The 72,089-nt window shown below is 39.6% G+C and overlaps 2 protein-coding genes and 2 long non-coding RNA genes across 7 annotated transcripts; 3 read left to right on the top strand and 1 right to left on the bottom strand.

Moving 5' to 3' along the window:
- The first annotated feature begins 1,377 nt into the window (after positions 1-1,377).
- Positions 1,378-14,752, top strand: LOC103697253 (phototropic-responsive NPH3 family protein NPY4-like). Of its 4 annotated transcripts, none has more exons than XM_008779075.6 (5): positions 1,378-1,774; positions 2,608-3,317; positions 11,616-11,685; positions 12,360-13,544; positions 13,953-14,752. In XM_008779075.6, exons 2-5 carry the CDS (start codon positions 3,256-3,258, stop codon positions 14,496-14,498), a joined length of 1,863 nt encoding a protein of 620 aa, XP_008777297.4. In that variant the 5' UTR covers positions 1,378-1,774; positions 2,608-3,255; the 3' UTR covers positions 14,499-14,752. The 4 variants fall into 4 exon arrangements, with proteins under 4 accessions (XP_008777297.4, XP_008777298.4, XP_088567513.2 ...); XM_008779076.6 differs by having other exon boundaries at positions 1,424-1,978; XM_088711387.2 differs by lacking the exon at positions 1,378-1,774 and adding an exon at positions 1,968-2,033.
- An 11,604-nt stretch (positions 14,753-26,356) lies between these two features.
- On the top strand, positions 26,357-57,368 carry LOC120111760 (uncharacterized). The gene is made up of 3 exons (XR_016398548.1): positions 26,357-27,475; positions 28,022-28,124; positions 57,105-57,368. It is a non-coding gene; the product is annotated as an uncharacterized LOC120111760 (long non-coding RNA).
- LOC103697254 (putative N-acetyltransferase HLS1) lies at positions 33,452-35,932 on the bottom strand. The gene is made up of 3 exons (XM_008779078.6): positions 35,271-35,932; positions 34,985-35,184; positions 33,452-34,865 (listed from the first exon to the last, which is right to left on the bottom strand). The coding sequence occupies exons 1-3, from the start codon at positions 35,442-35,444 to the stop codon at positions 33,980-33,982; spliced, it is 1,260 nt and encodes a 419-aa protein (XP_008777300.4). The 5' UTR covers positions 35,445-35,932; the 3' UTR covers positions 33,452-33,979.
- Positions 57,369-57,814: 446 nt separating the features above from the next.
- Positions 57,815-58,339, top strand: LOC149751243 (uncharacterized). Its single transcript, XR_016398468.1, has 3 exons — positions 57,815-57,923; positions 58,026-58,122; positions 58,212-58,339. It is a non-coding gene; the product is annotated as an uncharacterized LOC149751243 (long non-coding RNA).
- The last annotated feature ends 13,750 nt before the right edge of the window (positions 58,340-72,089 follow it).

Consider the following 72,089-nt stretch of genomic DNA (forward strand, 5'->3'; position numbering starts at 1 on the left):
TAATAATATTATATATATTAAATATCATTAGTATAATGATAATACAAAATTATGATTGTAATAATATGTTATATTATGCTTATAATAAAATATAAGAATATATTATATTATAATTATGTATTACTACAATAATATAATATGTTATATTATTATAATATAATATAATATTTTTGTCAAATTATTATTATATTATATTATATTATATTTATAGTATAATAATATGTTATGTATGATATGATATGATATACGATAGAATCATAAGATTTGTTGGTGAGTATTTTGGTCATCAGAAAAAAATAATTAAAACTAAAATAGTTTTTCGACATTGGTTAGAAAGTACTATTGGGAAGAAGTTCCAAAATAAAGCTTTTCTCCAGTAGACTTTTATTTTTATGTTTTTATTAAATACTACTATATCATCCAAAAGTATTTTTAGAGGGCGAGAAAGTATCAAAAATTTTGCTAAATAGGGCCGACATAGTAAAAAATTTTAAGGAGAAAAAAATGACTTCTATGGGAGACTCAACGAAGGAAGATTTTTTTTTTTTTTGATGAAATATGAAGGTTGTCCTTGCAACTGAAATATTAAAGGATGTTTATTGCTTGTGAGAAAGAGATGAGGGTTGGCCACGAGATATGATAGGGAGAGAAATAGAGAGATACTGATCCCTCTAGACGAAGTACTCAAAGGCTTTTACTTGAATTAGTTAAGTATTTTAATAGTGAAAAGGTTTTTGTAGCAAGGATTATAAGATGGGTGAGAGAAATGGGAGAGAAGAAGGGAGATGAGGCATGCATTTAATAAAAAAGTGTAATATTTATTGTCTTTTTTAGGACTGATACATGGATTAATTATTAAATTAATTGAATTAATTCATAATATATTTTAGCCATTTATATGAGAATGATCAAAGACCACAAAAGAATCAAAAATTTAGGAGTAGTTATAGATTAATAATTATAATACTAGTCCTATTTTTTTTCCTCATAATTAACTAACATTCTTCATTACATTGAACAAAATAACAAAATTGTTTTGAAGATCGATCCATGTTTCAACATCATCAGGGAAAAAGAGCATGGGCATCATTAATTTGAAGGCAGGCCTGGTTGGAAGGTCGACCTCACGATAAAAAAAATACTTGGAAAGCATTGGAACTTGGGACGAGTTAAAAAGAAGAGTAGCTGACATTCTTTATTGACCACTCCCTGTTCGATCGAATCCGTAACAAAATAAAAATTTATATGAATCTCGAACGCTCTATTTGGAAATAAGGTGCACGTTTCCTTGTATCGACAAGCGGCAGCATCAAAATTTTTCAATAACACCAGGGACACAAATGTCACTTCAGCTTTTAACCTCCAGCAGAGAAGGTTGGTAGGGGAGGAAAGGAAAGAGAGGAGGGAGGGAAAAAGAGAGTCTGTGGGTTGGAAGAAGTTAATAAAGAAATATTCAATGGCAATAAAAAGGAGTGAAAGAAGAAAAGGGAAGGCTTTTTTTTTCTTTTTGATATTTAAGCATCCTCTGTTCTAGAGAGAGAAAGTGTGAGAGTTGGTAAAGGAGGAAGAGTTTGGAGCTTGTTGTTTGAATTCTTGTGGTCATTGGATTTGAGGCATTGGTTTTGAGCTCACTCTTCTTGTACTTTTGTTGCTCTGCAGTGGGCTTGGGTGAGTGAGGAGGCAGACAGCACATAGAGAGGAGGTGTGGGCATGGGAGGGGTTATCATGGCTTTCCTGCTGTGCTTGCTGGAGGGGCTCTGTTTATGACTTTAAGGTGGTCTCCCTTTTCATTTTCCTATTCAAAAATTTAATTATTTTCCTCTTCCGAAATAATGTTGGTTTTGTTGGCTCTTGGTTTTGTATTCCTCTGTTTCCTCGGTTGGTGGGGTGGGCTTTTGTGCTTGCTTTTGGCGGCCATTATCGTACACTCTTGAGTTTGGTGCAATCTTCTTTCTCCTGCTTTTCCTCCCCACTCCCTGTGAGTTTTCTCTTTTTTCATCATTTTTCTTCTCTAACATGCGGGACTCTCTGAGGTTTTTCCCACTTTAAGCTGGGTTTTGGTTCTATTAGGGATGACTTCCTAAAAGATTTGTACCTTTTGTTCTTAAAAGAAAACTCAACCTGTTTTGCCTGAGAATTTATAACTATATACTTGTTGGTATATTTCCCAACTTTCAGAATACATGAATTTATCCATTGCATTCGATCTATGATATCATATGTTTTTGCAATTAATTTACCTATACTGGTACTGTATTTTGATGTTATTTATTCTTCCATCCTGATATCCATTTCTTCATGCCAATATTTTTTCTCCTTCTTTGTTTATCGAAGGCAGCTTTCCATTTATTTTTTGACGGATTCTATTTTATTGTTTTAACAACTGCGCTGAAGTTTTAATGCAGTCTCACGTGTTTTCTTGGCTTCCATATAGTTATTCTATATGCCTTCAGATGTGCGTTTTTACCAACTTGATAAGATTCCTTCAAAGAAAGCAGTTGTTTTGGTCTCTTTGTTCCCCCTCCTCCCTGTTAAAAAAGATGCTCATTGTCGGGGGTTTCAGCGATCTCCTTCTCCTCACTTTAATGCGCTGTCATGGCCTTGCAGGAGTTGTGATCACACAAGTTGGGAGTTGAACTGGAGGAATGTGGATGCAGTGGCGTAAGCATTGAAGCATGGGACACTAGATCTTTTAGATTTTTGGAACAACACGAGAAAAGGGAAAAAAAAAAGGAGAATTGGAGAGCACAATATGCAACTGAGATCAGAGAGAAATCCATGAGCAAATGGTAGGGAGGGTGGAGGTGTCAGCTTAGTGTTTGTTGTGTGTCTCAGCTCTCCCTTAATTGTTTACTACTCTAGAGAGCCCATGGCTGTCTGCTGTGCCTGACCACTTGCTTCCGCACCCCATGGGCTCTGCTGCTGATCAGGGAAGCAATATACCTTCCCCCTTGGACAGCATGTCTGGGTCGCTTCCTCATTCAAGTGGCATGGCCCTTTAAATCTAGATCCGTTTCTATCTTCTTGGGTTGCAAGCTTTCCTTCCTTCCTATTTTCAGTAACAACGAAGATCAAGAAGCCTGTGTCACTGTCTTTGCAATAGCACACTTGGCGGTGTTCTCTCTCGCGGCTTTTATTTACATTACCAGGGATGCAGGGTGGTGGTATAGCTGTTCTTTTGACAGTTTAGTGGTTGTGGGTGATCTGCTCTGTGTTGCAGAAGTGGAGGGGAAGGTGTGTTCTTTTTATTGCATAATGAAATTTATGAAGCTTGGATCAAAGCCTGATTGTTTTCAGACAGATGGGAACGGCGTCAGGTGATGCGTCTTAAAGCTTCTATTTGTTAAAAAAAATATATTTTAGAGCTTATTCTGCATCTTGCTCTAGTAATTACTTATTCTGCTTTAATTATGTCTGTGTTGTTCCTTCTTGTGCCTACTTTCCCAATCTACTAATTGTAAAGTTTTGTAATTGGACTGCATAAGATCTGGTTTCTGGCTAAATCATTTACTGGGTACAACTCTTCTTGGTGTTAATTCTAGGGTCTGTAGATGATCCAAATAATTTGAAACCTTTGAAGATGACAAATATCCAGGGTAGTTTGGAGATTTTGTTGTGATATCTGGGTGCATAGGTGGTTAGTGATTTTTAATCAGTTGCTATGCAAAATAATTTACTTTTCATGAAGCTTCATTTGATCTAAACTGACTTCCACCCATTGGCATCTGAAATTAGTTAGAAGGAAGAATAAACTGGATCTACTTTCCATCATGAAATGCTTTCTGCTAATTTGCTCTTCACTTCGTCCAACCTGATGTAATTCTGTGACATGCTATCTCTCTTGGTAATCAAGCAATGTGTTTATTTCTCCTCTCTTCCCTGTGAAATGGTTTCTGCATAAAATTTATTTGTTTAAGCTCACAATTGTAAATTTAACTGAGAAATGATCTCTGTTAGATTGTGTCCAGAAAACAATCATTTTACTGAATTCTTTGTTTGTAAGTTAAGTATGCATATGTGCTGAGGTGACAACAGGTGTGACCCCTTGTTGCCTCAAAACAAGCTGATATCTTGCAGCAAGCTAATTAGAGTCATTGGAAATTTGAGCTTAAGATTGGCTCCGAAAAGTAAAATGCATGCTGGTGTGTATGATACTCTAAAGGGCACATTACAATAAACATATAGTAATATTTCCCTTTAGGTTCTGGTGTAGAAAAACCATGTTGCTACTTCAGTCGAGTTAAACTTTGCACTTACAAGAGGTTTTAGCCCTTCTATACGTGCGAACCATGCCAATTTTTAAGTTAGAAAGCAAAGGAGGACCATCTAACAAGCCACTTGGCACAACATTTACTTGCCATGCTGCCCTAGGCTGTGTGCATTACTTCCATATCCTGACATATTGTCTCTCACATTTGGTTTTCTATTTTAATGTATGGTGCATGCCATTTCACATGGTCTTCACCTTATGTGTTCATTCCTTCAAAGTGTCCACCACATGGCTCGAGGTATTGTGTCACATGGAGTGATTAAGGGATCCTGTGCTGTATTGGTTCCATGGATCTATGCAACTCAAAAATTCTTAGTATATAGCTCTTTGCCACACCTCCACATGGCATAAGGAGTTGCCATTAGCACTTCTTAGTATGATTGCCATTGGGGGGTGGGGGAGGGGGGCATGGGGGCCACAACCTTTTCTTAGCTCATGTGGTTATCCTTCTAAAACCTATAGGAGTATCTAGTGACAACATCTAGAATTCATTATTACATGTGTCCTTGTTATTGTTACATTATGTGGGAAATCTATTTTATTTAGGTACCACAGGGGGACTGCAAGTCCTTCATCCCCAGTGCAAATCTGAGTGTCGCCTGATCAATAAAAGACCTAAAATTTCTTATTCTGCTGATCTAACTCGACAAATTCTTGCCCTTGCAAAATGTTGAGATATGGCACAACATACTATTGCCTTTTCTTCCTACTTTTTTGACAGTGCGCTAGCCCTCTTTCTTAATACACCCAAGAATTAAAATATTGTATGTGATTCCTTTGACTAGCAGAGGCTTGGCAAGGTACATGGTATCGGAACTAAGCACCCACTAGTATGGAAAAAAGATACAAAATTCTTTTAACAGATTCACGTCTGGTACAGTATTGATTCAGCTCTTCTAAACAAAAGACTTTGATTGCTTTGTATAAGTGCATAAACATATTCTAAACTAAAAACACATTTCTTGACTAACTTATAGAAATTCAGTATCAAAAAGTTATCGCAATTAGCCATTTTGGTTTGCTGTAACATGTGCATCACACAGCTTCAAGTCATTGTTATAGAAATTTGCATAACACAATTTTTGATGCATCAACAATGCAAAATAATCTTAAAAATCATGATGAGAATTATAAGGGGGCATGTAACTAAGTTTGTACATTAACAACGTATTTTAAGCATTATAAGATATTATTAGTAGTATGGGTATTTCAGACACTTGTAATATCTTATATTCTATGACATATCATGATTCCTAAATTGTGTTCCATTGTAAAAGTGCACATTTTTAATGATTTCCTTTGAATCCATAGGATTTTTTCATGATATCATTAGAAAAGGAAAAAATTAACAAGGAAAAGTTCCTGCCAAGGCTATTCAAATGGATGGGCATAGTTTTGATTTCGAAAAGCTCCTTTTATTCTTCAAAGGGTAAGCGCTGACTGCTATGGTAGAGGAGGAAGGCCCAGTTGGATCTTCTTTTCTTAAAAAGCAGCTTCCTGGGCAACCAATTAGTAGGTTGCCTTGGTCGGGAAGACCAATTAGGTATTCTTTTGTTCTTTGAGGGGTTGCCCTAGCTGCCATGGTAGTGAATGAAAGTTGATTGACTCTTTCTTTATCCTTCAAGGGGATAGTCCCTTTGCTTGATCAAGTCTTTTTTTGTTCTTTTAAAGGTATCCCTTTATGCTGATTGAATCTATCTTTTGCTTTCAAAATTGGTATAATGGAGATCTATGACCTAGTTAGGAGGTTGATTCTTTCAAAGTTACCCTGAGTGGTCATGGCATGGGGTTGCTGGGACAATAGGATGATGGTGAAAGACGCATGCAAAGAAGCTTGTACGAGAACTTAGTCTATTCTTGGTTCGCTGGATAAATTTTGAGGGGATAAGGAAACTTACCTGGGTGCTATTGGTAAAAAAAGACTTATTTCCATAGGTAGGGACGTTTTGGCATTTGGTGTCACGATCCGGATCCGAAGGATGATTTGTCGCACCCCAGATCCGGAGCGTGATATAGCCGTGCTACCGTAGGGTATTGCCTACAATAACACAAAGCCCACAATGAAAAGTTTTCATAAAAAATAATAGAATATTAAATTTAGTTCAGTTTGATTTGTTAAACAAAGAGAAGCGGGTACAGAGCGTCTAAACCCAACATTCGAACATTCAAGACTACATAACTGAAACTTTATAGTTATAACTACATTTATTGATAGCTTGCCACTATGCTTCAAGCTTTATTCTTTCATCTATCATTCATTTATTCTTTTCCGCTCCTAGTAACCTTAATTGTTTGAAAAAAAACATAACAAGATAAATGAGCTTTGCGGCTTAGTAACCATGCACCACCTTATCGGATCAAGCATAAATTTTTTCATGTCAATGCATCATTTAAGAAAAATAATAGTTATTCCAAAATAAGTATTTCATAATACAGTACAATAAAACAAGTCGTAAGCAAATCATGCATGCATAATCATTCATATTCCATAAACATAGCTTCAAGTTCATTTTGCAAATAAATGCATAAATTATTCTTCTGCCATTTAGCCATATCATAGCTCAAAACTTTGCTCATAGATATTCGTGCTACGGTCACTATAACCCGTAATAGGGTCGTCTTCATAATCGACGAGATTTCATAGGTCATATTCGTTACCAATTTTAATCTGTTGGCAGAGGGTCGTTCTCGTTGGATGCTAGCTCCAGGATGTCGATTGGCCTCCATTTCTAGAGGCAATCATAGTTATCTGAGAGCTTTTAGAAATCTTCATAATTTTACATAGGTTGGAAATGCTAAATGATATTACAAAAGTTTAAAATGCATAATCATGTCATATATATATATATATATTATTTTCATAGTAATATGCAATTTTTCATAATCATAATTCATCTAAAATAATGTATGCTATAACTATGCTATTTGGCCAAAAACTTGGATCATTTTCCATCATATGCTTGATCTTAAATTTTTTAGAAAATGCAGGATCAATCATGTCAAATATAATTCATAATTTTTGTACTAAAAATAAATCAGTAATTTGAAATTTAATAAGGTTTGTGCCAGGGTCACTTACCATGATATGCCCAAAAATCACAAGGTTCAGTTAGGCAAATCTGTTGCACCTATCAAACCATTTAAAAAATATATATTACTTGCTATTTACTAATTAAAAAATTAAGTACAAATTAAAATGCCCCAAGCAACCCGAAATAGACTTGAGCGGGCTTCAAATTCCAACTGGGTAAATCGATCTAGGATCTACAATTCAAGAGTGAGAAAAGTTGAACCTTGGCTGGGGCCTCTCTTACTGGTTCCGATCTTTTAGAGAGAGAAATGGGGAGATTAGTGAGAGAAGAGAGAAGGAACGAGACATAAAGAGAGGAAGAGGGATGAGTTTTTTTTCTCTCTCCTCTTCTTCTTCCTCTTCTTTCCTTCCCTTCTTCTTCTTTCTTCTTTCCTTGGTAATCAAGGGAAGAAGGTGGGTGGATCAGCGGCTGCCGGAGTCGAGGTCCAGTGGTGGCTGCCGAAGGTGGTGACGGGTGGTGGGGAGAGACTGGCAACAGCTGGTGGGGACGCCCATGCTCGGGCAAAATTGGAGGAAAAGAATGATAGAGGGGCAGCGCCCCTAGCTGCCTCGAGGCAGCTTTCTCGGCCTAAAAAAACTCCAACAGAGGATGGGAAACTCACCGGCAAGGGGTGGAGGCGGTGGACTTCGGCCTACGGTGGCAATTTCTGGTGGTTCCCAGCGACAAGATAAAGGATGGCTTTCGAAATAGGGCACTCGAAGCAGAGGGAGAATGAAGGGTTTCGGGCGTTGGTGCTTGGTCGAGGTGGCTTGCCGGCCATTAGAGGAGGAAGAAGAATGGAAACTGGATGGTGGATCAAGCAGAGGGAATAGGAGGGATTTATAGAGGGTTTGGGAGGGGATAAGCTCGGGTATCTATGGATCTCAGTGGTGGTTGTGCCCGCCCCCAACGGCTGGCGGCAGTTCAACGGCCCCACGACAATTCAATGGCCCCGTAGAGCCTTAAAAGCCATGGTTTGCTGTGGCTTATCTCAACGGAAGAGGGGTAGCAGAGGATCGCGAGCATTCTCTGTAACAACCCAGGATCTCACCTAAAAAAGTTAGCCAAAAGGTATTATTTGGGTTCATTGATCCTACATAAGAATTCGAGATCTCCTCGGCTAATAACCGATGTGGGACTAAACACATGTCTGCTCGGATTCTCACATACTCCCTCCATTCAAGCCCTGACACCCTTGTCAGGCTAAGAGTTCAAATTCATTCGAATCTAATCATATGCACCACGATCGGCTCATGGTCAGCTTTCATGAACTTGTGTTGCGGTGTTCTCTAATCCACATAGGCTATGGGCCGAGTTGGCTCTGACACCATTTGTCACAATTCAGGACCTCATTCAAAATGGCTAGTCGGAAGGTATTATTTTGATTCTTGATCTTGTATAAGTATCCAAGATCTATTTAGCGAATAATCGATGTGGAACTAAACACACACCCGCACGAGTCCTCACATATTCCTTCCATTTAAACCTTGATGTCCTCATCAGGCTATAAGTTCAAATCCATTCAAAACCATTCAAATCTAATCGCAACCTCCACAATCGGCTCATGGTCAGCCTCTATGAACCCGTGATGCAAGTCTACATAGGTCATGAGCCAATGCTACAAGTCCACGTAGCTTATGGGTTGGGTCCGCTCTGATACTATTTTTAACAATCCAATACCTCACTCAAAATGGCTATCCGAAAGGTATGATTTGGGTTTCTTAATCCTATATAAGTATCCCAGATCTATCCAACAAATAATCGATGTGAGACTAAACCATGCCCACATGGATCCTCACATACTTTTCTTGTTTAAGCTCCGACATTTTTGTTAGGCTAAGGGTTCAAATCCATTCAAATCTAACCACAAGCACAACGATCGACCCGTGATCAACCCCAATGGATCCGTGCTGCAGTGTCCCCTAGTCTACATAGGTTATGGGCCGGGTCTGCTCTGATACTATTTGTAGCAATCCAGGACCTCACCCAAAAAGACTAGCTGAAAGTTATTTTTTTAGTTCTTTGATCCTGTATAAGTATCCAAGATCTCCTCGGCGAATAACCGATGTGGGACTAAACACATGCCCGGTTGGGCTCTCACATCCTCTGTTTCGATCCTTTCTTCCATTCTCTTTTTTTTTTCTTGAATTTGAATTAAAGTTGGTTGGGCCTGCCGACTTTGGTCCATACCAGCCACAATTGGCCTTATTCGTACATTTGGTTGCAGGAATGGGCATGCAGGGAACAAAGTGCATTTAGTGCATTAGATTTCATGATGTTACAGATTTTATTACAAGAACAAAATTGCCCTCCCGCTTTTTTGTGTGTAGAGTAGATAGGGGTTAAAAGTAATTGGAGGAGATATCTTTCCTCTTTCTATTGTATAAGTCTATTCTACCAAAATGATGGAATAGAATTATGCCCATGACAGGCCCACTCCCCTCCCTCCAGCAATGGTGTAAGCCTGTTCCCCCTCCCTTTTTTGGGTGTTTGGCAGATATCCCCCCAATTTAGGGGCAGATATCCCACTTATTCTCCAACCAAACACACCCTAAAATTTGCACGTCCAACTGCCCTCATTTCATTGAGTGAGAGGATGTTTTTTACTCAATGGATCCATTAGAATGGTTATAACAAAATAATTTTCTGCTGTTGGGTGACAGAGACCTCCTTCCATTGTCTTAAGAAAAAAAAATAATTTTCTGCAAAGCCACTCATTTTGATACAACCATTAGAGGCAAGGGATTATTTTATACGGTGATTTGTTGCATTATTTTATTTTATAATATTATGGCTTCTTCCATGGGATGGAGAAAGTTTCCAATAGCTTCATTCATCAATTTGGTGGACAAATGTTATCCTTATCGACTAACATTACACCAACATTGATGCTAAACATTGGGAAGCATATTTCGAACAAACACCATTAAACAAGGTCTTTTGAACCTTTATTTGCTAGTTTCCCAAATGCCATATGTTAATGTGTTAAATGGACATAAATGCCTGCAAATTCTATGTTTATAAAGTAGGTTGTTATTGGGATCTCTGAACTCGTCAATGCCTTAAATAGTGTAAATATCATATGCTTATTTACAACTGCAGATGGAGTGAGAAGAAATGTGAGGCTGACCACTTTTTTATAAATTTAAGTGAGAATCTAAAGTATTTAAGAATATGCCCGTGGAGATGGAAATTCTGCATTGGAGGAAGACTATAGTTATGACAGATTAAGTTATGAGGTCAATAATTTTACCACAGGCAAGTTCATAAAAATGCTACTGTGATCTTATTGTCATGTGGTTAGGCCTGGCCAAATAATGGAGTTCGAATTTGTCTTGAAGAATTGGAAAGAGGAAAGGCCCAAGGAAATCTAGTCAAAAAGGACTGGGAAAATGATTTGGATTGGAAGATATCACATTGTTCTGGAAACTTCATTAAAAGAGCTATAATAGAAAGGTTCTAGGTAATACACGATCCAGTAGAAACACAACATGATATGAATTTAATCATTGGCCAATTATTTATATCATTCTAAAATTAACATGTGCATTATCTGGCATGATTCAGTCAAGAAACCATACTATCATACAGACGAAGCATTCTGGGAGATATATTTAATCATAACTGATGTAAATTTAGCAAAGTATGTCCAAGAATATGGAATGAAGGCCATTCCAATACGCACTTGATCCGAAACCACATCAATTCTTTCAGCTTAGATCCGATTTAATCCAGGTTTCTTTTTGTGAAAAAAACCCTTATATATAGTTCCTTAGTGAAATTAGCTGAAGGAATGGATACTGTCATACTGATCTGCATTGAAATTATGAGTTTGAGTAGTATTTGAAATTTGATTTCCATGTTATTCAAATGAAATGAATGAAACAACTTTGCTTTTGCTTGAAATAATGATACAAGCATCTTTTCTGCTGAAAATTGACTGATCTATAAAAGTAGTGAAATGCAAATTCAGAATGTGTGCCTCAGACATTTTTTTCAAATGAAAAAAAAGTTTTTCTTCATGGAAAATCAAACATATTTTTTATCTGTTGTATGGAGATAGAGTATCTAGTGTTTGTTTAAGTGAGCTCATTATCAGCAAGTCACACCTTATTCACTCTGCCAGCAAAATTTCCCCTTTCATTTCTTCTTGCTTGTACCTATAATAATACACGTATTCAACAGTTCAAATTTGATTGTTTTTGCTAATTTAGCTGTCAACATTGCAAGTATTTATCTGTTGAAATATGATTAAAGAGTTGTTCATTTTGCAGGTTTGTGGCAACTGAGTTGGCAACTGACATGGTTGTTCATGTAGGAAATGTTAAATTCCGTCTACACAAGGTAGGAACTCCGCTTTTCTACAAACCATAGTGAATATTGGAATTCGTTATGCATGGATCCTAAATGTTTGCTTTCTGTGCCTTAATCCATTCATGTTTTGACAAATGCACACATACCTTCCATGTAGTGCATGGGCCTCCTCCCCATGTGGAAAGTGTACTTTAGTAATTTAGTTGCACTTTATTGGATTAAATGGGTAAGCGAGAACTTGAAGTTCCTGGCATGTTTGATTTTTTCTGCTAAATGGGGGTATTGGTTAATAATACAAAACAATGAAGAACAATAGTAACAAATTATCATAAGTCTTTTACTGCTAGGTTGTTGTGTTAGCACTTGTTTATGAGTAAATCTGAGTGGTGATGATTTTACAAGTAATTATTATGATATGTAGCACCCTTCTCACACCCAGGAACTATCTTTTATATGTTAATGCTTCCTAATTATGATGCCTTTTTCATGAATTCATCTTTCGAATACCATTGATGTTATTAAAAGATACAAAATTCAGAGGAACAAAAAGGTAATACATCTCTCATTTATGCATGTAGGAGAACATCAGTAATCCTTGTGTAATGTGTTTGATCTCTCGGTTCTGCTGGTTCAATTTCCTACAAACTCTCTTTAACCTTTTATATATTATGCTTACCTTTTCTGCACCAATTGAAAAAATGCAGTTTCCTCTTTTGTCCAAGAGTTCTCGCTTGCAAAAATTAGTGGCAGCTACCAATGATGAAAGCAATGATGAGATTCACATTCCTGATATCCCTGGTGGCCCTGCTGCCTTTGAGATTTGTGCTAAATTTTGTTACGGCATGACTGTCACCCTCAATGCTTACAATGTGGTTGCAACCAGATGTGCAGCAGAGTATCTTGAAATGCATGAAGCTGTAGAGAAAGGGAATCTAATATATAAAATCGAAGTCTTCCTCAAGACGAGCATATTCCGTAGCTGGAAAGACTCGATCATAGTTCTCCAGACTACAAAATCTCTGCTGCCTTGGTCTGAGGACCTGAAGTTGGTGAGTCACTGTATAGATTCTATAACTTTCAAGGCCTCTATCGATGCTTGTAAGGTGGAATGGTCCTACACCTACAATCGAAAGAATCTTCTATCAGAAAACGGACTTGATCCTCATTGGCATGCAGTCAAAAAACAGCCATCAGTACCCAAGGACTGGTGGGTTGAGGACTTGTGCGAGCTTGAAATGGATTTGTACAAGCAGCTTATAATGGCTATCAAAGCAAAGGGAAGAATGTCCAGTGAAGTGATTGGAGAAGCTCTGAAAGCTTACACATATAGAAGACTCCCGGGTTTTGGCGAAGGTTCCATGATCCATGGAGGTGATGGCATGAAAAGTAGGTCACTGCTGGAGACCATTATCTGGTTATTGCCGGCAGAAAAATGTTCGGTATCATGCAGTTTCCTTCTTAAGCTACTAAGACATGCAAGTTTATTGGATTGCAGTGACATGGCTAAGAAAGAGCTCATCAAGCGAGTAGGCAACCAATTAGAAGAAGCTTCAGTGCCTGATCTTTTGATCCCCAGCATGGCAGGGGAGGACACGGTCTATGATATCGACATGGTCCTAAGTATAGTGGAGAAATTTGTGATGCAGGACAACAATGCTGCTCAAACTACCCCAAAGGTATCTGAAGTGCTTGAGGAGACCAGAAGCCCAGCTTTAGTTTCAGGTGGTTCAAAGATTCTTGTAGCGAAGCTGGTTGATGGGTATCTTGCTGAGATAGCGAAAGACCCCAACTTACCTCTTCCAAAGTTTGTTGATCTTGCTCAAATGGTATCAGCCGACTCAAGGCCAGTGCATGATGGGCTTTATCGTGCTATTGACATGTATCTGAAGGTACAAATCTTACAATCTTTCAATTGCCATATTCCTTCCCTTAGTCCTTGTAAATTATTTAATTTCTTGGGCTAATCAGTTAAGGACTGAAATTAGAAATTCTGCATAGGGATAAATTTAAGAATTCTACATCTAAGAACTATAATATATGTTTGAAAGCAAGGTATGCCGTACCAATCCGAATCGGACAGTATGGAACATGTCGTACTATACTGGTTCAGTGTCGGTACCCAGTACAGGTGGCATACTGAGTGCCAAACAAATTCTGTACCAAATCATACTAACATTGTGCTAGTGTGGCACCGGTACGGATCCGATACCGAGACAATGAATTTTGTTTGAAAGCATTGTAATCATGGAGTTATCATGTTATTATCATGGAATTTTCATTCTTATTGTTATGGGCAGGAGCACCCATGTCTAAGCAAGAGTGAGAGAAAGAAGCTATGTCGTCTGATGGATTGCAAGAAGCTTTCTGTAAATGCCTGCACTCATGCTGTACAGAACGAGCGCCTCCCACTACGGGTGGTAGTCCAGGTCCTCTTCTTCGAGCAGGTTAGGGCAGCAGCTGCTACTGCAGGCCAGACCGTGAACAGTGGTGGTTCCTATGGGAGTTCAAGATCAGGTGTCACCACCAACACAGAGGATGACTGGGATGGAGTCCCAACAGTAGAAGACCTCAAGTCGCTCAAGTCTATGAAGCTCATGGATGGCAAGGAAAGTGAGAGGACCAGCAGCAGCAACAATGCTAGCAAGAACAATGGCAATGACAGAGCTGGCAGTGTCGAGGTGAAAGGCATGATGATGCCAAAGAAGATACCGGGCAAGCTGCTGTCAAGCAAAGGACAGGGAGGGGAGAACAGTAGCTCCGACACTTCCGGTAGCCCAGGCTCAGCAAACCGGGATGAGCCAAAGTCTACACCTTCAAGGAACACCAGACACCATGTTTCATAACCAAGGTGCACCACTGGGAGCAAGCATGATGAAAGCTGAAAAATGAGTTCTTTTGTCCAATCAAGACCAGTTTTTCATGTATCATAGAAGAGGAAAGTGGTTAGTATGGTTTAGGTATGAGGTTAGAATGTTAGCGTGAGATAATATCAATGTGGGTAAGTGCCATTGTCTATTATCTCTTATTATTGTAGCAAAATCAGTTAAATCTTCTATGACATCCATCCAACTTGGCTGCAGTATTAGATGATGGGAAATACCACTGGTTCTTGATGATCAAAAGAAAATGAGGGTAATATATTCTTGCATGCAGGTTGCTTCCTTCCCGTGGTGGCTAAATTAGTCTACATCGAATTTGGTTATCTTTTAGATCACTTCTGAACAATTTAAAAAGAAGGGTTGGAGCCTAAAGAAGGTATGCGCTCTCCATAGCCTACACCTGGAGACTACTTATGGGTTAGGAAAATTGGGGGAGGGGGGTCACCGAAAAGACTGTATCATTGCCACTCGTTGTAGGGATCTCTGGCGTTTTGAAAACAATGCGAAGATGTACCCGACTCTCCACCCGATTTGGCTTCAATGGTCTATGACTGTAAGTAGGCAAATTGGCCAGAAAAGAATGCTCAGGTCTTGTAATAACCTAGAAACAAAAAAAAGGGCCCGTGGACAGGCTCGAAGATACTAGCCCCATCTATGGGCTTGTGGGCCGGCCTGAATGGGCTAGGCCCAAAGTTGACCCGTGCTTGGAATGCGGGTGATTGGGGAAGAAGACCTTGGCTAGGTCTCCATCCTCCCCGATTTTGGTGGAAAGGACTTCTTGAAGGCAGTCCAAGTTTGAATCGAACTGAAGAATTTTACCTATTTAATTCTCTATCTCCTTTGAGTTCATCCATCCAAAATGCTGAGAATCGCCGCGATTCAAACTCCCCTTCTCCGAGCCTCCTCCTCGGTTCACGGTCGGAAAGGGCTACTGGAACCTTGCTGGACCGAAGTGAGAGCCCTTCACCTCCTTCTCCTTTTTTTTCGGTCATTGGCCCATTGTTTTCCTTGAATTTGGCTAGTGAGCCGTCGGATTGAGGTTGAACAGGACTCCCTTATTTTGGTGCACCTTCCCTTTCGTTTAGCCGGCAATCGCCGGGCGTGGCTTGCCACCGGCACCGCCATGGGTGGTCAACCGTGGGGCATCACCGACTATGGGCAGCTACCCACTGCCGAACACTTCTCTCTAGTCGGGAAGAAGGAAGAAAGAGAGAGAGAGAGAGAGGGAGAGCTACTCGGTTTTCTCCTCTTTCCTTGTCCTCTATCCTCTCTCTTTCTCTCTCCTATGTCTAGTTCTCTCGCTTTCTGTTAGGGTTTCTCTCTCTAGCTTGATCCGGGGAGACCATTATTTTTGGAGGATTGTTGGATAGTCCTGGGATCCTAGGTACTGGTGGACCCTTTAGAGGATCAATAGAGGGTTCTGGGTTATCCGTTAACTTGGATAATTTTTAATATTGATTTAGTTCTGTAGGAAAATAATCTGTTGGACAAGAGGATGTTGAGCGCAGTTTTGCGTACCCGGTTTGTAGATTGCAGTGTGGGAAGGTAATTGGTTTGTCTTGTTGTCAGCAAAAAGGTAAGAATTCTTGTACACCAATATGCATAATATAAATATTTTTATACCTATATATGTATGATATGCTATGATCCAGATAAGTAAGAAGTAAGAATAGTTTTATGATAGTTTTTATATTAAATCATATTTTGATCATGTTTGCTTGTGATTGATAATATGATGGATGCATATATGATCATAACTTATACTTGCATGATCAGACTAATAGATGTAGTATTCTCGACTAACCATATTATATTGGTTGCCTCGTCATGGGCTGGAAATATGATTGTGGTCGGTCTAAAGCAAAAAAAAAATGATATGTGGATGTGAATTTGATTAAATGAACAAGGACTTTAGGCTTATTTCTTTATCATCGATTGTTCCATCACAGGCTAGAAATGTGATCGAATCGATTGCCCTGTCACAGGCTGGAAATCTGATACTATCAATTCACCGGCTAAAAATGTGGTATTATCGATTACCCCATCATAGATTGGAAATATGATACCATCAATTGCCCCGTCATAGGCTGCACATGTGACACTATCTACTGCCCCGTCACATGCTGGAAAGGCGATACTATCGATTGCCCCGTCATAGGTTGGAAATGCGAAATTATCGATCGTCCCATCATACTATCGATTGTCCCATCAAGAGCTGGAAACGTGACCAGGATTTAGCTTAAAGCCGGAAAGATAATTGATCCAGATCAAATTAAAATGAAATGGAATGAAAGACATTGAAAATACTAATGAAGATTTATGAGATATCGTATGATGTATCATTCTTAAGCGATCGGATTTTTATTGATATTTGATGTGTATATTTATATTGATTATTCGAGCATTATTGATAGCTAGTTTGTGATTTCATGATGTGTGTAATGATTTCTTGTAGTTTCAAATTTATATTATTATTATTATGTTGGTGTGGATATGTGGAGATTCTTGCTGGGTTATAAAGCTCACCACCCTTTCTTCTTTCTCTTTTTTAGAGTCGTAAGATACATAGTTTCGGATATGTTAGGCATAGAGTTTGAGTATCAGAATCATCAGTTAGTTAGTTAGTTTATTTTGATACCGATGAACATTGAAAATTTTTGTAATTGAACCAATTTGATTATTTGGATATAATGATATTATCTATTTCAATTAATTAATTAATGAGTTGTCGAGTTATCGGATTTTTCTTCATCTTAGGCCTTACATGATCTTTTAGGCACTGCTCTAGGACTCATGCGGCCGTGTCATGTATCGGATCCGGATGCTGGGTTCGGAGCGTGACAGAGTGGTATTAGAGCTTAAGGTTATGATCTCTAGGAATGTGATAGAGTAGTATCAGATCTTAGGTTAAGATCATTGGGGATTATGACAGAAAAAATGTTAGAGATTAGGTTTAAGATCATTGGAGATTGTGATAGAAAAAACTACCGGAGCCTGGGTTTAAGATCACTTGGAATTGTGATGGGAATGATATCAACACTTAAGGTTTAAGTCCATTAGGGGTTGTGGCATAAGTGGCATCATAGGTTAAGGTTTAGATCACCAGAGATTGTGATAGATATGTATCAGATTTTAGGGTTATGATTACTTAGGACATAACAAAAGTAGCAGAATTAAATTCAGTTCTTACGTGTAAGGTCACTAGGCATCGTAATAAAATATAAGTGCTAGGTTTGGTACTCGATGAATATAAAAGGATTGGATAAATTGTCTTTGATCATGATAAGAGAGGTTTGACCTAAAATAAGTATAGGAAGGTTAACCATTGCATACTAGTTATGCCATGTTCAGATGTTGTTTAAGTGACCTGGAAGTTCAAACTTGATATGGATGTAGATGTGATCGTACTTTTAGTTTTGCTGCTAATTATTAGAGAAAAATTTGTGCACAGATCTTTTATAGTATTGGGGTGAACTAAGAAAGATTTTTCACAGCATTAGAGATTAAATATGTATGTGGATTATATTTGGTATTGTCATGTTTGGATATTGCAAATAGGTATATTTCTATTGATGGAGTAAATTCCTAAGGCCATAGAGTATGCAAATTGATGGAGAATTCTAATTATTTGAATTTTAATGCTTGGATTGGGTTACTAGATCTTTCTCATAATTGTTAGAGATTATTGGATGTGTTAATTTAAACTCAAGTCTAAGTTCAAGATTTGAGCAAGAGTCTTTCGTCATTGTTGATGAAGCTACTAGTAAAATATTATATTGAGTAGAGACTTCAGTCCAGAGATGCTTATGTGAACTATCATTGCTGATGGATATTTAGAATCTTGGTGAAAAAATATTTGAAGGTTAAGAGACTTAATTTCTACTCATAGTGATATTGGCTCAAAGACTTCTAACCCATTGAATTTGGAGTAAATTTTTTTAGAAGAAAAATTAATGTAAATTGTCTAATCGAATATCTAAGGGAATCCAATGTTAACCTCCTTTAAATTAAACTGAGATATTTTGAATTCTAAAAAATTTGTGGAGATCACGCAGTGACCTTAAACTTGACTAATAGATTGAGGGTTAGTTATGGTAAGTACACTCTACACAAATTGAGGACAAGGAGATATAGAGGTTATGCTTTAATTCTATTGAAATTTGAAATTTGATTTTTTTAGTTATAATGCAAAGTGATACATCGGTCGAAAATCATTTAGCGACTTTAGAGAATTTGATGAGTTAGATCAGAGTGTGTAGTGGAAGCTTGGTGAATTGAAACTGATTAGAAACAACAATACTTTGATCCAAAAGGTATTATGATAGAAGACTTGAGTTAGGAAAGGAGAATGTCGTGATCTACTAGAGGTTAGTATGCAATTTTCACCAGTGGATTCTTCTATTGTTGACAATTCTTGAAAGAATCTTGAGTATCTTAAATTTAACATTAACAAATTGATGATTCCTTGGTTGGGCTTAGACCTGGAATGTTTTAACATGGATCTCCTACTCCTAGCTTTAATATTGTTAATCTATCTATTTGAAAAGGGTTTGAGGTTTTTCTAGGATAACGGTTGATCATTAAATCATGGGCAGAGTTAAGAGAAGAAAGAGGATTATAGATTATGAAAAGCAATTGATGCTAAAGCTTTCTCTTATTTCTACTAAGCCAATTATGATCTCTGTGTGGAATTAATCAAGAGCACTTAAATTCTTGGGCAAAGAATTTTGGCATTTAAATCCAAGGTTAGTAGGTTGGCCTTCTTTTGATGGAGATCAAAAGAACCTGCTATGTGTTGTAGATGTAAAGGATCAAGTTTTAAGATGTTATAATTTTGTATATCATAATTTTTTATGTCAAAATCTTGTGATAGGTACTCCAAGAGGGAGACTAATTGAGATCTCGAGGATGACTTGATGGTCGAATACTTTCAAAGCCTGAGCCTTAAGTAAGTTAATTTCGAAGATGATATTTTTTTTTTAGGGGGGGGTATGTAATAACCCAGAAAAAAAAAATTGGGGCCTGTGGATCGGCCTGAAGAGGCCAGGCCCAGCCCAACCCGAACTAGCCCCACCTATGGGTTTGTGGGCTGGCCTAAATTGGCCCTACCTCGACTCTCTCTCCTCTTTTCTTATCCTCTTTCCTTTTTCTTTCTCTCTCCTCTCTCTAGTTCTCTCTCTTTCTATTGGGGTTTCTCTCTCTAGCTTGATATGGGGAGATCATTGTTTTTGGAGGACTAATGGATGTCCTCGGATGCTAAGTGCTTGTGGACCCTTTAGAGGATCAATAGAGGATTTTGGGTAATCAGAACCTTGGGTAATTTTTAATATTGACTTGATTCTGTAGGAAAACAATTTATTAGACAAGAGAATGTTGAGCAGGGTTCTGCGCACCCCAGTTCATATATCGTGGTGTGGGCAGGTAATTAGTCTATTTGGTTGTCAGCAAAGATGTAAGAATTCTTGTACACCGACCTGCATGATATAAATATATTTATACCTATATATGTATGACATGCTATAATCCAGATAAGTAAGAAACATGAATTTTATGATGGTTTTTGTATTAAATCGTATTTTAATTATGTTTGCTTGTGATTGATAATATGATGGATATATATATGAGTATAACTTACACTTGCATGATCGAACTAATGGATGTGGTGCTCTGAACTAACCATGTTATATTGGTTGCTCCATCACGAGCTGGAACGTGATTGTGGTTAGTCTAAAGCTGGAAATAACAAAAAATTGATGTGTGAATGTAAACTGGATTAAATGAATAAAGACTTTGGACTTATCTCGTTATTATCGATTGCCTCATCACAAGATGGAATGTGAGACTATTGATTGCCCATCAAAGGCTAAAAATGTGATACTATCGATTGTCTCGTCATAGGCTGAAAATGTGATACTATCGATTGCCCCATCACAGGCTAAAAATGTGATGCCATCGATTGCTCCATCACATGTTGGAAATGTGATACTATCGATTGTTCTATGATAGGCTAGAAATGTGATATTATTGATTGCCTCGTCATGGGCTGGAAATGTGATACCATCGATTGCCCTGTCACGGATTAGAAACGTGACCGAAATTTAGCCCAAAATTGAAAAGATAATTGATCCAGATCAAATTAAACAGGAATAGAATGAAAGACATTGAAAATACTAATAAAGATTTATGAGATATCATATGATATATCACTCTTGAGTGGTTGGATTTTTATTGATATTTGATACATATATATATTTATACTGATTATTCGAGCATTACTGTTAGCCAGTTTGTGATTTCACAATGTGTGTAATGATTTCTTGCGGTTTCAAACTTATATTATTATTATGTTGGTGTGGATGTATTGGGATTCTTACTAGATTGTAAAGCTCACCACCCCTTCTTCTTTTTCTTTTGTTAGAGTCACAGGATGTATAGTTTTGGATAAGTTAGGCGCAGAGTTTGAGTGTCAGAGTCATCAGTTAGTTAGTTAGTTTATTTTGATGCCAATAAACATTGAAAGTTCTTGTAATTGAACCAATTTGATTATTTAGATATGATGGATTTATCTATTTGAATTGATTAATCAATTGTGGAGTTATCGGATTTTTGTTCATCTTAGGCGTTGCATGATCCTTAGGGCACTGTTCTAGGACTCATGCGGCCGTGTTGCGTATCGGACCTGGGTGCTGGGTTTGGGGCATTACAAGTCTTCCTTCAAAAGGCCAATTCTGGTGCTAATATTCTTCAAAATGGCATTCACCTGGTTCTGTGAATGGGAGCTTCTTGTCAGCGAGCAAATGGAAGCAATTCATATCGTCAAAGGTTCAATATTGAAACCAGTAGGAAGCTGTGGAAAAGTTTTGTCGTCCTCCATTTGCTCGAAAAGGTCAGGAACAGCCACCGTTTTTTTTTCCTGCATTATAACATGACATAGTCCTTTCAATGAAATGTAGCACTACGCAGCCACTATTTTTTCCTCTTTCCATGGACCCATGGATGCCTATTATTCTGTGAGCATCATCAATCCATCGTCATTGCTTGTAACATGATCATTAGCTCAAATAGAGGGGTAAATGATATTTAAAAACTCGGATATCTCGGTCTAATTATTTTATAATAATTGGATATTGATCTAAGTTAAGTTTTCTATTAGCTTATTAGATCTAAATCAGATTTTATGTGTAAGATCTGATTTCTTATTAGACTGAAATTCTTATAGTCCCTTTTCTTCATATTTGGATTTATGCTTTTTTTTCATGTAAATTCTGCTCAATATTCTCTCATTGCTTTTCCAATTCCAAAATCCCAGCCGATACTTAGATTCTGATTCTATTTCAATTAAATTGAATATAAAATTAAATATAAATATATCTCAAAAGTAATTGGATTTTTCTTATAATTTAATCATTCACTTCTAATCATATCGTGGTCCTTTTCCATCACAATCTACCACAAGTTCATTATACACAGAGGACTTATGTGATAAACGTGAGGACCTATAAGAGTGTGTATTTAGTCCTACATCGGTTATTCGTCAGAGAGATCTTGTATACTTATACAGAACTAAGAAACTTGAATAATACCTTTCAGTTAATCTTTTTAGGTAATATTTTGGGTTGTGATAAATAATATCAGAACAGATTCGGTCCATCATCTATGTGGGCTAAGGAATACTACAGCACAATTTATTTAGGTTAACTACGAGTTAATCGTGGTGTTTGTAATTGGATTTAATTGAATTTAGACTCTTAATTTGATGAAGACGTTATGGGTTAAGTAGGAGGAGTATGTGAGGACTCATGTGGATATGTGCTTAGTCCTACATCGATTATTCGCCGAAAAAATTTTGGATACTTGTACAGAACCAAGAATCTAAAATAATACCTTCGAGCTAGCTTTTTTAGATGAGGTCTTAGATTGTGATAATAAATGTCATTTCAATTTTGGACATTATAAACCCTTAGTTAGTCGGCCCATTAAAATGATATGATAAATTGAACTCTCAAATCTGAATTCAAATCTGATTATTAATTAAATTTGGATGCTAATTTCAATACTAGATGCAAACCCAAATCGACTTTTCTTATATAGTTTGGATGTGGATACAGATGGATCTGGCCCATATCTGACCTATTTAGAATTCAAAGCCCAATGATATCATTGGATGGGTGTAAGGGCCCACATTTTTTGGGGCTTGGGCTAGCCCGACACACCTGAAACGGGAGGGAGACTCCCGAATAGAGTCTTCCCTCCCCTGTTTCTATTGCTCCCATGAATCCACCGGAAGAGGAAACAAAGAAAAAAAAAAAGAGAGAGGGAGACGGGATCAAATCCTTCCTTATTTGAATCAATTTACATCTATAAAAAAAGAATCTCTTCCCCTCTTCCTTAGGGCATCAACCGAGAGTCTTTCCACAAAAAAAAAAGGGGAGAAAAGAGGGATTTGGAGTTCTAGGCGATCCGTGGGAGAAGCTCGGGTTGCTCGCCGTTGGACCAGCCGGAAAGGCTCGCCGGAGGCAAGGTGAGCACCCTCGCCTCCTTCTCCTTTGTCTTTAGCTATTATTTTCTTGGGGATGTGGCCGGGAAGCCGCCGGGCTGATGGGGAAAGCCGAGCCTCTGTTCGGCCTTCTTCCCTTCCGTTCCGGCTGGCCGTCGCCGGGCGTGGCACCACCATGGGGCGTCGCCGGCCATGGGCCGCCGGTTGCCAAGCACTCTCCTCCTTTCCGTCGGGAAGGAGGAAGGAAGAGAGAGAGAGAGAGAGAGAGCCAATCTATCTCGTCTTTGTTGTTTTATTAACGGGAAGAAGAAGGAAGAGAGGGAGAGAGAGAGAGCCGACTCTCTCTCTTCTTTGTTATTTTATTTTCTCCCTCTAGTTGCTGTCTCTTATTAGTCTATTTTCTCTCTAGTTACTCTCTCTTATTGCTATGATTTCTCTCTAGTTTAATTTAGGGAGATCATGGACTGTTGGTTGGTCCTGGGGTGATAGATACTGGTGGATCCTTTAGAGGATCCATAAAGATTTTTGGGTTGCCAGATATTTTGGATAATTTTTAATGATGACTTGATTCCGTAGGGGAACAATTTGTTGGACGAAAGGACGCTGAGCAGGGTTCTGCATATCCGGATTTATAGATCGCCGTGAGGGTGGGTGATTAGTCTGTCTGAGTTAACAAAGGGTAAGAATCCTTGTACGCCAATCCTACATGATATAAATATTTTTGCACTATATATGTTTGATATGCTATGATCCAGACAAAGCAAAATAGTTTTATATTAAATTATATTTTGATCGTGTTGGCTTTTAATTGGTATTATGATGGATGCATGTATGTGTATAACCTATACCTGCATAATTGGATTTATGGATGTGGCGGTATGGACTAATCATATTATATTGATTGCCCTGTCACGGGCTGGAAACGTGACCATGGTTAGTCTCGGTCGAAAATAAAGTGGAAAAGGGAATGGATGTGTGTTTGTGAATTGATTAAATGAATAGGAACTTTGGGCTTATCTCGTTATTATTGATTGCCCCATCACAGGCTGGAAATGTGATATTATCGATTGCCTCGTCACAGGCTGGAAATGTGATACTATCGATTGCCCCATCACAGGCTGGAAATGTGATACCATCGATTGCCCCGTCACAGGCTGGAAATGTGATACTATCGATTGCCCCGTCACGGGCCGGAAACGTGACCGGGATGTAGCCCAAAGTCGGAAAGATAATTGATCCGGATCAAGTTAACATGAAATGAAAAGAAAAAGCATTGAAAACAGTCATAGTGATTTATAAGCTATATATACTATATCATTCTTATGTGGCTGGACTTTCATTGATGTTTGACGTATAATTATGGGCTTCCATTGATGCTTGATGTACATAATTATATTGAGTATTTGAGTCTTTTGGAAACTACTTATGATTTCATGAAATATGCATCGATTTGTCGTGGTTTTCAAATTCTTATTATTATTGTGTTGGTATGGATGTGTAGGGATTCTTACTGGGCTGTAAAGCTCACCCCCTCTTCTTCTTTTTCTTTACCAGAGTTGCAGGATGCATAGATTTGGATGGGATGGGCGCAGAGTGCGAGTACCAGAGTTATTAGTTAGTTAGTTTGTTATCCTTCTTTGATGTCGTGAACATTTGAAGACTTTGTAATTGAACCAATTTGTTTATTTGGACATGTCGAATTTGTCTACTTGAATTATTAAATTAGTTGTGGATTTATTGAAATTTTTGTTAATCATAGGCCTTGCATGATCTTTAGGGCACTGCTCTAGGGCTCATGCGGCCGGTCGCGTGCCGGACCCGGGTGATGGGTTCGGGGCGTGACAGAGTGGTATCAGAGCTTAAGGTTAAGGTATCCTAGGGTTTAGGTTCAGGTGAGTATGAGTGGAGAATTATGATAGGAAAACTATCAGAGCCTTGTTTATAATCACCTGAGATTGTAACAGGAATGATATTGTAATCATAGGTTTAAGACCACTAAGGACTGTGGCCTTAGTGGCATTAGAGTTTGAGGTTTAAGATCATTGGGATTAGTGACGAAATTAGAACCAAAGCATAAGATTAAGATCATTTGGGGTTGCGGCAGAAATGTATTATAGCTTAAGGTTATGATCAATTTGGACATGATGAAAGTAGTAGAATTAAATTCAATGCTTATGTATAAGATCACTAGGCATTGTGATAAAATGTAAGTATTGGGTTTGATATTCGACAAGTATAGAAGGACTGGATAAATTGTCTTTGATCATGATAAAAGAGGATTAGACCTAAGGCAAGTATAGGAAAGTTAGCCTTGGCATATCGGTTATATCATGTTCAGATGTTGGATAGGTGACCTGAAAGTTCAAACATAAAATGGGTGTAGATGTGATAGCACCTTTGGTTTTGTTGGTAATTATTAGAGTAGAGTTTGTGCATGGATATATCATAGCATTAGAGTAAGCTAAGAACGATTTTTCATAATATTAAAGCAGATTGTTGTTCGAGGTTAAATCTGTATGTGAGATTATATTTGGTATTGACATGTTTGGATATTTTAATAGGTGTATTTCTATTGGTGGGTTAAATTCTTAAGGCTAGCATGCAAATTGGTGGAGAATTCTAATTACTTGAATTTGTATATTCAGATTGGGCTACTGATTTTTTTTCATAATTGTTGGAGACTATTGGATGTGTTAACTTGAACGCAAGTCTAGATTTATGATCTAACCAGGAATCTTTGTTAAATACAATATTGGGTAGAGATTTCGATTTCGAGATGCTTATATGAGTTATCACATGTAGCATTGATGTTAAACATTAAGAATCTTAGTGAAGAAAGATTTGGAGGATAATGGAGTTAATTCTACTCATAGTAATATTGGCTCAATGACTTCTAACCCATTGAATTTGAAATAAATCTTTTTTTTTGGAAAGAAGATCAACGTAGATTGTCTAATCGAATTGCTAAGGAAATCCAAGGTTAACTTATTTTAAATTAAATCTAGATGTTTTGAATTCTAAAATGGTTGTGAAGATTATATAGTAATCTTAAACTTGATTAATGGCTTGAGGGTTAGTTATGATTAGTATACTCTATATAAATTGAGGACAGAGAGATCTGGAGGTTCTGCTCAATTAAAGTTTTGAAATTTAGATTTTCTTACTCCCAGTGCAAAGTGATAATTCGGTCTTAAATCATTTAGAGGCTCTAGAGTATTGAATTAAATCAGAGTACGCAGCAGAAGTGTGGTGGTTTGAGTTATTTTGAAATTGGTTAAGGACATTAATATTTGATCTAAAAGGTGTTATGATGGAACACTTGAGTTAGTTTCTAATAGAGGAGAATGTTGTTGATTTTATGGATGATCTAGAGGTAGCTATGTAATTTTCACCAGTGGTTCTTCCTTTGTTGACAACTTTTGGAAGAAACTTGGGCATCTTAAATTTAGCGTTAACGGTTGATGATTCCTTGGTTGGTCTTAGACTTGGAATATTTTAACATGAATCTTCTATTTGTTGGGATGATGTGGGTAAGAGAAAATCATTAGGCTCAGAGATAGTGCAACAGACCATATATAAGGTGCAAGTGATCAGAGAACGACTTCATACAACTCAGAGTCGTCAAAAGAGTTATGTTGATAATAAAAGGAGAGAACTGAAATTTTAATTGGGGAATCATGTTTTCTGGAGAGTATCACCCACTAAATTGAGCTCTAAGTATGTTGGTCCGTTTGAGATTTTGGATAAGGTTGGAGATATGGCATATCGAATGGCTTTACCACTGACTTTATCTAGTGTGCACGATGTATTTTATGAAGAAATACATCGCAGACCCGAGCTATGTGGTAGCATATGAGCCATTACATCTACATGAGGATTTGACCTATGAGGAGTTCCCAACACGAATTATGGACAGAAAAGATCAGGTACTACGGCATCGAACCATTCCTTTTATAAAGGTACAATGAAACAATCATACGGAAAGAGAGGCTACTTGGGAGCTCGAAGAAGAGATGAAGGTCAAGTATCTGCAGTTATTCGAAACCTCAGGTGTATAAATTTCGAGGACGAAATTTTCTTTTTAGGAGAGGAGAATGTAAGGGCCTACATTTTTTGGGGCTTGGGCTAGCCCGACACACCTGAAACGGGAGGGAGACTCTCGAATAGAGTCTTCCCTCCCCTGTTTCTATTGCTCCCATGAATCCACCGGAAGAGGAAACAAAGAAAAAAAAAAGAGAGAGGGAGACGGGATCAAATCCTACCTTATTTGAATCAATTTACATCTATAAATAAGAATCTCTTCCCCTCTTCCTTAGGGCATCAACCGAGAGTCTTTCCACAAAAAAAAAGGGGAGAAAAGAGGGATTTGGAGTTCTAGGCGATCCGTGGGAGAAGCTCGGGTTGCTCGCCGTTGGACCAGCCGGAAAGGCTCGCCGGAGGCAAGGTGAGCACCCTCGCCTCCTTCTCCTTTGTCTTTAGCTATTATTTTCTTGGGGATGTGGCCGGGAAGCCACCGGGCTGATGGAAAAAGCCGAGCCTCTGTTCGGCCTTCTTCCCTTCCGTTCCGGCTGGCCGTCGCCGGGCGTGGCACCACCATGGGGCGTCGCCGGCCATGGGCCGCCGGTTGCCAAGCACTCTCCTCCTTTCCGTCGGGAAGGAGGAAGGAAGAGAGAGAGAGAGAGCCAATCTATCTCGTCTTTGTTGTTTTATTGACGGGAAGAAGAAGGAAGAGAGGGAGAGAGAGAGAGCCGACTCTCTCTCTTCTTTGTTATTTTATTTTCTCCCTCTAGTTGCTGTCTCTTATTAGTCTATTTTCTCTCTAGTTACTCTCTCTTATTGCTATGATTTCTCTCTAGTTTAATTTAGGGAGATCATGGACTGTTGGTTGGTCCTGGGGTGATAGATACTGGTGGATCCTTTAGAGGATCCATAAAGATTTTTGGGTTGCCAGATATTTTGGATAATTTTTAATGATGACTTGATTCCGTAGGGGAACAATTTGTTGGATGAAAGGACGCTGAGCAGGGTTCTGCATATCCGGATTTATAGATCGCCGTGAGGGTGGGTGATTAGTCTGTCTGAGTTAACAAAGGGTAAAAATCCTTGTACGCCAATCCTACATGATATAAATATTTTTGCACTATATATGTTTGATATGCTATGATCCAGACAAAGCAAAATAGTTTTATATTAAATTATATTTTGATCGTGTTGGCTTGTAATTGGTATTATGATGGATGCATGTATGTGTATAACCTATACCTGCATAATTGGATTTATGGATGTGGCGGTATGGACTAATCATATTATATTGATTGCCCTGTCACGGGCTGGAAACGTGACCATGGTTAGTCTCGGTCGGAAATAAAGTGGAAAAGGGAATGGATGTGTGTTTGTGAATTGATTAAATGAATAGGAACTTTGGGCTTATCTCGTTATTATTGATTGCCCCATCACAGGCTGGAAATGTGATATTATCGATTGCCTCGTCACAGGCTGGAAATGTGATACTATCGATTGCCCCATCACAGGCTGGAAATGTGATACCATCGATTGCCCCGTCACAGGCTGGAAATGTGATACTATCGATTGCCCCGTCACGGGCCGGAAACGTGACCGGGATGTAGCCCAAAGTCGGAAAGATAATTGATCCGGATCAAGTTAACATGAAATGAAAAGAAAAAGCATTGAAAACAGTCATAGTGATTAATAAGCTATATATACTATATCATTCTTATGTGGCTGGACTTTCATTGATGTTTGACGTATAATTATGGGCTTCCATTGATGCTTGATGTACATAATTATATTGAGTATTTGAGTCTTTTGGAAACTACTTATGATTTCATGAAATATGCATCGATTTGTCGTGGTTTTCAAATTTTTATTATTATTGTGTTGGTATGGATGTGTAGGGATTCTTACTGGGCTGTAAAGCTCACCCCCTCTTCTTCTTTTTATTTACCAGAGTTGCAGGATGCATAGATTTGGATGGGATGGGCGCAGAGTGCGAGTACCAGAGTTATTAGTTAGTTAGTTTGTTATCCTTCTTTGATGTCGTGAACATTTGAAGACTTTGTAATTGAACCAATTTGTTTATTTGGACATGTCGAATTTGTCTATTTGAATTATTAAATTAGTTGTGGATTTATTGGAATTTTTGTTAATCATAGGCCTTGCATGATCTTTAGGGCACTGCTCTAGGGCTCATGCGGCCGGTCGCGTGCCGGACCCGGGTGATGGGTTCGGGGCGTGACAGAGGGTCCCCCTTCCTTTTCATTTAAAAAGAAGTGTGAATTGATAGTCGGTCCCTCTAATCAAGCTGTAACTTTTAATCACTGTTGACTAGAATTTTAACACGCAACGTAAGTCTTAGCAACTGTACATAATTATACTCCATTACATAAAAAGTTACAAATAATTGTGTGCACGTAGATATGAGTACGTTTATAAACAATATATAAGTTATATTCAAGACATAAAATGTCTGCAAGAACTAGTGTATATGCAAGATAAGTGCAAGTGCTTGCAAATCTTGTATATGTGTGTAGGACTAAAAATTAAATCCTAATGATCAAAAGCAATGGGTTAGAATGATCGATCCTGTAGCTATCTCTGATACAGAAAGCCGTCAAAATGCCGAGAAATAAAGGCGCCGGAGCCCTCCTAGGGGCCATCCATGTGGAGGCTTCTGATCTCTTAAGTCTGGATTTTCCTGTTCATTGATACCCACAAGGGTCATCACCCAAAATCCAAGGGGCTAAAGCCTCTTTTTACTCCAACTTGGGTTCTAGTTTGGAACCTCCCGGTCTCGCACAATACTTTCTCCCAGGCTCTCGAAAGTCCGCCTGCCAACCGAGAACTTTTGGTCAAACGCATTGGGAGCAGTGGATACGAGGGAATCTAACGGTAAGGGTATCACCTTTCGGTTGTACAGATCGGTGGATCCTTATGCTTCTCGTTTTGACTATGTTGAGATGTGACATTGATGTGTCACAAAAGATCGGTGGGTGGAGGTGTTTCCCTGGCCACTTGTTTTGGTCCCTTTGGTTGGTGGGCCCGGTGGGTAAGTCTTATTCGCCCGTGAGCGGTGGGGAGGTGGGGCCTGAGCTGATGGTCCCACGTACTCGATAGAAATTTGGCGGTTTGCATGCATGAACATGACGTGAGTGAGGTTTGCTCGCTTTCGTTGCTGGCGTGTAGAGAGAGAGAGAGAGAGAAGGGGAAGTGGGATAAAAAGGAGTAGGCCAGGGGGCTTAAGGGGAGTCTCACCTCCATGGTCCAAATGAGGCCTGAGGAATGGTACCTCAGGTGACATACGTGGCAAAAAGTTACGATAAAGGAAAACGAGAGGACCATCTTAATCAAAATTAAAGCACACAAAGCTTTGAAAGTGAGAGTGGCATCCAAGGAAGAGTCCTATATTTGCGGCTGCCCTAGCATTATGTGCAGTCAAAGGGAGGAAAAGAAGACCAAAGGCAATAGCAGCAGGAAATTTTACAAAGCCACTCTCATTAAGTGATAGGTAAAGAACATGTTAGCCCAGCTTTCTCCTAGCACCTTACTCCACATTTGTGCAATTAATATATTTCTTTGGTGGAATCTTTAAAGCATTTCATCAACTAGATATAGATGACGAAACGTCCAAGAATCATTGGAAGTTGTGTTACTGCTAGTCAAGAGGAGTGGATTAAGTTGAATTGGCATTACATATAAAATAGTGGTAGAGAAGAGGGCCCTCTAACATTGGCAAGGATTCTTTATGGGTGAGTTTGGTCGCACTATTAGATGCTTGTGAAAAAATGAGTGAGCAGAGATCATGCCTGATCCAGGTCAAAAGTGCCGATTCTACGTGATTTCTAGTTTTGAACTTCAATTAATGCTTTCCAGCTTGCTTTCTCTTACTAAATAACGTCAATATTGTCTCCATGATCCATATGCTTGATAATATTAAACTTTAACATAAGACGTGGGGTTTAAAATCTTCAATAATATTGCCAGATAAGACATAGGTCCCCCAAAATGTTTGATAATGTATAACTTTCATAACTAAAGTTGCCTAAAAGAAAAAAGACGATTTGGGAACAAAGTCAAGTGAAATTAAAAGAGTGAGGTCGAATAAACTAATCTTGTCGGTTAAGCTAATTTAGGCATAATTGAATAGTACTGAACATTAAATGATAGGTTGCTTACATTGCTTTTGATTCAAACCCTGAGTCAAGGCAGCCCAGGATACTAATATTTTTATTAAAATGAATGCTTAAGCTTTTTTGACTCTTGCTAGTAACTTCGATGACATTATTTGAGATATGCAACGAGCAAAAAGGTTGAATGACCGATCAGTTAGATATGAGAACTTTTTTTTTGTAAGGAGCAAATGAGATATGGAAACTTAATTACTAGCAAATTCATGCAAACAAAACTTATCACGCTTTGGAGCTACACTACATGTTCGCTGAAAATTTCGAGCGTTAAATAAAAAAAGCTAATATGATTAAAAAAGAGAGAAGAAAAACTTGAATAGCCCACAAAGTGGTGTACATGCTGTAACCCTTCGTCGATACAATGAGTTTACGTGGGTGCATAGAATTTATGCATCAATTAAAAAGAGATACATGTGGCTTATCAAGCAGAGCTGAGTCTAGCAGGTTTGTGACGATCACCTTTCTTCATAGGTCATGGCCTTGATCACATTCTGACATGATATGCTTGATGTTAATTTGGAGGCTTGTGGGGCAATTGATTGGGCCAAAGTTCTTGATAACTGGGGGCCTCAGGGTTGGATCTCATAGATCTGAAGACAACTTGTGTTTTAATACATGGATATTATGAAATTATAACACTAACTAGTGGTTCCATACAAGACAATTTACTACTGGTTCGTCAAATCATGGTATGTCAAGTTAGGCCATGATAAAACTATATGCATTAATTATATAGTTTCCATACAACATTGTCTGTGATAAAACTATATGCATCATATGTTTTATAGCTCAAACTATAGGAATTTCTGGCAAATTATGTTTATTCTGGATCTTAATAGGTTAAAAATAAGCTCCATTCCATGCAAAACGACCCATCATGCATTCTAAATAGGGGAGGTTTTAGAGTTACACCAAATGCCTGTGGAGCAAGCATTTACAAGCAACACTTGCATGTTATGCAACAGAACACCCATTGTTTCCTCCTTTTTTTTTTAATTTGAACACCCATCTTCATGAACTACGTGGCCTCATAAATTAATGATGCAAAAAAAGAAAATCTCGTAAGAGCAAACCCAGAATCTATCCATAATGCTTCCAATGAAACCATAAGTAATAACCAGTAATAACCATCTCATCCCCCCCACCACACCACTACCACCACCTTTTTTTGCTACTAAGACGGATAATTCATATAGTTCTAGTAGGAATACATTCAATAAGATCAGAAAACAATAAGTCTCAGAGCGCTCTATATAATTTTCTTTTTCAATCCACAAAATACCCAGAGGGACTGATCATTTAAGAAGCCACCCAATCTGCGGCCTCATTAGCCTATCTGAACATGTACTTGGCCTAGAAGGCCACACTACCACTGATCATAGCTCAAATGTTCCAAAGCAAAAGTGGCACCCTTTACCGCTGCTGGTGCCATCCTAAATCCAGCCAATTACTGTGGCCAAGTCACTCTCAAGTATGACTGAGTTAGCCCGCAATACTCGCCGTACATGCATAGCCCAGGTCGACTCATACCACCCTCCGCTTCACTCTGAAAACTGAGGTGTCAAAAATCTAGCAGCCTCTAGCAACCGCTATCCTGGAGTCCGGATCTCTAATGATGAAGTCAGTACCTCCCATTCTGCCATCATCAAGCACGCATTCATCGAAGTTGAAACCATCTCATTACCTTCACCATTCCATCAAAACCTCCATAACCCAACTTTGCGCTGACTCTTTCTATAATTCATTACATATTTTAGTATCATATATTATTATGCCGGATTTATACAATATGCAAATTGTTTTTTCTTTTTTGAGCTGAACTCCAAGAATACAATGAACTCAAGAAGACGGCACAAATCAATGTAACAAAAGAAAAAAAGCCAAGTCTGTTACAGTCCGTGGACTCCTTTACTTGCAACAAAAAAAAAAAAGAAAAGCCAAGTGAATAGTAGAAAATAGCTCAAAATGTGTTCCTTGTCGAGCCAGACAAATCTCTCTCGCTAGGAAGCCCACCACTCAACCATGTCGCCTTCACCCTCAATTAAAATCACTTATACACCAAAAAAGGGGTTCAATAACAAAGATTCATCTCTTTTCTAGCAGCCAAATCATTGTTTATAAATTTATGCATTATTCTTATGGTTATATATCTATTTGCGATTCAGTCAATGAGAGAATTCTTATAACAAGAGAAAGAAAAACTTTATCAAGACACTGGTCACACTGCAACGAACCATCAATCATATCATATCATATTAGATATATATTTACAAAGCGTTCCATTTTCCATATATTCTTCAACAAAAATTTTAAAAAGAGAGAGAAATGGAACTCGGCAAAGCAAATAGAACCAAAAAGCCAACTTTGTTTCCGCCACATCTTTCACGGGATTCCCCCATCCATCCCCTCCATATCTAGATTCCTGCACAAATCTTTTCAAAGCTAAAAAGGCAATACCAGAAGAGCCCCAACCTCTTGTCGCCACGTCCCCAGCGGGTTCAGGTTGTATCTTCCGGGGAAAGAATGAATGCTCTTCTTACGTGACATCGACCGTTGGATCATAACCTGCACAGATCGCGAAGCACTTCGAAACCTTCTTCTCACCGTCTGTACAGATCTCGAAGCGACCATTGCAGCATCCAACGGTGGATCGCGCGAAGGAAGGAGAATCGTTATTTTGCGCAAAAGATACAACCCCTGTCCGCCACCCGCCGGCGGGGAGGGAAGGGGACGGGGAGGAAGCATCATAACTCCCTGGGGTCCACGAATATCGACTCCCCCGGCGTCGACTTGGTCCAGTCCCCCACCGCCCCGCCGTCGCCGTAGCCCTCCGCCAGCCGCTTCACGCACCACAGGTCCTCCGCGCACGACAGCCTCCGCCAGTGCGGGATCCCCCGCCGGAGCGGATCGCACGCCGCCACCTCCGCCGCCACCACCCCGCACCCTCCCGGCGCCCCCCTCCCCATGTTGTGCGCGTGCCGGCACAGCGCTCCCACCATCCCCGCCGCCGCCGGCCCCTCCCCCCCTATTCCATACAGAAACAGCGCCCCGAACGGCCGGAATATGTCCGGCACCGAGGGGATCCGCAGCCACGGCAGCGCCCGGTCCGCCGCCCGCGTCGCCCACGCCAGCCCCCGCCGCACCCTCGACGCCCCCCGCACCTCCAGCCGGAACACCCCCCCGCAGTTCCACACGCTCACCACCGCCCACGACTCCGGCGGCGCCGCCAGGAACTCCTCCGCCCCCGGCCATTCCCATCCTCCCCGTCCGCCGCTGGCGGCGGCCGCAGGCACGGCCAGGAAGGTGCCGAAGGAGAGGGGGTTGGAGAGGACGGCATCGATGTCTCGGGGGAAGAACTCCGTGGTGGAGAAGCGGCGGCGGTAGAGGGTCTCGGCGTCGGCCGGGGGAAGGCGGAGGATGCGGACGCTTCCGGGAATGGTGCGGCGGTGGGCGAACACCGGGTGGACCAGGATCGCCGGTGTCCGGAACTTGGAGTACCCGCACCGCCCGGTGAACAGCCGAATCGATGCTTCATTGTCCTTCTCCGTCGCCATGTACGCGTACTCCGCCCCCTGCTCTTTGAACCAGTCCTCCAACCTTCTCACCAGCTTCATCCCAGTTCCCATCCTCCTATATTTATATATTTTTTAAACAATTAACCAAACATATCTTAATAAACCATTAATAATTAATATTTAACAATTAACATATACACGCACATATAGAAAGAATAGTGACGGTGGAGTTACCGGTAGAAGGGGGAGACGCGGAGGCCGAGGATGTAGGCGACTTTAGTGTAGATAGGGATGGGGAGCGGGTCGTGGCGCTTCGCGGCGGCGGCAGGGGCGGCGGCGGCGTTACGTGAGATGGTCTTGCCGCAGGTGACGGTCTTCACGCTGCCGCGAATAAGCCCCACGATCTCTTTCACCGGCCCACTTTTTTCCGCCACCTAAAAGTTTCCAATTTAATTAAATTTAATGGTTTAAATGATGTTAAAACTACATATATTACTAATAACAATAATAACAACAATACCAGCATGAGGAAGGCCGGGGAGTGGCGGACGCGGGAGGCGGGGTCGCCGAGGTGGTCGGTGAAGAGACTCATCTCACCGCTGGGTCCCACCTCGCACATCCGCTCCATGGCCTCCGCCCTCAGGCGGTCCCTCTCCTCCTCGTACTCTCTCACCACAATTCCCTTTTCCGCCATCTCCCTTCCTCTGTCTCCGGCAATAAGCAGCGTTCGTATTGGTATTATAAGCAGGAAACAGTATATATAGATTGGAGGGAGAGGAGAGAGGACTTAGACCACTCTTTCTCTTAGAAGTTGGAAAGGAGGAGAGAGTGGAAGCGATGGTTTTATATCAATCTGTTGAATCACGCGTAGAACAAGAAAGGAACGAGGAGAAGAAGAGCTCGCTCCTTTTGGGTCTTACTTTGGTATGTGAGTAGCTTATGATGATTGGGCTTTTAGTGTGATGGGGTTGCAATGATGTATATATACTAGTTTGTCTAGGGTGATGGGGTTGGGATGAGGGGCCTTCCTCTCTCTCTCTCATTTTGATTTCCGCTGTCTAGAATCTTCACTTCTCTCTTTCTGGCGCGCGCGCTATAAGGATCGCATTTATTGTAATTGGAGGTAAGTAGTAAAGCCCGTGAAACATACGTAGCCGTAGAGGACGCGTGTGTGTGTATGAGGGGGGAAGGTACAAGGGATTGAGAGAAATGGCGGCTGTGACTGCGCGCAAACCTCCTGTTGGTGTGCCCGCTGGTGTTTTCTCATTTACAGTCATTTATTTCCACCAAGTAGAAGATGTATCATGCCATCATGGTTATCCTATATCATATGCATACATGCATGCTCATTCACTATACATGTGATGGGGCAATCATAGTAGGAAAGATTTGCATCCTTGATATCACTTGCTAACACTTGAATGTAGTAATACTACGTACTTTTACTATTCAAGATATTTGTTTTTGTTGAATGAAAGTATGTTGCCATCAGGCAGATTGTTGTTAAGAAACTAACGCAGTAAGTACTGTGAGTAGTAACTTGTGCAATTATTCTTTTCTCTCAGACCATGATTTTAATATGATTCACATAATTCTGATGTCATATGGTGGATTCTTTCATGCACTAATGCATGTAACAGCAAATATTGTTTTTATTATTGAGAAGATAATAGAGATATTCTGCATGTAATTAGAGTTATTTGCCGATTCTTATACTAATTTCCTCGAGGGTTCGTCTGTTATTTCTTTGTTATTACAAACCGCCGCCGTATGCGGCGACGTGGAGGGATTGCCGCTCCTTTCCGTACCTTCGGCTACCTTGTGGGCCCACTCAAATTTGGTCTAACCAATCCGGACCGTCCGATCAATTGTAGGCCATTTTCAACTCTAAATCAGACGGCGTAGATCAATCTGGTGGAACGATGCCTTGTATAACTAGATATACTGCTCCATTTCTCTGTGCCGGCAATTGTTTAGGTTGGTCACAGGCATTTCATGCTTTCACATGTCAATGCCAATTGCCCCAATGACTTTTTGATACATAAGAGAATAATTGGAAATTTTTATGATAATTTGAAAGTTCAAAGTATCTCCTCCTGATTGAGACAGGCTGATCGAGAGTATAAAAATAATGCCCTTCATGCTTCTAATCCATGGTAGTCATTACCGGTCAATTGGTTTAGTATAATGACACCGACCGCAATATTTAAGTAGGCGATTTCCAGCAGCGATGACCTTCTTCATAACCTATTCGTGTGACCCATGTCACTGGACTCCTAGTGGAGGTTGGGTAGGTAATCTAATTATCAAAAGTAATTATCCATCAAATATATAAAGCATTCGGCATGCCTTCCATGAATCTGAGATGGAAGATGCGATGGGAGCGAGTGACTATGGTGACGAAAGCAATGATGGTGATCTTGATGATAGTTACGTTGTGATAAAGGTGACAACCATGACGTTTGCGATGGTTGGTTGCATGAGGGCTATGTGAGTTCGTGGAAATGAGGAATAGTTCTCCATGTCGGTTAACATTTATCCGACTAGAAGACCAGCCATGATGATCAATAGGGTCAATAAGAAAAGTAACGTTGAACTTCAATAAGTTCAGACCAAAGGCATCATTTGAGGAAATTGCTTGGAAAAGATTGGGACATATTAACAAAATAAGCAGGATGGCCCATTATAAGATTTTTTAAGCTACTTCAGAGTGATAACATTTCCATCTTGTGACATTTTTATTCAATAAGAACTAATGTATTAGAATAACAAATCTAGTATTTTATCTCCACTCAACATCATGTAACGAAAGCATAAGACACCATGGAATTAAAAGAAAAACTAGTACTCTTTTTTAATAGACCACATACCAAATTTGCCTAAACAAAGAAGAAAGAAGCATAAGACACCATGGAATTACTCTTCCAGCCGCCGGCAAATGACCCAGAGACCGTACACAATCCTTTCACATTTCAATTACAAACCCAACCGGCACGAAACACTATGCAGTTTGTGGGTCAGAGTGGGGCCCATAGGCTCTTGGATCAGCCCACGGCCATGTGCACAAATGCTTACCTTACAACAGCCCCCAAAAAAACTGAGGGAAAACAGTACTTAGGAGTTAGGAAGAGAATAAGCTCATAAAAGATTTGCCGACTCATGCAACATGTTTGCCGTAATTCCGCCTTGTGTCTGGTTGGACTTATTAACACAAATCCGTAACAAACATGTGATGTTCGATGTGAACTAAGGAAGGGGATTTGGGCTTGGAGGAGTTGACCAAAAAAATCTTGATTGGGTCAATTCCCCAAGCAGAGATGGAGATTAGCTAAAAGTTTAGCCAGAGTTTTGCAATGTTAGTCTCCTTCTGAGTACGAGTTATATCTTTCATGTGAAAAAATAATTAAATTTTTTTTTACGACATCGACTATTGGATCACACCATGGACCGATCTCAAACCACTCTAAACTTTCTTATTTTTCCATCTGCGCAGATTTTGAAGTGAACATTGCATAATTCAATGGTGGATTTATGTGGAGGAAGATGAATCCTTTTTCCATGCAAATGATACAACCCTGTCCTCTTCTTCCATCCGCCATTCACTCTCATTTGTCTTCATTTTAGAAAAACAAATGTATCCAATACTTGGAAGTCCAGCCGCCGGGGCTTTTTCTAAGCCATTTCCTTGGAAGCTCATGGCATCGAGACCTTCAATTGACCGGAGCTTTACCTCCATTGGTCATAAAGGGGGTATAGTTTATTCCAATCGGTAGGATCTCTTAGCTTTTCTTTAGTCATCCTTATATATGTTCTTAGTCTAAAGCCTCTCAATTCCTGTCTACGGATTCTTATGGTGCAAGTTCCATGCCAGAGTGAGTCTGACCCGAGCAACAACGACCTTCCAATTAAAATTTGGGTGTTCGCTTTTGAAAAAAAGGAAAAAATCAAGCTTGGCGCAAGACAACAAAGGCAGTCAACATCCTAGTCGCTAGGAGGTATGATATTATTATAATCCAAGAGGGTGAGGCCCTCTTGATGTGGCGTGGCCCTTTGTTTTGTTAGTAGACCCTGGCAAAGAAGTCAAGATTAAACCACTGAGGTGGTAGCACGGTGGAAAAGGAGCTTTGATTCTACCAAAGTGGCCCAGGTTCGAAACACGTGGGCGTTGATTAAATACGGATGCCCCCTGCTTGGTTTATCCGATGGAGTCGCTATCTGGTTTGCCGTTACTTAGGTGGTGCCGGTGTAACGTACTCACACAGGGGATAGGGTTACCACGCTGGTGGGGCTCTGCCACGGATGGGGAGGGTATGAGTAAAAAATGTTTTACCCGCATCGAACACTCTCCAGCGGGGAGGGGGCCAGTAGGGGTTGTTACGCAGGTGAAGTTCTCCTCCCCCCCCCCCCCCCCCTCCCTCTCCCTTTTCCCTTTTTCAAAGCAAAAAAAAAAAGAAAAGAAGTCAAGATTGAATCCTTTCTCATACCGGATCTGTTCCAATATAGATGTAAATTATTACATCATTATATCATCTAATTAATATTTGGGCACTTGTATCTCTCAAAGAGCAAACAAGTGTAGATTTAGGTATACCAAATTGGATATAGCCATATCCCATTCTTATTCTAATATTCAATTATGTTTTTCATTCTATTTGTTTTTATATCGTTTTCAAAAACTTTTTAAAAAAAAGACAGCATCAACATGTCTTAAATTTAATTTAGTTTCCATATGGTAACATCTCTGATTTGTAGATTACCTATCAACAATCAATCTTTTAACCTAATATATATAACTTAATAAAATTATGGATCCACTAAAAGAGTCAAGTAATTAAGTAGATGTAACTTTGTTGTTTTTTTATGCTAGGAAGATAATAGAGAAAAGTTAAGGGACTTATTTTCAATTAATAAAATATAAGTAAACTAATATTTTTTTTCTACAAATTTGACTATCTTATTTGAATCCATTTAAAACAAATATGGGTATAACTTTTATTATCTAATTAATATATATATTCATATACAAAAAAGTAAAATTGGATATAAATGTAGACAAACCGCAATTTGATCTATTTGTAGCTAATTTTAGCTCTAATGCTTGGCATGCTTGAAAGAAAGATGGATGACTATGAACACAACTCATTAAAATTTGTTTCATGATTAATGTGACTTGATAAATATATTTTTAATTTTTCTTGTTAAGTATTATTGTCTTTTGATCTTTGTTAGACTAGAGAATAGATTATGAAAGAAGTATCCATGCATAAATTTCTTTTGTCTCGGAGGCACATGAACAAGTCACTTTACTACGTTACTTCTTAGCTTCTTCATATTGTAAATCAATGTGATTATGACTTGGTTGATCTTCTTAAACATACACATGCACCATACCAATTAATCTAGCCCGCAATTAAAAAAAATAAAGACTTTTTAAGGCTATAATTGATTAACTTATAGCAAAGATATACTAACATATCATTCCCACGTCACAGGGTGATGTGGGGTCGGAACCCCGACATCAGCCCACACACCGGCCGAGCAGGGAAAGCATCTGCGTCCCTCCCGAGGTATTGTCCGCTCTGGGATTGCCGCTTCGGGTCTGCGGGAGGTCGCCCAGGGCCGGAGCCCAATGACAGTCCCAATGACAGTCCCGAGCCCTGACGGCGCGGGGGTCCGCGGAGGTTGCCCCCTACCCTCACGGTTTTGTCCTATAAAAGGCGCCTCGTGATGAAAGGTTTTAGGCCTCCTCATTATAAGGCACAGACCTTTCCGCTGATTAGCCGATGTGGGACTAAACTGGGAACCCCATCCCACAACACAGCCCCTCCAGTGGGAAGGTCTGTGCGTGGCCGGGGCCCTTCCTCTAGCGTCATCTGATGTGGGGTCGGAACCCCGACACCAGCCCACACACCGGCCGAGCAGGGAAAGCATCTGCGTCCCTCCCGAGGTATTGTCCGCTTTGGGATTGCCACTTCGGGTCTGCGGGAGGTCGCCCAATGACAGTCCCAATGACAGTCCCGAGCCCTGACGGCGCGGGGGTCCGCGGAGGTTGCCCCCTACCCTCACGGTTTTGTCCTATAAAAGGCGCCTCGTGAGGAAAGGTTTTAGGCCTCCTCATTATAAGGCACAGACCTTTCCGCTGATTAGCCGATGTGGGACTAAACTGGGAACCCCATCCCACAACACAGGGCAATGAAAACTTGAATTAATAAAGAAGCAAATCAAAGTGCTAGGAAGGTTCATCATGGTTTTTTTAGAGTTGGATTGCAACAACTACTAAGATGCCAAGAGTAAGGAGAGAAGTTCAAGAGTAATATTCACAAAATATATATTGATACTATAAAAAAAGTAAGCATACTGCTAGCAAGGTTCATCATGGTTTTCTTGGAGTTGGATTGCAACGACTACCAAGATGTCAAGTGTAAGGAGAGAAGTTCAAGAGTAATTTAAAAAACAAAGTATAGTGCTAGCCAGGTTCATCATAATTTCCTTGGAGTTGGAATGCAACAACCACTAAGATGCCAAGGGTAAGGAGAGAAGTTCAAGAGTAATGAAAAAAGGTAAATCATAGTGCTAGCAAGGTTCATCATGGTTTTATTAGAGTTAGATTGTAACAACTACTAAGATGTCAAAAGTAAGGAGGGAAGTTCAAGGATAACATTCACAAAGTACACATTAATGCTATAAAAAATTTGCAAGAGATAATGAAGGAATAATGCGGAGATGAGTCATGCCATATAAAAGTAAACCACGAAAGAATATGACGATGGTTAACTCGTTCGCTATCTCTCGCCTACTTCTCCCCTATTCATGTTCTTCCATCTCTCACAATCATTGATTTTGTTTGTTTTATATATCCACTTGTTGCATGATCTCCAATGCTTGATAACGAAGTATAATTCTTTTTCAAAAAATATCTAGAATAAGGTGAATATCAAAATTTTGTTTTAAGTTTTATAAGTGTAGTTTCATGTACAACAACTCAAACAATTTACTTGCTTGACTTAGAAAAATTGCCTCTTAATATTGAGAAGGTGCAACAGCGCATAGCATCTTTATACCATTTAACAATCATTATTGATGTTCTTCTAAAGGATTCTTTTAATTAAATAAATGGAGAGGGTCCAAGGCCCCTCACTAGCTCTTACTAAACAATGAAATAAAATTATAGAATGACATGGTCAGTAAAGACCAGAGATATAAGTTTGCAGGGGAGTAGAGTTTATTTAACATCTATGATAGTTTAAAATGACTTGAGGTAGACTTAGCCAAGCACAAGGCACTTTTAAACTTGAATGTGCTAACAATTGCACGAAGAACTGCATTTTGAGAAGTCCTTTCTTCAAGAAAATGTTTGGGTTTTTTTTCCTCCACAGATCCCAGCATGCAAATATAACTACCGGATCCCAAGCCTTAGTTCTTTAAGAACCCTCTTAATTTTCCATCTCATCCAAAGCAAAAGAAGGGAAGTGTAGATTGTCATAATTTTGGTGTAGATCAAATATGTCGGCCCAAGATTCAGAATAAACATCGATCAAAAAATAAATAAATACTAAAAGAAAAGAAATAATGTAGGAGAGAGAATAGTTTTTTATTGCAAAATATGAAGAAGAAAAAGTTCTCTCAAACACCTCCCTCTCGCCTAGAAGCAAAAGCACACCTCCAAAAAAAAAAAAAAAATCTCCCTCAACATCCTTCATGTCACTCTCTCCCTTTCTTAATAAAATGCCACATGCTCCTCTTGTTAAAAGATGAAAATATGTCTATTAAGCCTAAGACTCAACTTAACTAAAGTGGACCAGCATGAAAAACAAAAGAAATTGGTATTTTGGAGTTTGTGATGACACAATACTCCCTTTCATTGCAAACTCTAAGCTAACAATGCCAAGCTTGTTGCGCACTTCAAACTGCTCAATCACCAATTATTTAGTAAAAATATCCACCAACTAATCTTTTGTAGAAATTGAAAACTAATCAATTTTTTCATCTGCAATTTTCTCTCTTATGAAGCGATGATAAACTTTAATGTACTTAGTTCTTGAATAAAATACTGAATTTTTCACCAAATGGATAGCATCCTCATTATCACAATAAAGGAAAATAATATACTTGGTGTCCTGAACTAAATCACTAAGCAATCTTGTGAGTCAAGTTGACTCCTGAACTACTATCGTGGTAGTATGATATTGTACCTTTATATAAAATAATACAACAATTGGCTATCTCTTACCATGCTAAGAAGCAACAGTAGATCCCAACTTGGAAAAAAATAATCAGTGGTAAACCTATGTATATCTACATCACCATCATAGTCTACATCTATAAAGCATGCTAACTTGATTGAATAATTAGTAGTATATACCATAATTAGTAAACCTAGCAATACCTTAGGATAAGTAAAACTACGTCAAAATGTGGCTGCCTTGGATTTTGCATATGTGAGCTAAGAATACCAATTGCATGAGCAATATCTGGCAGATAGTCAAATAGGTCAAATTGCTGACAACCTATATATATATGGTAGGATAATCATGAAGTTTGCCTTGCTCTCTACTCAACATTAATTTTGATTCAAATGATGTTTGTATATGCTTGCAATTAGCCAATTCATACTTATTTAATAAATCAACAGAATATTTTCTTGGACAAATAAAGGCCATATTTGAGTCTGTCTGCCTTAATGCTAAGAAAATATTTCAATTCACTGAGTTTTTTCGTCTCTAATAATACAAATAGTTGTTTGCAAACACTATGAACCTCATCAATATCATCATCAATGATAATTAAGTCATCAATATAGAAGCAAATAATTACCATACTCTCCAGAATCTGTAGAAGATAGGGAATAACTACAACATGATAAATGCTGTCCAATTTTCCCCTGCTTGAGACCATACAAAGCTTTCCTAAATTTGTAAACATACTCAAGATGGGAGGAGTCAACAAGAACAGGAGGTTGCAACAAATAAATATCGTTTCTTGTTAAGATCACTATATAAAAAGTCATTCTTTACATCCATCTGCTATAAAGACCAACTCTTGCTAGCTGATAAAGAATTAAGCACTTTAACTATAGTTAATTTTGCAACTAGTCCATAGGTCTCATCAAAATTAGCTCCATATTTCTGTAAGAATCTCTTACTATAGCCTAGCTTTGTTGCATTCAGTAGAACCATCGGTCTTCCTTTTTACGTTATAAATCTACTTGCAAAAAAATAGGAGAAATACCACTAGGTAAAGAAACTAAAACCTATGCCTCAATCTTCTAGAGAGTTGAACTCTCTGCTTTTATGGCATCCTCCCAAATATCCACACTTCCTCTCTGCATAAGGCGGTGCCTCTACCACAGACTTGGCATGTCAGGTGTTCGATTAAATGCCCAATCCAAGAACAACTCCACAATCAACTTGTTTGCCTAACATATCGTCATCCCAATATATAAGAAGAAGCAAGGTAAACTGAAAGATTAAGACTGAACTCCAACGCTTTCTTCTTGATCTAAATGTAGATTAGTAAAGCTTTTAGCATCCATCCCGAACTCAGTAGCCTCAAAATACCAACATCCAGCACCAAAAGTATAGTTACAGCACATAGTTATGGACAAAAATGAAGCATGACTAACCAAAGGAGTGACATGCAATGCCATCCTATCCATCACCAATTCCAGATAACAATTTTCTGCAAGTTTCTTCAAGTCTTTGATGTCTTGGTGGTCTTGCACTTCCAATAAATTCCATATGGTACGCTCCCTAAGGCTGGTGCAAAAGCTTTGGGAATGCCCCAGCTCCCAAATTTTGAAGCCTTCCTTCTTAGCATCAGCACTAGCGTGTTGTCCATTGTCTTTTGTTGGGTTCATCATCAATGTTGCCTGACTCTAATCCTCTCAAGCAGAGCTGAAAAGCATATTATAACCAATTGGAATGCATGCTCTCTTGATCTTTGTTTTTCTATCAATTTTGTTTAGTGATAAGTCGTCGTAATTTTGTATCATCAGTTTCATAAATAGTAATGCAAGCTTAATTACTTTAAGCAAGTGGGAAAGATTTGTTTGTTGTGACTTAAAATAAGTTGGGACTAGTTGAAACTACCCTTCATAAAAACACTTAAAATTCATTAGTCAATGTAATCCATACTCCAATCGGGTGGAATTTTTTGATCGAAGTAGCAGGACGATTTTCAATTTTTTCAACAAGAGGGAGCCAGTCTTGTCTCCAGGAGTACTTGTCACTAAGAGGAAGACTAAGGTAGTTGAAGATGAAGCACCAAGATTCTAGTTCAGGAGGTCGGCAAGAGACTAGGCTTCCATGGAATCCATAATAGTGCAAACAAAGGCGCATTTGGAGAAGTAATTAATTCTCAGACCAGAGGGAAAAATTCAGAACTTAGAAGAAGAGCTTTTAAAAGAGAGATGCAAAGTGGCAAACCACAACTGAATAGGAGGATCAGTGAACTACAAGTTGAGATTACCTCTAATGAACCCTCCTTACTAGCTTCTTTGAGGAGTACAAAGAGCAAAGCCTTTATGAAAAGGCTAGGTGACAGCAAGTCACCCAATCTCAGGCCTTTATGGCAGTAGAATCAGCTACTAGGATATCCGTTCACCAAGAAGACAAAACGCTCCAATTTAGATTGTCAACAAGCCAAGTAGCCGAAGGCTTTTGAGTGTGAGAGTACTTTCATTTTTAGGGACAAGCAAAGAAAGGCATAGTCGAAGCAGGAGATTTTGAGGTTACCTTCATGGAATTGATCAAAGAGAGCCACTAAATCATCTTTAAGGAGGTCGCAGAAGTACTAAAAGAAGACCAAGGGAAAACCATCTGATTAGAGACCCCAAGGCTGAAGACTGCTGACTTGATTTGATCAATGGAGAAATAACTAAGGAGGTTAGACTATTCCAATTGAAGGAAATAGGTGCAAGGGTGGTGGAATTGAAGAGAAGCTTTAAGGGGTCTTTGGTATGGGGTGATCATCCCAAAAACAAAGGTGATATGGTTGAAGGTGATGAAAACATCATATTTAGTTGATCCTATGTGGCAGTGATACCAAATCGCCCCCAATTCTCAAATACCCCACCCTACCCAGTAATGGAATGCCTGTTTTTGAGGTCAGAAATCTTAGATCGTTCTAGGACAACAATCTTAGACTGAAAATTGAGGACAAAAATGTCCCTCAGTCCAGCAGAAAAAATTGCACCAAAAGGAACATAGTTCAAGAACATAGTTTGCTATGGTCCTTGTAAATGGAACCAATTATACTAAGTGAAGGTTCCAAATCACAAGGTACCTTATCCATTGCATAGTGTGCTAACATCCTCCAATTCATAAAGTGATGTACTCATATTGTTGTTTACATTGTCAAAAATGATATCCCAAGTGTAGAAAAGAAACAGTATCCAAATCAATTCTTCTTCCCAGCAAGGTGCACATAAATTTTGAAGAAGTATGCAGTTTTTATAATAATCTGAGATTTGTTTATGGCATGAGAGTTTAATAAGATTACTAGTATTTAAGCCTCTTAAATTCTGTAACCTTCAAAAAACAAGAATAACTAAAGAAACAGATGTCAAAATTATGTGAAAATGATGTAATTGTAATTCCAAATGATGTACATGTACACTGGCAAAAAGGGATTTGATATAACAAACCAAAAAAATATGAATATATAATGTGGAAAACACTATGTGCAATAACTAATTCATGAATTCATTTGTGAATTTTTGTAATTGGCTTGAAAAATATGATTATTAGAAAGTGTAGCTCTTAATAAAGCGGAGTAGAGAAAAAGAATTCATCTAGCTAACCCCAACTAGTTGGGATTAAAGCTTAGTTGAGTTGAGCTGGCTTAAATAATATGATTATATTTCTTGAGTTCCATGACCTTTGTCAATCTATGAACATATAATTTTCCTTATATCATCAACATGCATAAATTTGCAAAACAAACTACAACAATGTGCGAAAATATGATCTTGTTCATCAGCAAGATTTCATAAAGAGGCCTTGTTCTTGATCTCTTATGAATATCTTTTATAGAATATTACAATGTTTTGATATTTCAAAATATTTTTTTGATTACTTCCAGATGGTGTCAAAGGTGATATGATCCCATATATAACTTCTCCAACTCTAAGTTTGCACAAGTCTCTACTTGTTGATATTTAACTGCACAACCTTACCAAGTCACCTCTGATAGAGTTACATGCAGATTACATGTTTTGGAGGCCAATAAACATTTTTTTATAATACCTCCAGCAAGTGTACTCTATTTGAAATTTCATATAAAATATTTTTATAGAATGTTACAATGTTTTGATATTTTCATTATTTATAACCTTTTATTAATATCAAATGGTGTCAAAGGTGCTATGATCCCATTTATAACTTGTACTACCCTTAATTTTCGCACTCCTCTACTTGTTAATTTTTAATTGCACAAGCTTATGAAGCTATCTCTGATAGGGTCTTTTGAGGGTTAAAGGAAGGTTAGACCCACCAAATATTATTAAGAGAGCCATCTTTGATAGAGTTACATGAAGATTACATGTTTTGAAGGCCAGCAAATATTTTTAATAATTACTATAGCAAGTGTACTCTATTTGTCACCTCCTATATATAACTAGCTGGACTCTACCATTGTGACACTTCTCTAATCATTAATATTGTGTGGTCCAACATTATTCAGTCATCTCTAAAAGGGCTGACATGGATCACATGTTGTGGTAAATAACAAACAATTTTCATAATTGCTCCTAGAATCTTCTCTATTTGTAATATTTTTCTTTTAACTTGTTGAACTCTATCATTTAGTGCTTCTCTTCTTGGCAAGATCTAAACTTCCCAGGCATTTCTAAATTGCTTATTGATCACATGTTTTGGAAGCCAACAAGCATTTTTCATAACTACTCCAACAAGTGTGCTCTCTTTGTAATGTTCCATAACCTCTTGGACTTTACCATTTCGGCATTTCTCTACACGCAAAAATCTCGGGACTCCTAGCAAATTTTTCGTAATTATTCTAACAACCATACACCATTTGTAATTTTTCGTAACCAGCCAAAATCTACTTTGAATAAGTCGGTTAAAGCAACTCATAAACCCAATATAAAAAGCTTCACCCAACTATACATACTCTTACCTCATCTCTGGTTCAGGACCCACACACAGCTACTACTCTCTTCTTAAGCTTGCAGTAGTGCTTGCTCTAGTAGTCCAACCATGCAGTAGCATTCAATGTAATTATGGAGATGATCTTCCTTCCATCTTTCAAAAATTTATCAAACATGCAACCTGCATCATCATCATCATAGAAAGTACGAATTCGATCAATTTTAACTTCATTGAAATTTGATGGACATACATTCTCCATGTAAATGCTTTTACCATTCCATATTGCTCTGCCGTCAACACTCTCAAATTTTGTGTCGTGCTTCTCTTCTTCTTAGGTTGTATCAGACCATCTCTATCAGATTTACATGTGGAATCCATGTTTTGGAGACCAATAAACATCTTTCACGAGTACTCTGGCAATCGTATTGTATTTGTAAGTTTGCCATTTGTCAAACTTAAGTATGGTGCTCGTCTACTTCTTAAGATCTACTGATACAACTATAGCTGGAATCACGTATTTTCAAGGCCAAAAACATGCTGGATCTTTACTCCGACAATAGTACTCTATCATTGTGATGTGACCACTTTTGAAAAGTTTATGGGGCGGAGCCACTTATGGCCATCTCTATCAAAATTACGAGGAATCACATACTTTAGAGTCTCACACATGTTTTCCACGAATACTTCAACAATTGTACTCTCCGGTCCAACGAACTGCTCCTTCAATGACCCAAGATGCCACATAACGCATGTTTGGTAGAGACGTGCTGGACTTAGACTTCTACTTCAGTCATTGGAGAAAATTCTGTTTTGATTTTAATTCTAAAAGAGAATAGAAATCCCCAAAATTTAATTCCGACTTTTCTCTAATTTTCAAATTCTATTCTGATTTCGATTTTGATTTTAGTCATGCACCAAATGCATCGGAGAATATGGTATTTCGATTTTGATTCGATTTTGATTACTCTAAGTCTCTTTGTTGGTATCCCAAGCATATCCATGAAAATAAGGGAAAGAAGATACAATCACGATGGATCGTTGATAAAAGACCAATTGTAAAACACCAAAGCATGGAACCTATGGTGCACGGTTGGTACTGTAGATTACTATGTACTACTCGATGGCTACCATCAGGAAATAGACAGCCATCAAACAAGACGGCCTTACGTGTCATACATGGCATATATTGTTTGATGATCATTTATTTTCTGATAGTGGCTATTAAGTGCTGCACCGTAAGGACTATGCGAGTATATGTTTAGGCTCACGTCGGTTATGTATTATATAAATCTTTAGTATTTGTACAAAGCCAAGGAATCTAAAATAATATCTTCGTATTAGTCTTTTTGGGAGAGGTTATGGATTGTGACAAATAAAATTAAAACAGATCCAGCCTATAACCTATGCAGACAACAAGAAACTACAGCATAAATTCATCGAGACTATGGGTCAATAGTGGTATTTATGATTGGATTTAAATAGATTTGGTTCCTTAGTCTACCGAGAATATTAGAACTTAAAGTAGAAGAGTGTGTGAGTACTATGCGGGTGTATTACTAGTTGACTATGTACTAAATAGATCTTAAATTTTTATATAATATCAAAAAAATTAAATAATATTTTTTTTATTGATTTTTTTTAGGTCAGATAGTAGGTTATGTGCAAACTGGGTACCATAGAGAATCCAAGGTGAAACATCAACAATCGTCTCATCTTTCTCTCCCGCTTCAAAGTGATGGAGATCAAACCCCAGGATCAGCCGAAATGACAACGAAAACAAGTACAGAGGAACCGCCCACGCGATGATCCCACGTAAAGCAACACTCGAGTGCACACCTCCGTTGACTGAACCACTTGTTCTTTCCACCCACATTGCCATGAGCCGGCCATGGATCACGTGGATGCTTGCGACAAAGGCCGGTTTGAGGGGCCTGGTGGCCCATGATTGCATCGACATAATTAATCCTTGAGTGTCCTCCAACCGAAGTCCAAGAACTTTTGATGGTCTCGAGGTTGATGGCACATGACAGAATGGCTTCGTCTGCTCAGGGCTCAGATGCAGGAAACACATGATATTTAGAGTTGTCAGCAGACAAAATGGGTCATGCTGTCACTCTACTGTTCTTATACCATCTTTCCGATTGTTGAAAAAATTATCTGATATAAATATGGAAAGATTCTCCACCAGACATTCTCTAGTAAATTTTTTTTTTTTTTTTTGTTTTTATCAAAAAATCCTCCACTGAATAATCTCTAGTAAGAAAATATTTTCATCTTTGCTATTTTAGATCGGATCCAATATAGGAGCAAAGATCCGAGCATAATTTTTTCTTTTTAATACTATCCTAGGAATGACCGACGTTAAGGCCATCACCATCCGAGCACATCAACCACCATCTGGCCACATTGAAGCTACATCGCAATCTTCTATCGATTTCTACAGACTGAACAGTTGATTGCCGAACTTTTTAGCGACTCAACCAACTCAATGCCTCGACCAAATCGATTTCTAGCAACAATAGATCAAAAATTCAATTTGGGACCTTTGTAGGCATTTGGTGTGATCTTTGCAGCAGTGCAATGTTGTTCGATAGATTGCGTGCAGTGTTGACTCGTTGTTTGGTTAGCACAACTTGAAATTTTTTTCGAAGATTCACTTCTGTTGACCTAATGGATTGATTTTGATGAGTACAAAATATTTGAGTATAATATTAATAATTTTGTATTCTTGGAGAAATTAAATTTGTTTTATAAAGGGCTCAATAAGGTTGAAAGATTAGAGAAGTTTATCATTTCGTTTTGTATACTTATGTTTCATTCAGTTTAACTTTATTATTATTTAAGTTTGTAAAATATTTTGAAAATTCTAATTCACCCTCCTCTCTTTCATCATGGGCAACAACTTCTATCTTTTGGTTAGAAACATCTAGTGCCTGGAAATGGCCAATGGAAGGGAATGTTTTTTTCCTGTACATATAGTTTTTTTTTTAAAAAAAAACATAATCCATCATATATATGCATGTAATATAGATTTAAAAAGATTTATTTGCATTACACACATATTCCTACCAATTTTTTCCTTTGCATTTTTCTTATGAACTATCAAATTAATAAATTCAAAAAAATTAAAAGCCTTTGATACCATTGAGATTTTTTTCATAGATAAATTTTCAGAAGATTTGTTAGGGACTTTCCTTGTTATTTCCTATGATCATATATTTCGGCTCTTTGACTAGATCCCAAAGCTTAAATCTTATCCTTATGAAGATCCATGCGGGTATGCTTTTTAATCTTACATCGACTATGCACTGGATAGATGTTAGATACTTATACAGGACTAATAAACATAAATAATACCTTCCGATTAGTTTTTTTGGATGAAATACTGAGTTGTGATAAATAGTATGAGAACAAATCGATCTCATAGCCTATATAGACTAGGGACGATGCAACATAGGTTCATTAGAGCTGACCACTGATTGATCAAGTGTTTGTGATTGAATTTGGACCGTTAGCCTAATAAGAATATCAAAGTTTTAATAGAATGAGTATGAAAATCTGTATGGATATATGTTTAGTTTCATATCAACTATGCATTGGATAGATTCTTGGTACTTATATAGGACCAAAAAATCTAAATAATATCTTCAGATTAGTTTTTTTTGAATGAGGCTGCACTGCTCTGAAGTGGATTGTCAAAATCCTTTTAGAGTGTGGGAGATAAAGTAGAAATGACAAAATGACCACACACTATCAAGAGATCTCGGAGGCAATACTGCAGCCTACGATAAGTGAGATTACACTGCAGGCACCTGCAGAAGCGTGCAAAAGATCTTAGCCGCCATTTGTGGAGTCGGCTCTCTAGTCTTCATCGTATTTCCTTAATTTATATAGCATGCTAAGCCACTTCCTTGCCCTCAATATCTTTATTTTGTTGGTGTCATCAATTTTATAGTTGGCAATCTGTCATCAATTTTATATTTGGCAATCCAGTATGCAAGCTAGTTATACTTGCTATAGATAATTATCCATGATCCATATGTAACTAGAGAGTAAGACCCCAAGCATCAAGATAGAGTGAGTCCATCAAAGATCCAAATATTAGTGGCTCACTACTCCTTGCATCGCCGCATAACTAAGCCAAAAAATCAATAACACCTGTATCTTGAAATAACATGCATCACTACAGTAAAAGAGAAAAAGGACGACGCTTAACTGCTGGCGCTAGGAGAAAGCGTCGGCAATATCTGCTCCCGCGCCAAATTTTTCCGATGCGTTTTATGAGTGTTGGTAATTTGAACCACGGAATGACGCTTAGAAGCGTCGTCGTAGACCAAAGACCTAGCGTCGTTCTTTTGGCCTAAGACGACGTTTATAACTGTGGTCAATTGAAATGCTAATACGATGCTTATAAGCGTCACCGAAGCCCGCATAAAACCCAGCGGCCGAACTCGACCCGCATACTTGTCCTAGCTACTCCCGAGCCCCCTCATTCTCCTCTCCGGCGCTGCCCTATAGCCTTCGTCTTCCTCGTCTCCAGCGCTGCCTTAGCCTCCATCTTCCTCCTCTTCGGCGCGGACCGTCCGACTTCTACCTCCCTCCTCTCCGGCGTCGACTGACCGACCCCAAGCCGCTCCGCCCGAGGTAGTTTCTCCTCCTCCCTCCTCTCCCTTCATCTCGCTTGTTCTCCTCCTTCTCCTCCTTCTCTTGTTCGGGTGTTCGTGGGTTTTTCTCCTTCTTTAATTTGTTCGAGGTAGCCCCGATCGATCCAGGCCCGCCTCCGCCCAAGGTATTTTCTAAAACTAGTCTGTCATGTTTCTATTGCAATTTAAGGTTCTATAACACTTCATGCGTCCCTTCTCTCTGATTACATCTTGGATCTTTCTATTTATTTTTGTTTGATTAATTGTTCTGTTATTCATGTAATCATCGACTGTAATACATTGCATCAAACCTGCTAAACTATTCTAAACAATTAAAACTACGGATTGTCAAAGTTAGGTGAGATTCTTGATTGAGTAGAAATGACTTCGATCATTTCTTACACGTTCTGCTCTCCGGTTAAATGAAGAAAAGAAAAGAATGCTACATATAAAATACATAGTTTTGCATATATTTATCTGTGGTACAAAGAGCAAAGTTATAACAGAACATAACTTAAAAAATCCTGCACTAATCTATGCATATCCACCTAGAATCTTGTTGGTAATACGTCACAGGAGTATAATCTCGGATCATGTCACAGGAGTATGAGTTTAACTCTTCTGCATACATCTAGCTTTACTTGAGCTTATTCTTCTCCTTGGAGCAAATACGGAACATAATCTGTGATAATGAAATTGTAACATCAGCATTCTGCCTCCTTCTGTAGGTCCCCTTGCACCCACACCATGCATGATGAAATAGAATGCTCAGTCTCATCGTCCCTTCTCATGCATCCACTGATGCTCCTTTGCTTTCATCAAATATTTTTCAAATGAACAGTGCTCAATATTTATCTTGGACCAACTACATAAGTGGTATTCCTCTTTATAGCCAGTTGGATAATTTCCATGACTTGTAATGGTAGGCTTTCTTTAATGGGTTGATATAGAAGGTCGCTGGATCTTCCTGTACTAACAGCTTAACCCAATAGGACAGAAGGTGGGTAGGACTTATGACTATCTCTACGGGTGGTCTGGCTGTTTCCTGATATCTATGGATATCTTGGAACATTATTAACCATTAATCTGAGAGCAATAGATGCCTTCCGCGTAAATGCAACATGAATTTGTGAGTTTAACTCCTTTCATAGACCAGATATATGAGACTATCAATATATGGTTGAGAAGAAAGAGGGGAATGGGAAGTCAAGTTCATTATTTCAGATGATACAAGGATAGGAAACAATTAGGTACAGTCATGTCTTGACACTATTTGCCTGCAATTTCTTTGTCACAGGAATATGAAGCTCGGTTGCATTAAAATAATCTCGGATCATGACTCTAGTAAATTTTCACAGTTGAAAATTTACTAGAGTCAACCAGTATCCGTTGGACATGATAAATAGTGGTATTGACTCTCTCGCTAGACACAGGTGCCTTCCATGAGGCTTTGAGATTCATGCTGGCTGCTTCTAAATCCATGAGTTAAAACACAATCGCCTTCAAGTCATTGGGGCACGTAGCCTTCAAGTCATTGGGGCACGTATTGCAAACCTGTGCATATATATGACATGCACATATTGAAAGCAGTTGGCCTATTGTTTTGTTGAATCCAAATCATGAAACATCAATGTAATATTTCATCACTTCTATCTATTTAAAGCATCGATTGTTACAGTATTTACTCATACTGGTTTGATACGATACTCATCAGATCAGCTGATGGTCTGATAACATAGGCTCGTGAATCATGCTCGAGATGCATGAAAGCATGGATCCTTGAGCCCAACATCATTAGCTCGACATATATCTTGATAAATACAGATATCCTCCTCGCAATTCAAGTCAAGGAGTGAGATTTTCCTAAATCCTCTGTTATTTTATTGTGTTAGAGCCTTCCGACTAAAAGGTTTTAATTTCCTTGGCAGCCAAGATGGAATCTCCTTGTCTTGATTCTTCCATTCAATGCAAGCACTAGGACATCATATTCTTCTACAAACCAGAGCTCTGATACAGCTGCCTGAAAGTAAACTCCTAACAGTAAGCTAAAGTTTAGCAGCCATAAATATGTTTCTGGGGTATGAGAACAAATAAGGACTTAACATATTGGCAATCATATGGTTCAAGCCTACTCGGATAAAAAGGCAAAATCATTTAAATGTAAAGGAATCTGCTATAGACCAGAAACTACCTCAAAACCACGAATCTTATTGTTAACTTATGCAACAAGCTCATCAAAGAACTGTAGGGGGTCATATGGTTTCTTCATCAAAGGAATATGTAGCATTCTTGGATCGATCAAAGTTATGTTATCAACATGTTTTGGTTTACTTTGAATCATATAACTAATTCAATCATTTCACTTTGTTTCAGATAATCAAGGTTTGATTTTAGGTCAAAGCAAGAGAAGACACTAGTGAACTATTGATATTCTCTGAAACCAATACATCACTTTCTCTATGTTATGATTTTACAACATAACGCATACATTGCTGAAAGTCTGAAATGTTGCGTCTTTAAGATTTATATGGACATTGATATAAGAAGTAGCATTCCAGTTAGATATATAAATTTGCAAGGCAAAATATCTTCTGAAATTTATATGTAGGCCATCCTTCTAATTTTGTTTATCTTTTTTTAAAAAACTGCAGTTCAATCGATATTCTAATAGAATAGACAAAAGTTGGATAAATAAGTTAAGATCTAGTGCTGAATATTTTAACTTGAAAGCGCGTCTTGATTTGAAAGATATGGGCATAAGACAAGAGCTTCATCCGACAGAGCTTGCCAATGATAAATTTTATACACCTCCTGCATGTTATACAATGTCTACTCAAGAGAAAGATCTTTTTCTAACAGTTCTGAAAAATTTGAAGGTTCCTGATGGATACTCATTGAATATTTCACGATGCGTAAATCTCAAAGAGCGAAAACTTTCAAATATTAAAAGTCACGATTGTCACATTTTGATGCAAGGTATCTTTCCATTGGCTTTAAGATCGTCAACACCAAAACAAGTTTTTGCAATTGTTTCTCAATTGTCATCATTCTTTAAGACATTATGTTCTAAAGTTCTTGATCCTAAGGAGTTTGATCAATTGGAGTCTAATATTGCACTTACACTATGCAATATGGAAAAGATCTTTCCTCCTGGATTTTTTACCGTTATGGTTTATCTACTCATTCACTTAGCGGCGGAAGCTAAACTTGGTGGCCCGGTTCACTACCGATGGATGTATCCTATTGAGAGGTGATTTTTCTAAACTCTAATGTAATTATTTAATAATCAGTTTGATTTTAATATTTATTTTAAAAATTTATTGTTGAAGGTTTCTTATGCGCTTAAAAGATTATGTACGCAATCGAGCCTATCTTGAGGGCTCGATTGCTGAAGGATATATTGCTGAGGAGTGTTTGACATTTTGTTCGAGATCTCTTGAAGGTATTGAAACGGTTTTCAATCGACCTCAAAGGAATTGTGATATCATAGAGAATGCAGATGTTTACAAGTTCTCATCTGGTAGAAGAGTTTTGGAAAAAGTTGAAAGTATTGTTCTTGACCAGAAATCGTTGGCACAGGCACATCGCTATGTCTTACTTCATAGTGATATAATATCCGAGAGAATGTAATCTAAATTTACTATCATGTCAGGAGAATGTAATATTGGTATTTAATTAAAGATAACCTTAATCGTGCAGAGAATTTTTAATAGCTCAGCGAAGTCTCAACCATAACATTCGTCCTACACCAAGGATTGAGCAACGATGGTTGGTTGAATTATTTTCAGAATGGCTTTTCAAATAGGTTAGATGTCTAATATTAAGCTTTTTTTTAAATTTTTATAGATAGAAATTAATCATTACTTCCATAATTTTTTTTAGGTACCGGTGATGATGGAGAGGAATTGTTTTGAGGAGTTAATAGTCATTGCTCGAGGTCCGAATAATATTGTCAACAGATATGATGGGTTTATTATAAATGGTTTTAAATTTCATACTAAAGAGCGTAAGAAATTTAGAAAAACCCAAAATAGTGGAGTTATGGTTGAGGCGGACGGAAAAAATTATTATGGTGCTCTAACAGATATTTATGAGATGGATTATTATGGAAATTTTAAGGTAGTATTATTTCGATGTGATTGGGTGGATATAAACTCACCTAGAGGTTTGAGGCAAGACATAAATAGATTCACACTTGTAAATTTTTCAAGGTTGATACATACTGGTGTGTTATTGAAAGATGATCAATTTATTTTTTCATCTCAAGCTCGACAAGTATTTTTAGTGCAAGACTCAAAAAATAAAAATTGGTCTCTTGTTATTAAAACAAAACCTAGGGACTTGTATGATATGGGAAAAAAGTTGGAAGAGGAGGACGATGATACTTATACTCAGTGTATGCCTTATAATGTTGTGCCAACTGATGAAGTAAATGCGCCAACGAGTTTGATTAGGATGGATGTTGAATGAGAATGTAGTTTCATAATGGTAAATAAAATTTATGAAGCATATGTTGAATGAGTTATTGTATTCTCTTTTATTAGCCCTTTATTTAGTATAAATTTATCATTTAACCAAATATTGATTCTTTTTTGTGCATACCAGGTAACAATATGCCCCGAGGGAGACGATTTAGAGATGTGGAGTTCCAGCATTCTCAGGTGGGATCTACTTCTGAGCATTCCCTACAGTCCCAGCAGCCATGTGATCACCAGCAGCACGAGTCAGGATCTCAGCGCAAGCCTCCTGCTGATTGTCCGGAGGATGAGCTCTGGATCCAAGGTAATTCGATTTAAAGTTCATATTTTATATTCATATTTGTCTTCAACTATTTAAGACATTTTATTTAATTTGAATAGATGGACAAGGGACAGTGAGGACGAGACGGGGATCCACTCAAGCAAAGGATGTGTGGAAGCTTCCTCCGGGTGAGAAGATCATCATCCGATGCAACGAATTGGGGCAGCCCATCAATAGAGCTGGAAGTCTACTATCAAGCTTTTTAGGATCGGTTGCACGCAAGGGTCAGCTGTGTCCGCTCAACTATACGAAGTGGAATGACATGCTTCCTTCATATAAGGTTGAGCTTCTTAGACTTATACAGGTAATGAATTGAATTTATTCTTTTTAATTCGACACCTCCTGTATGTTAATTTGCTTAGTATCATAATTTTATTTTAGATGTTTAATATTATTATAACATTCTGTATCTTGTTGTAGGGTAAGTTTGTACTCTCTCCAGAGAGCCATGATTGGGTGTTAAAGTTCCTCAATCGCAAATAGAAAGAATATAAAACAAAATTGAAGACGGACTTCAAGCGCGAGGGTATGACAGAGAAGGAGGTTGCTCGTGTGACTCCTCCTGATGTATACCCTCAGCAGTGGAGGGAGCTTGTTCACTACTGGTTTTCTGAAAGAGGACAGGTCACGTATATTGTTTCAATATCTTCTATTATCTTTATTATTAATATAGATTGCAAATATATACATTGAATCATATTATACTGTGTGCTTTTATTTTGGTAGACATATTCTAATATTGGTAGAGCTGCACGAGCATCTCAAGTAGTTCCTCATACTTCAGGCTCGAAGAGTTATGCGAGACGTAGAAATGAATTCATAAGTTCTTTTGAAACTATTTGAAACTCTACTAACATATAGCACGTATCATGATATATAGTTTGTCAATATACTTTCCGTATGTGTAGATAGTAGAGCATGGAAGGGAGCCTGGTGAGGTAGAGTTTTATAAGATGACCCACACTCACCGAGATGGCAGCTTTGTCCGGGACGAGTTGAGAGATATAGTTGTATGTATTCATTTTTTATTTGATCATAATTTTTTTTATTAATTTTACTTCTTTTAAATTATTAATGTGACTGTTTATTTTTTTTGAGAGATATATAGGAAAGAGCTACAAATCTTATTTTAGAGCGCGTCGGGGAGTCATCATCATTCGACGCGGCCAGTCGCGTCGAGGCTCAGGTCTATGCCGAATTGATGGGCCCAGAACGTTATGGTCGCATGAGGGGTTACGGTATCGGAGTTACCCCCACTCAGCTGTCTGCAGCGAGCCGATATACCCAAGACGTCAGACAAGGTACTAGCACTGCAGAGGTTTGTAGTTTGAAGACAGAGATGGCACAGATAAAGCAGTCATATGAGACAAGGATAGAGGAGATGAGGCAGAGTTATATGACTGATATGGCGGAGTTGAAGCAAAGCCAAGAGTTAAAGATACAATCTTTGCAGGATCAGCTTGACCATATTTCATCTTTTTTGCAGAGATTTGCTCCTCCGGTACATAACTAAATATATTTGAATATTTTATATAATTATAATGTATTTTTGTATGAGCGTGATGACTTTCGTATTTTTAGTTTCTAAAGTATTTTTTTCTTGTAGGTTGCTGATACTTCATCTACTCGTAGAGATGATGATACCGTCGACTCTTGATACATCGTAGATTGTGTACTTAGAAATTTGAGATGGATGTTTTTAGAATGTTTTTGAAGTACAATGTAATCAAATATGATAATATGAATGTTTTGAATGAAAAGTTCTTGTTTGTGATGTGTATTTTGTTATCTATGTGATTTAGTGTGTGTTTTGTTAGGAATTAATGTATACAGAGTATTAAAAATTGCATTTATAAAAGTTTTTTTTAAGAAAATGCTATTGCCGACGCTATTTAGCGTCGGAAATACCAAACGGCACGAAATCTGGCACGCCTTTAACGACGCTTTATAGCGTCGGTCAAGAAGCATATGCCGGCGCTTTTAAGCGTCGGCATAGTCCAACAGAAACCTAACGCCTGAAGCGTCGGTCCAAGTACGCCGACGCTTTTAAGCGTCGGGTACCTCGAAGAAGAACGACGTTTAAAAGCGTCGGCATAGAGCGACGACGCTTTTTGACGCGTCGGCCTAAACCGGACCCACGCCCACCTGCCCGACGTTTGACCCACGCTTTGGGGTGCGTGGGCTGGAAATTCGCCGATGCTTAAAATCGTCGGTAGAGACCAAAAAAACCGTCGGAAGATATCCTTTCTTTTGTAGTGCATTTACTAAAATTTCTACTTATTGTTATAATAAAAATAATAGTCATTGTCTTCCACATAGGCTCTTCATTGCATTTGTGTATGAAGTAAGATAATGATTTTAACAACGAAGATTATTTGCTATGATAATAAGATATGATATACAAAATTAAAAAAAGGAGATATCTATCAAATAGTTCACTCGAGCAAAAGTTATTTTTCAGCTAATGATAGAATTTGAAATTAAAATTATTATTTGATGTAGATAAATAGTATAAATGCTAAACACCAATATCATTATTAAGCGAAGAATCACCATCATTTAAACTTTAATTATTAATATAATAGTGCCACGGGAGGTTTTCGACATGGCCATGAGACCTTGTACCAATGGTGACCTTGTCAATGTTTTGCCTCTATCATATACAGTAATTTTCAGAGTCTGGCCATAGGGGACAGGTATACGTACTACATGTCGGGGGACTCATAGTCCTAATTAATTCTCTGGAAGACACGAGATCTGGAGCTCGAGGCAGGAGGCCGAGAGGCCCCTCATCCATGTCGACCCCATCATACCATGATATGTGATGCCAATATCCATGCATGACATGCTCCGCGAAATACTCTTGAAGTGATTCTTTTTATCTTTTTTAGGGTGGGTGTTGGACAAATATGGAGCTTTTGGGTAGACTTGGGCACTGGGCCGGGCCGCCCATGGCCCGGCACGGCCCGGCACGAAGCGGGCCGTGCCTGGCACGGCCCGCTTGCTACAGTACCGGGCCGTGCCTGGCACGGCCCATTCAAGGGGGCCGTGCTGGGTCACGGTTTTCTGGCCCGCGGGCCGAGCCCGGCACGGCCCATTAGGGCCTGGGCTGGCACGGCCCGCTTCTTGGCCCGCGGGCCAAGCACGGCACGGCCCGCGGGCCAGCCCGGCACAGCCCATAAGGGCCTGGGCCGGGCACGGCCCGCGAGCCAGGCCCGGTTCAGGCCCTTATGGGCCTGAACCGGGCCCGGGCCGTGCCAGGCACGGCCCGTCTCCATTAAAATACCCAAAATACCCCTCAATTTAGCCCAAAATACCCCTCAATTTAGCCGTTTTTGGACTGTTGGGAGGGGCATTTTTGGAAAAATCCCAAAATAGCCGTTGGAAACGGCTATTTTCTCCCCCCCTCTCCAGACGGGTCGTGCCAGGCACGGCCCGTTTGCGCCCGAGACGGGCCGTGCCAGGCACGGCCCGTCTCGTGCCGTGCCGGGCCAGGCCCGCCAATCGACGGGTCTGGGGCCGGGCCAGGCACGGCCCGTTTAGACCCCTGGCCCGGTGGGCCTGGGCCGGGCCGGCCCGGCACGGCCCGATGCCCAAGTCTACTTTTGGGGAATTCTCCTAAAACTTTTTCAGCTTTTTAGGGATGTATAAAGCACTTCTACCAAATAATTCTATAATAAGTGCTTTTAGCCATTCAAAAAAATACTTTCTGATCTTTTAAAAGCTCAACCTTTTGTTTTTCTTTTTTTTTCCTAAGAAAAAGCTCAATCTTTTGCCCGACTAGTATGTCTAAGGCTGTAAGAAGGCTCAGCTGATGAGCGGCTTTCAGGTAGATCATGTGTTTAGGGAGGCGAACAGGATCGCAGACTGGGTCGCCTCATTCGTGGCCCGGCATTTCGGAAATTTTTTATGGACGTCTGCTTCAGATGCTCCTTTTGCTTTGTTGTCTTTTCTTTCTTATGATGCGGCTAGTTGTACTCATGTTAGACTTATATGAATGAGTAGTCGTTTTACCGAAAAGGCTGTAAGAGGCTGAGGGGTCTGGCCAAGGATGATATGACCTTATTCCTTTGCCTAGTGTGGATTGTGATTGATTGGTGGCTTTTGGGTTCGGTTTGTGAGTGGGACTTGATTAATGGTTCTAGGAGGCCCATTTTTCAGCGTGTGCCGTAGATTAAATTTAGGGGAAATTAATACCCGACCCTCCAAAGACTCTAGTATAACAATAAATCTCTATTGACTAGTCTCATAACAACAAGTCTAATAATTTTGGTAAGTTTAACTTTCAGTCCTTGACAGTATTTTTTTGTTTTAAAAAAATGTCGAAGATGCCCCCATTCTTGAGAGTAATTCCTGCTATCCCCCATTACGGAAGAGTGCCGAGGCCGGCGGTGGCTCGGCGATGGGGCCAGTGGAGCGCGGCCGAGACCCTTTTTCCTCTGGATCCTCTCGCGGGCGGCGACGGTGGGGAAGAAGCGCGGATGGAGGGCGAGGGCAAGGGAGATGGCAACGGAGACGAAGTCGCACTTGGCCTGGAGGTTGGAGGTTTGGTAGGCAGCGGCCGAGTGGGCGGAGGCTGAGGAGAGTAGGGCAAAGGTGAGGGAAGCAAGAAGGAAGAGGAGGTTGGGAGTGAGGGGGTGCAGGAGGAGGAGGGTGGCGGCGGCAAGGAGGAGGAAGATTAGGAGTGCGGTGGCGGATTGGAGGGCAGTGAGGCGGTGGATGGGGGAGCGGCCGTCGGCCGCGGCGGGGGATAGGAAGGCGTAATGGGGGAAGAAGAAGGTGAGTTTTGGTTTGGAAAGAAGAAATCAGGTACTTATAAGGGAGGGGTTTTTTCGTTCCATAAAAAATAGTTAAAAATGTGCTGAACCGGTTGTTATGAAACTAGTCAACAGGGATTTATTGTTATACTAGTCTTTCGGAGGGTGGGGAATTAATTTCCCCTTAAATTTATGAGATAGTTGGTGTAGGGTCTAGTGTTTTTTATGCAAAAGGAAAGAGATAGGTTTAGATTTTTGAGGATGCACCCCATCCCCTCCTAAGCTTGTGTCTTAGTGTCCTTGGTTTTCATCTCTCAAGGCCTGTGCAAAGGTGATGAGAAAGTATGCGGCCCACTCTGCTAGAAATTTTTGAACTTTTTATTTAAAAAAATTAATTAAAATTTAATTCTTTCTTTTTTAAATAATTCAAAAGTTCTTAAAATTTGATTTTAATAATTCCATGTAAGATAATTAAATGTAAATACTCTTGCATTCATAGATATTCTGTTCCTTGAAATCTAAGTCGGGCTTTAAGGATAGTGGGCTGGTGATCACATGCGTCCATGCTCGGCTTGGCTTGACTAATTGTGTCCTGCACATAGTGACGCAACGTGTATGCGCACTTGTGGCTAGCAAATTTTGCCATGCACTCTAATTTAGCATTACCAAAGCCTTGATTTCAAATTTAAATTCGAATATGCATAATTACATAGAAGTTGAATAAAAATCATAGCAAATTCAAACCCGACCTAATAATATTTCAGGTGTATATTTTGGATCCAACCCTAACTCATTTATCAAGCTAATTTTCTAGACCTGAACCCAAAATTTAGGCTCAGATTCCGATCAAGTAAGTGGGCTATCAGCCCTCGTTACCAAGAGCACCCATATGTATGTATATATATATGTATGTATATATATATATATGTATACATACATATATATATATATATATATGTGTGTGTGTGTGGGGGGGGGGATTGATAACCTACTCTCTATTATAGTAGGTTATCAATCTACCCATTTTTCTTTGGACAAAAAATACCCTTACTTTTTATAACTCTTAAGGATATTTTATGTCTTTTTATAATCCCATATTAACTCATTCTCTTAACCCCCCAATTAATACTCTCTCATATATATATATATATATATATATATATATATATATATATATATATATATATATATATATATAAACATACATACAAACATACGTACATACATACATACATACATATATGTATATACATATACATGTATATATATATGTATGTATCTACATATATGTACATGTGTACACATGCACACACACACACATATAACACACACACACAGATATATATATATATATATATATATATATATATATATATATATATATATATATATATATATATATACGCATATATATACATGTACATACATATATATATATACATATACATACATACATATACATACATATATGTATATACATATATATATACATATATATACATATATATACTGAGGAGAGAGAGAGTATTAATTGGAGGTTGAGAGGATGAATTAATGTGGGATTGTAAAAAGACATAAAATATCCTTAAGAGTTATAAAAAGTAAGGATATTTTTTGTCTACGGAAAAATGGGTAGATTGATAACCTACCATAACAGAGAGTAGGTTATCAATCCTCTCTCTCTCTCTCTCTCTCTCTCTCTATATATATATATATATATATATATATATATGGGAAGATTTCTAATATGAAAGCTTTGTTGATATTGAGCCTAGTCCACCTCATTTGCATCCTCTATTGCCAGGACTAACGGCATAGAAAGCCACAGGTTATGTCTGGTCTATATCTCATGCCACAACTTCAAAAGAGACTAGAAATAGTTGAATCTATCTAGAAAACAATACAAATTTCATTTAGTTGAAGTATCTCAGTATATCTCATAGTATGTGCATAATCTCCATTGTTGCTGCCGAAAACAAACTGGCCCCAAGCACCGTAGCGAATGATGTGACGACACTGGAGAGCTCGGTGGTTGGCTGTTTTGTTCAGAATTGAGGAAGATGAGCGGTGCTTGATTTTTGCAGCTGAGATCCTCGTCAGATGGCAGCACCCTGATCTGAAACAGCACAGAGTAAGAAATTCCTCTGGCTAGAATGTATCTAACGGGAGACCCTCCGATGCTCCAGTCAGTGTAGTTCTCAGAAAATAGGAGGAAGTATTCTCTCAGATTGTAGGAGTATTCTTCTTTTGCTTGCCTCCCCTTTTTTGTGTATACTGGGTGGGGGAGTTTACCTGCCACTAGAGGATGTGGGCATATGGGTTGACTAGAAGTGACTGGTTTGAGTATGGCTTGAATATTGGGCGTAAATACTTTGTACGAGGACGACATCCTACTTGTCTCATCGGTGGTATCGCGATGATCACTAGATCCCCCAGTAAGGATGCAATCAATTGTAGAGAGCTCTCAAAAGGTAAGCTCGGCAGTATGGCTCTAGGCCCGCCTGATGACCGCTCCTAATCTGCCACATGTTGGAGTTGTGGCATGTTTTGATCAATTGGTCCTACTAATGAGATGTAGCTAATTTGAAAGCATATTACTTGCCTCCCACTTCCGCAACCAAGTCGAGCTATCCTATTCGGGCTGCGGAAGTAGATTTTCTAAAAGGGACGTTTTAATAACGATCTTCAAGCTGGACATATAGTGCCTTCATTTTTGGAAAAATGAAGATTTTTCAAATCCTGCATTTATGAAGGACGTAGCCTCGCTGTCTTTTTCGAAGTGCTGTAATTATGGGCAAGACATCTGTGAGTTTAATTGGCATCCAGGTCTTGGCAACAATCTGAATGGATCATTTTGAGGCCAACGCCTAAGATACACGCGTCCGAGGCTAGGTGGAGCATCACCTCAAAAGGGGTTGCAAACCCTCGACAAATAGGTAGGGTTGTTGCCATAACCCATTTACCTTATTCTTTTACTCTTCAGAACCTAGAGAGAAAGAAGGTGGAAAGTTGCAGGTATAACCTGTGGAAAGGGCTACAACATTCTACCTCCTGGCCCTTCATCTATTTATGGGTGAAAGGGTCAGTATTTCTTTATATCTTTGACGATTTCTTAGGATTTTCCAACCTTATGAAGGGAACCTAGGAAGCAAGCCTTAAGCCTTTTTTTCTTTTAGTAGGATGAAGAGCAGAAGTCTATCAACTGGCTTCGTCTGCTGAAGGCTCCACATTTAGCTGAGCTACTTTGGGAGTCAGCCTTGGTCGACGCTGACTTGAGTCCTGCTCCTTTTATCAGTATATTTTTCATCTTATTTGGCTTCTTTTTTGCCGATTAGAATATGTTACTAACCTACTTCTCTCCTGTTCTTGCAGCCATGAAGTTCGAGGTGGAAGAACTCTTCCATTACTCGAGGAAGAGAAAATCCGGCGAGGGTAGCTCTTCCTCAAGTAAGAGGAGGAGAAGTGTACTCACAGAGCTGATCATCAGGATTGAGGAGGAGCCCATCAAAGGAGGACCAATGGGGGTGGAGGTGCTCACTATCCTCCCCATTGGTGTACCGCCACCTACTCGGGTGGCCCTTCTCTTCCTGGGATGGCCTCTGTAGCTATTCTGGCTTCATCGGTATGCCTGAGGCTGTCAATCCTTAATCGACTCTAAAAGTGGGGCTACATTCTTTTGTCGGTTGCACCACCGCCAGGCTGTTGGATGAGACGTTTGAGCCGATCTTCAACCCTCTCCCCGGGGGTACTCATGCATCAACATCTTCACTCTGGCTAACTTCTCAAAACATGGAGGTAGGGACCTTTGTGCCAAATTGGTTGGTCAAGGTCTTCGATGCAGTATGGCGCAAGGCGATCCCTGCGTGATGTGGGAGATGGTCTAGGGGTTTATGCTCCCTAATGATGAGAGGGAGCTATTGCGGAGATCGCTGGAGAGTATAATTAACTCGTCGTGCCGCATTACCATCGCGGTAATCAGAGTGGTTCTTCTGTCCATTTGTAGTTTGTGGAGTCAACAATATTTTTCTTTGCTTCCATAGAGAATGTACTTTGCCCGCGTATTTGTTGAGGTCATCCACTCCCATCAGCAGAGATTAGAGACCTACAACTATCTTCTTCGAGAGGCGAAGAGAAGCAGGGCTCGTGCGGAGGCAGAACGGGTAGATACCAAGAAGAGAAGGGAGGAGGCTGAAGCACAGACTTGCTTCCTCACCTCCAAGGCCGAGGGCTCCTAGGAGGAATAGGAGCGGATGGGTATTCAACTGACAGCAAGCCATCAATGAGAAAGAGGCTCGCACGAGGAAGGAGGCCGATGTAGAGATTGCCTGCCTGAGGGATACAATTACTACAGCCGAGCTTCAGACCTTTCAAGTCGAGGAGAGGTTTGCTTGGGCAGAGAATAGAGCTCCCTAGTATGATAAGTGAGCTGACCTCACTACTAAAGAGGTCGTTCGGGCAAAGGATGAAGCATCCCGCGCCAAGGAGAAAGCCTAGCATGTTGTTGTGGATTACAAGGCTTCAACAGAGTTCCACAATAAGATATTGGAGGCTACAAGGGACTCCTTCAAGAAGACGTTTATTATATGCCGAGGAAAAGTCTATAAGGTGGCTCCTAAGCTCGACCACAGCTCGATCACCTTCTTGGGTGAATGCTCAAACAAGGAGGCTTTTCTCTGTGGATAAGAGAATGAAACTAAGGAAGAAGAGGAAGAGGCGTAGGAAGAAGAATAGAGGAGAGACGAGTGATTGTATTTTCCATTGATGGGCTCTCTTTTCCTTCTCTATTCTTTTTTTTAGCTAGGCCACGAGCCATTGCTTTTTACTTCTCTTCTTTCTTCTAATGAATGGAATAAAAGCCCGCTCATCTTTTTATTCATTTGATGGATCGATTTGAACCAATGTACTTTTTGTCTGAAGGACTGTTCAATCAAGCACAGGGCTACTCACTGGCTTTGCCATTATGCCCTTTGCTTCTCGAAATGGTTATCGAGGTTGCTTCCTTAGTGATATAGTGGTTCTTACTTGGCAATTATCGTGGGCCAGGATCCAATCATGCACATGGAAAGTTGCGCGCTGTCTTACTAACATGTGGCCAAAGTTCGATGTACCTCAATAAGGCTCGATCTCCGTTGAGGCGATGTTCTCAAATGCTGCCGGGGCGGGTAAGGGTTCCTAGGGAGTCCTATAATTAAATGTAGCTCGACGGAGAGTTTGACATGCATCCTTTAATCAGAGCTTAGGCAGTTCGATTCCCATGGTGGATCTTTGACTATAAATGGAACAAGATTTGCGTTTCAATTTCGTGTTGGGGAAAGTACTCTGCCATATGCCCACACCCAACTTTGGAGAGGCTGTAGTTGAGGTTCGAAGGAGTTTTCCACCAGTGGCCAGCGAAGATGGAGGCAGAGCCGAGAGTGGGGGTGACCTGGGGTACGGAGGCACCTCATAAGCTTGTTGGGTCAACAACAAGATTGAAAGGCATGTCTCTATGCGCTATGGATGATGAGGGCAAAGCTGCTTCTTCCTCAAGACACGAGTCTTCTATCATCACAAGACTTGAAGAGGTTAGGTCGCTGGAGGGCTTCGATCAGTGACCATCATGTTGTTCTCCGAGAAAGCTATGATCGAAAGCAGCTGTTGGATTCCTTCTGGATGTTGTAGTTTGCAGAAAGCCTGGTTGCCTTCTGATTACCCATGTTCTTGCATAGTAACCTAGTTTTTGATTGTGTAAATATATATCCTGTTGGCTTATAGCCGCCACTGTGATTGAAACAATGAATAAAGATTATCTTTTCCACTTCGTCCTCTTTTTTATTTCCGTCCCTCTTTGCAATTACAGTGCTTTTGTGTTTAGTGATTGCGTCCACTATTAAATGGCTCTCAGCCACCTTGGTGCACTGACCTTATCAATGAGGACATCAAGCTGGTTATATGGGAGGTCAATTGTAGGACCGACACTATGATTTTAACAACTTCTCTAAGCTTCTCCCATCTTTGGCCTTTGATGCAAGGGCTGGCATTCTACTTGGGCCATTTTTGACCTGAAGAGATCGGTTGGTACTTCAAGCTTTTCGCATGAGGGCCCGTCTTCTCCTTGAACTATTTTTGATTTAAAGGGGTCAGTTGGCACACCAAACCTTCAGCATAGGGGCTAGTCTTCTGCTTGGGTCGTTTTTGACCTAGAGAGATCGGTTGGCACATTAAGCCTTTGTTATAAGAACCAACTTTCTTGCAGAGAGGCGAAGTAAGCGATTTTATTAGATAATTTTGGCTTACATGGTCACTCCATTGGGCTTTAGTGATAATACATTTGGAGGTTGGCTAAATTCCATGTTTGAGGGATAGCCATCCCATCCAAATTTTCGAGGCGATAAGCTCCAGGTCTAACAACTCCAGATATTTTGTATGGCCCCTCCCAATTAGGTGAGAGTTTATCTTATTTAGTTGGTTGGAGAGTTCGGCCCTTCTTAGTACTAGATCTCTAGGTCGAAAGAGCTCAACTTTCCCTCGAAAATTGTAATATCAAGCCACTTGATGCTAGTAGGTGGCCATGCGAATTTGAGCTCACTTCCAGGTTCCCTCTAGCAGATCAAGGTTGGCTCATAGATACTCAGAGTTTCTCAGCTCTTCTAAGAAGTTTATCAGGATGACTGCCTCGGCTCCATATGTGAGAGCCAAAGGTGTTTCTCCTGTCGAGGTTCGAGGTGTAGTTTGGTTTGCCTTGTAAAGCTCGTTAGCCTAGAGTCCTTTAACCTTGTCCAATTGCATCTTCAGGTCTTGCAAAATTGTCCAATTAGTCATTTCGGCCTCTCCATTCGACTGGAGATGTTCCACCGACGTGAGGTGGTGCTTGATATGTAAATCAGCGCAGAATGTTTTGAAGAGGGTATTGTCGAATTGCATTGACAGTGATGATAGCATGGGGAAGACCAAAACAACAAGTAATTTGCCTCCACACGAAGCCCTGAACCTTTTCTTCGGTGATGTGAGCTAGGGGCTCAGCCTCGACCCACTTGGTGAAGTAGTCGATGGCCACTATCAAGAATTTTTTTTGTTCAGCTGCTTGAGGGAATGGTCCTAATATGTCGATCCTCCACAGCGCAAATGACCAAGGTGCACCGATTGGGGAAAGGGGCACGACTGGTTGTCACTACACATCGGTCTATCTCTGGGATCGATTACACTTTCTCACGAAGTTTGTAGCATCCTTTTGAATGCTTAGCCATGAGGTAGAATCTTGTGGGTCAACATTCTGCTGCCTAGGTGGCTTCCACAGACTCCTTCGTGAACTTCGCGCAATGCATAATCGGCTTCGTTGGGGCGGAGGCACCGAAGAAAGGGAAGAGTGAATGACCTTTTGTAGAGTTTTTGCTCCAACAGGATATATCATGTGGCTTGATTCTTTAGCTGCTGTGCTTCTTACAGCTCATGCGGGAGTTTGTCGTCTCATAGGTAATCCACGATTACATCCATCTAGCTAGGTTTGGGCTTATCTTGCCTCACCCATCTTCTTAAAGTCATGAGTTAAGAGGGCGACCAAATGTGAAAACTTCACAAGGCTTCCCATGGGGATTGGTAGCCTTCCTTGGGTCACCTTGACTCCACTTGTTGTTTGACTTTTAGCTGGGTGCACCCCTAGTTAACTCTTGCCGAGTCGCTATGGCCTTCTCAGATGTACTTGTCTGCCCAAGCCAGTAGCTCAGCATAGTCTCTCAAAAGCTATTTCTCTAAAGAAAAAAGGAATCAAGAGGTTTTAAGTCTACTACTCAAGGCAGACATTAAGGCTAAATGATTAAGATCGTGTACTTTCAGAGTGGCCGCATTAAAGCAGCTCACACAGTCTCGCAAGGACTTGTCACTTCACTGCTTGATGATGAAAACAACATCTGAACTCTTTGTTGGCCTCTTGTTACTCATGAAGTGGGCAGCGAACATCCAATCGAGCTTCTTGAATGAATGGACCAAGCCCGTCTGTAGCCTGGTGTGCCACAACTGAGCTATCTTGCGACGGGGTAGCTAGAAAAGCTCTGCATAGCACTGCATCAGAGGCACCTTGGAGCATTACGAGAGCTTTGAAGCTCTCTATATGATTTAGAGGATTCAAGGGTCGTATATGTCTCCAACTATGACATCTTGAAATAGGGGGGCAAGGTGAAACAGGCTCCCCCATTATATTCATCGAGAACGAGGGTTGGCGAACTCCACGTCTTGGCCTTGACTAGGCTAGCTGGTTCCGACGTAGGTGTTCGAGGTGCTAGCACATCTCCTTGCTTGTGATCAAAGCTAGCCTCCCTCCTGGAGACCCTGTCAGGTCTATGGGAGGAGGAATGGTTGGTAGCCGAGTCTTCCCAAGAGAAAGAGTCAGTGGATCAAGACGAGTCCTCCTGCACATGACTCCATGGCTTGTCGTAGGGGCTGCGTGTAGCCTTGTTGGAGCTGTGGTGATGGGAAGGTTAGTCAGAAGGTACTTGCTCCCCACTCTAAGGTGAGAAACATTAACCCGAGTCATCTAGGCCCTCTTGATTATCCTACTTGGGGGCCTCTTGCTGCTATGGCCATTGGGGGGGCGGCCAGCTGCTACATGTGTCGGAATGCAGTAGTCGGGCCTGAACTTGTTGAAGGAGTGCTTGAATTGTTCAGAGACCACCATCGAAGCCGTTTTATGGCTCAAGCAGAGGTGGAGCCCTCTATAGGCTCTGTAAAGAGCCGCCCTCTTGCATGTTCGGCTGGAAAGTAATAGGTGCTAGCCGAGCCCTTAGTGATGGAGCAACAATACCTCCTAAGGTGGTATGTGCAAATCCTCTAATGCTAATTTATTGCCGCCAAAAACTAACTGGCCCCAGGCACTGTGGCAAAAGATGTAATGATGCTAAGAGCTCGATGGTTGATTGCTTTGGTCAGGATTAGGAAAGACGAGCAATGCTCGATCTTTGTGGCTGAGATCCTCGTCGGATGGCAGTACCCTGACCTGAAACAACATAAAGCAAGAAAGTCCTCTGGCTGGAATGTATCAGGTGGGAAACCCTCTGATGCCTAAGTTAGTGTAGTTTTTAGAGAAAAGGAGGAGGTAGTCTCTCAAGTTGTAAGAGTGTTCTTCTTTTACTTACTTTTCCTTTTTTGTGTATACCGGGCAAAGGAGTTTACCTGCCACTAGAGGATGTGGGTATGTGGGTCGACCAAAAGTGACTGATTTGAGTACGGCCTGGATATCGGGTGTGAATGCTTCGCACGCAGACAACATCCCGCATGTCACATCGGTGGTATCGCAATGATCATTGGGTTCTTTTGTAAGGATGCGGCCAACTATAAAGAGCTCTCAATAGGTAAGCTCGGAGGTATAGCGCTAGGCCCGCCCAGTGACTGCTGCTGATTATTCACCACGGGTTGGAGTCGTGACATGTTTTGATTGGTTTGTCCTTTTGGTGAGCTGTAGCCCATTTGGAGGCATATCATCCGCATTTATATTCTTTGCATGTATGCACTTAGCTATTCATGATTCTTTTACTTATATAGTTTATACATCGACAATTTATTCCAAGTAAATGAAGTTAGTGGTTAAATTGGTTCAGTGAAGATAGATACATAAAGATATACATTACCAATAATTTATTTCTACAAAAGGCATAGAAATGGGTACTTATATTACACATCTAAGCACCCTTTAGGAAGGAAGTTTATAATAATTATCAAAAACTAATAGATCACTGCTTCAATAAAAGAGTGGTAACGGGAACCGCTTCCTCTGTATTCTCCACACCTTCTACTTGTGCAGGACTTTATTGCTTGCAACCAACAGTTGATGGTAACTAAGACTCCACTTTCTAGCAAATGTCATACATAACGCTCCATCCACCACTGAATTGGGTTTAGTCCCTTATTCTCCATCCCAGCACAGAATGGGAGCTTGGTGACTGGTTAATTTATGTTTCAAATTCTGGGCCTAGTGGATTGATATCCAGAGAAAAATGAGGAAAAGAATAACTGAAATAAGACAATTAAAGAATGATAAATAAGAGATAAGAATAATAGCATT

The sequence above is a fragment of the Phoenix dactylifera genome, chromosome 15 (assembly GCF_051530095.1).
Source record: "Phoenix dactylifera cultivar Ajwa chromosome 15, Ajwa_hap1_PhDact_Kaust_v1.1, whole genome shotgun sequence".
NCBI lineage: Eukaryota > Viridiplantae > Streptophyta > Magnoliopsida > Arecales > Arecaceae > Phoenix > Phoenix dactylifera.

Coding starts and splice junctions, on each gene's coding strand:
- LOC103697254 (XM_008779078.6), bottom strand. CDS start 35,444: ATGGCGGAAAAGGGAATTGTGGTGAGAGAGTACGAGGAGGAGAGGGAC. Junction 35,185..35,270: donor CCCCGGCCTTCCTCATGCTG/GTATTGTTGTTA, acceptor GGAAACTTTTAG/GTGGCGGAAAAAAGTGGGCC. Junction 34,866..34,984: donor CGCGTCTCCCCCTTCTACCG/GTAACTCCACCG, acceptor ATATAAATATAG/GAGGATGGGAACTGGGATGA.
- LOC103697253 (XM_008779075.6), top strand. CDS start 3,256: ATGAAATTTATGAAGCTTGGATCAAAGCCTGATTGTTTTCAGACAGAT. Junction 3,318..11,615: donor ACAGATGGGAACGGCGTCAG/GTGATGCGTCTT, acceptor TTCATTTTGCAG/GTTTGTGGCAACTGAGTTGG. Junction 13,545..13,952: donor CTATTGACATGTATCTGAAG/GTACAAATCTTA, acceptor TGTTATGGGCAG/GAGCACCCATGTCTAAGCAA.